The sequence below is a fragment of the Phalangium opilio genome, unplaced genomic scaffold (genome assembly GCF_054372755.1).
Source record: "Phalangium opilio isolate 3A_F unplaced genomic scaffold, DU_Popi_V2 ptg000390l_1, whole genome shotgun sequence".
In the NCBI taxonomy this organism is placed as follows: Eukaryota; Metazoa; Arthropoda; class Arachnida; order Opiliones; family Phalangiidae; genus Phalangium; species Phalangium opilio.
The window spans coordinates 6,945,755-7,017,369 of NW_028324234.1; the positions used below are offsets into that span (position 1 = coordinate 6,945,755).

The window sequence follows — 71,615 nt, forward strand, 5'->3', positions numbered from 1 at the left end:
GTCAGGTATTGTGGAAAAACTCCGACATTTTACGTTACATCTGAGACGTCACAACACTTCTCCCGAATGGGCTCGAACCACCAACCTATTGGTTAATAGCCGAACGCGCTAACCATTGCGCCACTGAAGCCCAAAAATTAAATTTTCTTCAGGTATTGAGGTAAAACTTTGACTTTTTACTTCACATCTGAGGCCTCACAACACCGCTCCCGGATGGGCTCGAACCACCAACCTTTCGGTTAACAGCCGGACGCGCTAACCATTGCGCCACGGACGCCCAGAAATTAAATGGTCGTCAGGTATTGTGGAAAAACTTTGGCTATTTACGTTACATTTGAGATCCAAAAACACCGCTCCCGGGTGGGCTCGAACCACCAACCTATTGGTTAACAGCCGAACGCGCTAACCATTGAGCCACGGAAGATCAGAAATTAAACGGTTGTCAAGTATTGTGGAAAAGTTTTGACTTTTAACGCTACATCTGAGACCCCACAACACCTCTTCCGGGTGGGCTCGAACCACCAACCTTTCGATTAAGAGCTGGACGCGCTAATTACTGCGCCACGGAAGCCCAAAAATTAAATGTTCGTCAGGTATTGTGGAAAAACTCTGACATTTTACGTAACATCTGAGACGTCACAACACCGCTCCCGGATGGGCTCGAACCACCAACCTTTCGGTTAACAGCCGAACGCGCTAGCCATTGCGCCACGGACACCCAAAAATTAAATGGTTGTCAGGTATTGTTGAAAAGTTACGAATTTTCACGCTACATCTGAGACCCCACAAAACCTCTCTCGTTTGGGCTCGAACCACCAACCTTTCGGTTAACAGCTGAACGCGCTGACCATTGCGCCACCGAAGCCCAAAAATTAAATGTTCGTCAGGTATTGTGGAAAAAATACGACATTTTACGCTACATCTGAGACCCCACAACACCTCTCCCGGGTGGGCACGAACCACCAACCTTTCGGTTAACAGCTGAACGCACTAACCATTGCGCCACGGAAGCCCAAAAATTAAATGGTCGTCAGGTATTGTGGAAAAACTTTGGCTTTTTACGTTACATTTGAGATCCCACAACACCGCTCCCGGGTGGGCTCGAACCACCAACCTATTGGTTAACAGCCGAACGCGCTAACCATTGAGCCACGGAAGCTCAGAAATTAAATGGTTGTCACGTATTGTGGAAAAGTTTTGACTTTTTACGCTACATTTGAGATCCCACAACACCGCTCCCGGGTGGGCTCGAACCACCAACCTAATGGTTAACAGCCGAACGCGCTAACAATTGAGCCACGGAAGCTCAGAAATTAAATGGTTGTCACGTATTGTGGAAAAGTTTTGACTTTTTACGCTACATCTGAGACCCCACAACACCCCTCTTGGGTGGGCTCGAACCACCAACCTTTTAGTTAACAGCCGAACGCGCTAACCATTGTGCCATGGAAGCTCAGAAATTAAATGGTTATCAAGTATTGTAGAAAAGTTTTGAATTTTTACGCTACATCTGGGACCCCACAACACCTCTCCCGGGTGGGCACGAACCACCAACCTTTCGGTTAACAGCTGAACGCGCTAACCATTGCGCCAAGGAAGCCCAAAAATTAAATGCTCGTCAGGTATTGTGGAAAAACTCTGACATTGTACGTTACATCTGAGACGTCACAACACCGCTCGCGGGAGGGCTCGAACCACCAACCTTTCGGTTAACAGCTGAACGCGCTGACCATTGCGCCACTGAAGCTCAGAAATTAAATGGTTGTCACGTATTGTGGAAAAGTTTTGACTTTTTACGCTACATCTGAGACCCCACATCACCTCTTCCGGGTGGGCTCGAACCACCAACCTTTCGATTAACAGCTGAACGCGCTAACCATTGCGCCAAGGAAGCCCAAAAATTAAATGTTCGTCAGGTATTGTGGAAAAACTCTGACATTTTACGTTACATTTGAGACTTCACAACACCGCTCCCGTGTGGGCTCGAACCACCAATCTATTGGTTAACAGCCGAACGCGCTAGCCATTGAGCCACGGAAGCTCAGAAATTAAATGGTTGTCACGTATTGTGGAAAAGTTTTGACTTTTTACGCTACATCTGAGACCCCACAACACCCCTCCCGGGTGGGCTCGAACCACCAACCTTTTGGTTAACAGCCGAACGCGCTAACCATTGAGCCATGGAAGCTCAGAAATTAAATGGTCGTCAGGTATTGTGGAAAAACTTTGACTTTTTACGTTACATTAGAGACTTCACAACACCGCTCCCGGGTGGGCTCGAACCACTAACCTATTGGTTAACAGCCGAACGCGCTAACCATTGAGCCACGGAAGCTCAGAAATCAAAGTTTCAAAGTTTATTTGGCATAGTTTAGTTGACACGTATTGTGGAAAATTTTGACTTTTTACGCTACATCTGAGACCCCACAACACCCCTCCCGGGTGGGCTCGAACCACCAACCTTTTGGTTAACAGCCGAACGCGCTAACCATTGAGCCATGGAAGCTCAGAAATTAAATGGTTATCAAGTATTGTAGAAAAGTTTTGAATTTTTACGCTACATCTGAGACCCCACAACACCTCTCCCGGGTGGGCACGAACCACCAACCTTTCGGTTAACAGCTGAACGCGCTAACCATTGCGCCACGGAAGCCCAAAAATTAAATGGTCGTCAGGTATTGTGGAAAAACTTTGGCTTTTTACGTTACATTTGAGACTTCACAACACCGCTCCCGGGTGGGCTCGAACCACCAACCTTTTGGTTAACATCCGAACGCGCTAACCATGGAGCCAATGAAGCTCAGAAATGAAATGGTCGTCCGGTATTGTGGAAAAACTTTGGCTTTTTACGTTACAGTTGAGATCCCACAACACCCCTCCCGGGTGGGCTCGAACCACCAACCTTTTGGTTAACAGCCGAACGCGCTAACCATTGAGCCATGGAAGCTCAGAAATTAAATGGTCGTCAGGTATTGTGGAAAAACTTTGACTTTTTACGTTACATTAGAGACTTCACAACACCGCTCCCGGGTGGGCTCGAACCACTAACCTATTGGTTAACAGCCGAACGCGCTAACCATTGAGCCACGGAAGCTCAGAAATCAAAGTTTCAAAGTTTATTTGGCATTGTTTAGTTGACACGTATTGTGGAAAATTTTGACTTTTTACGCTACATCTGAGACCCCACAACACCCCTCCCGGGTGGGCTCGAACCACCAACCTTTTGGTTAACAGCCGAACGCGCTAACCATTGAGCCATGGCAGCTCAGAAATTAAATGGTTATCAAGTATTGTAGAAAAGTTTTGAATTTTTACGCTACATCTGAGACCCCACAACACCTCTCCCGGGTGGGCACGAACCACCAACCTTTCGGTTATCAGCTGAACGCGCTAACCATTGCGCCACGGAAGCCCAAAAATTAAATGGTCGTCAGGTATTGTGGAAAAACTTTGGCTTTTTACGTTACATTTGAGACTTCACAACACCGCTCCCGGGTGGGCTCGAACCACCAACCTTTTGGTTAACATCCGAAAGCGCTAACCATGGAGCCAAGGAAGCTCAGAAATGAAATGGTCGTCCGGTATTGTGGAAAAACTTTGGCTTTTTACGTTACAGTTGAGATCCCACAACACCGCTCCCGGGTGGGCTCGAACCACCAACCTATTGGTTAACAGCCGAACGCGCTAACCATTGAGCCACGGAAGCTCAGAAATTAAATGGTTGTCACGTATTGTGGAAAAGTTTTGACTTTTTACGCTACATCTGAGACCCCACAACACCCCTCCCGGGTGGGCTCGAACCACCAACCTTTTAGTTAACAGCCGAACGCGCTAACCATTGAGCCATGGAACCTCAGAAATTAAATTGTTATCAAGTATTGTAGAAAAGTTTTGAATTTTTACGCTACATCTGAGACCCCACAACACCTCTCCCGGGTGGGCACGAACCACCAACCTTTCGATTAACAGCTGAACGCGCTAACCATTGCGCCACGGAAGCCCAAAAATTAAATGGTCGTCAGGTATTGTTGAAAAACTTTGGCTTTTTACGTTAAATTTGAGACTTCACAACACCGCTCCCGGGTGGGCTCGAACCACCAACCTATTGGTTAACAGCCGAACGCTTTAACCATTGAGCCACGGAAGCTCAGAAATCAAAGTTTCAAAGTTTCAAAGTTTATTTGGCATAGTTAAGTTGTCACGTATTGTGGAAAATTTTGACTTTTTACGCTTCATCTGAGACCCCACAACACCCCTCCCGGGTGGGCTCGAACCACCAACCTTTTGGTTAACAGCCGAACGCGCTAACCATTGAGCCATGGAAGCTCAGAAATTAAATGGTTATCAAGTATTGTAGAAAAGTTTTGAATTTTTACGCTACATCTGAGACCCCACAACACCTCTCCCGGGTGGGCACGAACCACCAACCTTTTAGTTAACAGCTGAACGCGCTAACCATTGCGCCACGGAAGCCCAAAAATTAAATGGTCGTCAGGTATTGTGGAAAAACTTTGGCTTTTTACGTTACATTTGAGACTTCACAACACCGCTCCCGGGTGGGCTCGAACCACCAACCTTTTGGTTAACATCCGAACGCGCTAACCATGGAGCCAAGGAAGCTCAGAAATGAAATGGTCGTCAGGTATTGTGGAAAAACTTTGGCTTTTTACGCTACATCTGAGACCCCACAACACCTCTCCCGGGTGGGCACGAACCACCAACCTTTCGGTTAACAGCTGAACGCGCTAACCATTGCGCCACGGAAGCCCAAAAATTAAATGGTCGTCAGGTATTGTGGAAAAACTTTGGCTTTTTACGTTACATTTGAGATCCCACAACACCGCTCCCGGGTGGGCTCGAACCACCAACCTATTGGTTAACAGCCGAACGCGCTAACCATTGAGCCACGGAAGCTCAGAAATTAAATGGTTGTCACGTATTGTGGAAAAGTTTTGACTTTTTACGCTACATTTGAGATCCCACAACACCGCTCCCGGGTGGGCTCGAACCACCAACCTAATGGTTAACAGCCGAACGCGCTAACAATTGAGCCACGGAAGCTCAGAAATTAAATGGTTGTCACGTATTGTGGAAATGTTTTGACTTTTTACGCTACATCTGAGACCCCACAACACCCCTCTTGGGTGGGCTCGAACCACCAACCTTTTAGTTAACAGCCGAACGCGCTAACCATTGAGCCATGGAAGCTCAGAAATTAAATGGTTATCAAGTATTGTAGAAAAGTTTTGAATTTTTACGCTACATCTGGGACCCCACAACACCTCTCCCGGGTGGGCACGAACCACCAACCTTTCGGTTAACAGCTGAACGCGCTAACCATTGCGCCAAGGAAGCCCAAAAATTAAATGCTCGTCAGGTATTGTGGAAAAACTCTGACATTTTACGTTACATCTGAGACGTCACAACACCGCTCCCGGGAGGGCTCGAACCACCAACCTTTCGGTTAACAGCTGAACGCGCTGACCATTGCGCCACTGAAGCTCAGAAATTAAATGGTTGTCACGTATTGTGGAAAAGTTTTGACTTTTTACGCTACATCTGAGACCCCACATCACCTCTTCCGGGTGGGCTCGAACCACCAACCTTTCGATTAACAGCTGAACGCGCTAACCATTGCGCCAAGGAAGCCCAAAAATTAAATGTTCGTCAGGTATTGTGGAAAAACTCTGACATTTTACGTTACATCTGAGACATCACAACACCGCTCCCGGATGGGCTAGAACCACCAACCTATTGGTTAACAGCCGAACGCGCTAGACATTGAGCCACGGAAGCTCAGAAATTAAATGGTTGTCAGGTATTGTTGAAAAGTTACGACTTTTCACGCTACATCTGAGACTCCACAAAACCTCTCTCGTTTGGGCTCGAACCACCAACCTTTCGGTTAACAGCTGAACGCGCTGACCATTGCGCCACTGAATCCCAAAAATTAAATGTTCGTCAGGTATTGTGGAAAAACTCTGACATTTTACGTTACATCTGAGACGTCACAACACTTCTCCCGGATGGGCTCGAACCACCAACCTATTGGTTAATAGCCGAACGCGCTAACCATTGCGCCACTGAAGCCCAAAAATTAAATTTTCGTCAGGTATTGAGGTAAAACTTTGACTTTTTACTTCACATCTGAGGCCTCACAACACCGCTCCCGGATGGGCTCGAACCACCAACCTTTCGGTTAACAGCCGAACGCGCTAACCATTGCGCCACGGAAGCCCAAAAATTAAATGGTCGTCAGGTATTGTGGAAAAACTTTGGTTTTCTACGTTACATTTGAGATCACACAACACCGCTCCCGGGTGGGCTCGAACCACCAACCTATTGGTTAACAGCTGAACGCGCTAACCATTGAGCCACGGAAGCCCAAAAATTAGATGCTCGTCAGATATTGTGTAAAAACCTTGACTTTTTACGTCACATCTAAGACCTCACAACACCGCTCCCGGATGGGCTCGAACCACCAACCTATTGGTTAACAGCCGAACGCGCTAACCATTGCGCCACGGACGCCCAATAATTAAATGGTTGTCAGGTATTGTTGAAAAGTTACGACTTTTCACGCTACTTCTGAGACCCCACAAATCCTCTCTCGTTTGGGCTCGAACCACCAACCTATTGCTTAACAGCTGAACGCGCTAACCATTGAGCCACGGAAGCTCAGAAATTAAACGGTTGTCAGGTATTGTGGAAAGACTTTGGCTTTCTACGTTACATTTGAGACCCCACAACACCTCTCCCGGGTGGGCTCGAACCACCAACCTTTCGGTTAACAGCTGAACGCGCTAACCATTGCGCCACTGAGGCCCAAAAATTAAATGGTCGTCAGGTATTGTGGAAAAACTTTGGCTATTTACGTTACATTTGAGATCCCAAAACACCGCTCCCGGGTGGGCTCGAACCACCAACCTATTGGTTAACAGCCGAACGCGCTAACCATTGAGCCACGGAAGCTCAGAAAATAAATGGTTATCACGTATTATGGAAAAAGTTTGACTTTTCACGCTACATCTGAGACCGCACAACACCGCTCCTGGATGGGCTCGAACCACCAACCTTTCGATGAACAGCCGAACGCGCTAACCATTGAGCCACGGAAGCTGAGAAATTAAATGGTTGTCACGTATTGTGGAAAAGTTTTGACTTTTTACGCTACATCTGAGACCACACAATACCTCTTCCGGGCGGGCTCGAACCACCAACCTTTCGATTAACAGCTGAACGCGCTAACCATTGCGCCACGGAAGCCCAAAAGTTAAATGTTCGTCAGGTGTTTTGGAAAAATTCTGACATTTTACGTTACATCTGAGACGTCACAACACCGCTCCCGGGAGGGCTCGAACCACCAACCTTTCGGTTAACAGCTGAACGCGCTGACCATTGCGCCACTGTAGCCCAAATATTAAATTTTCGTCAGGTATTAAGGTAAAACCTTGACTTTTTACTTCACATCTGAGACCTCACAACACCGCTCCCGGATGGGCTCGAACCAGCAACCTTTCGGTTAACAGCCGAACGCGCTAACCATTCGCCACTGAGGCCCAAAAATTAAATGGTCGTCAGGTATTGTGGAAAAACTTTGGCTATTTACGTTACATTTGAGATCCAAAAACACCGCTCCCGGGTGGGCTCGAACCACCAACCTATTGGTTAACAGCCGAACGCGCTAACCATTGAGCCACGGAAGATCAGAAATTAAATGGTTGTCACGTATTGTGGAAAAGTTTTGACTTTTAACGCTACATCTGAGACCCCACAACACCTCTTCCGGGTGGGCTCGAACCACCAACCTTTCGATTAAGAGCTGGACGCGCTAATTACTGCGCCACGGAAGCTCCGAAATTAAATGGTTATCAGGTATTGTGGAAAAACTCTGACATTTTACGTAACATCTGAGACGTCACAACACCGCTCCCGGATGGGCTCGAACCACCAACCTTTCGGTTAACAGCCGAACGCGCTAGCCATTGCGCCACGGACGCCCAAAAATTAAATGGTTGTCAGGTATTGTTGAAAAGTTACGACTTTTCACTCTACATCTGAGACCCCACAAAACCTCTCTCGTTTGGGCTCGAACCACCAACCTTTCGGTTAACAGCTGAACGCGCTGACCATTGCGCCACTGAAGCAGAAAAATTAAATTTTCGTCAGGTATTGAGGTAAAACTTTGACTTTTTACTTCACATCTGAGGCCTCACAACACCGCTCCCGGATGAGCTCGAACCACCAACCTTTCGGTTAACAGCCGAACGCGCTAACCATTGAGCCACGGACGCCCAAAAAAAAATGGTCGTCAGGTATTGCTAAAAAACTTTGGCTATTTACGTTACATTTGAGATCCAAAAACACCGCTCCCGGGTGGGCTCGAACCACCAAGCTATTGGTTAACAGCCGAACGCGCTAACCATTGAGCCACGAAAGATCAGAAAATAAATGGTTATCACGTATTATGGAAAAAGTTTGACTTTTCACGCTACATCTGAGACCTCACAACACCTCTCCCGGGTGGGCTCGAACCACCAACCTTTCGATTAACAGCTGAACGCGCTAACCATTGCGCCACGGAAGCCCAAAAATTAAATGTTCGTCAGGTATTGTGGAAAAACTCTGACATTTTACGTTACATCTGAGACATCACAACACCGCTCCCGGATGGGCTAGAACCACCAACCTACTGGTTAACAGCCGAACGCGCTAACCATTGAGCCACGGAAGCTCAGAAATTAAATGGTTGTCAGGTATTGAGGTAACACTTTGACTTTTTACTTCACATCTGAGGCCTCACAACACCGCTCCCGGATGGGCTCGAACCACCAACCTTTCGGTTAACAGCCGAACGCGCTAACCATTGCGCCACGGAAGCCCAAAAATTAAATGGTCGTCAGGTATTGTGGAAAAACTTTGGCTTTCTACGTTACATTTGAGATCACACAACACCGCTCCCGGGTGGGCTCGAACCACCAACCTATTGGTTAACAGCTGAACGCGCTAACCACTGAGCCACGGAAGCTCAGAAATTAAACGGTTGTCAGGTATTGTGGAAAAACTTTGGCTTTCTACGTTACATTTGAGACCCCACAACACCTCTCCCGGGTGGGCTCGAACCACCAACCTTTCGATTAACAGCTGAACGCGCTAACCATTGCGCCATGGAAGCCCAAAAATTAGATGCTCGTCAGATATTGTGTAAAAACCTTGACTTTTTACGTCACATCTAAGACCTCACAACACCGCTCCCGGATGGGCTCGAACCACCAACCAATTGGTTAACAGCCGAACGCGCTAAGCATTGCGCCACGGACGCCCAATAATTAAATGGTTGTCAGGTATTGTTGAAAAGTTACTTTTCACGCTACTTCTGAGACCCCCACAAATCCTCTCTCGTTTGGGCTCGAACCACCAACCTTTCGGTTAACAGCTGAACGCGCTAACCATTGCGCCACTGAGGCCCAAAAATTAAATGGTCGTCAGGTATTGTGGAAAAACCTTGGCTATTTACGTTACATTTGAGATCCCAAAACACCGCTCCCGGGTGGGCTCGAACCACCAACCTATTGGTTAACAGCCGAACGTGCTAACCATTGAGCCACGGAAGCTCAGAAAATAAATGGTTATCACGTATTATGGAAAAAGTTTGACTTTTCATGCTACATCTGAGACCTCACAATACCGCTCCCGGATGGGCTCGAACCACCAACCTTTCGATTAACAGCCGAACGCGCTAACCATTGAGCCACGGAAGCTCAGAAATTAAATGGTTGTCACGTATTGTGGAAAAGTTTTGACTTTTTACGCTACATCTGAGACCACACAATACCTCTTCCGGGCGGGCTCGAACCACCAACCTTTCGATTAACAGCTGAACGCGCTAACCATTGCGCCACGGAAGCCCAAAAGTTAAATGTTCGTCAGGTGTTTTGGAAAAACTCTGACTTTTTACTTACCATCTGAGACCTCACAACACCGCTCCCGGATGGGCTCGAACCACAAACCTTTCGGTTAACAGCCGAACGCGCTAACCATTCGCCACTGAGGCCCAAAAATTAAATGGTCGTCAGGTATTGTGGAAAAACTTTGGCTATTTACGTTACATTTGAGATCCAAAAACACCGCTCCCGGGTGGGCTCGAACCACCAACCTATTGGTTAACAGCCGAACGCGCTAACCATTGAGCCACGGAAGATCAGAAATTAAATGGTTGTCACGTATTGTGGAAAAGTCTTGACTTTTAACGCTACATCTGAGACCCCACAACACCTCTTCCGGGTGGGCTCGAACCACCAACCTTTCGATTAAGAGCTGGACGCGCTAATTACTGCGCCACGGAAGCCCAAAAATTAAATGTTCGTCAGGTATTGTGGAAAAACTCTGACATTTTACGTAACATCTGAGACGTCACAACACCGCTCCCGGATGGGCTCGAACCACCAACCTTTCGGTTAACAGCCGAACGCGCTAGCCATTGCGCCACGGACACCCAAAAATTAAATGGTTGTCAGGTATTGTTGAAAAGTTACGAATTTTCACGCTACATCTGAGACCCCACAAAACCTCTCTCGTTTGGGCTCGAACCACCAACCTTTCGGTTAACAGCTGAACGCGCTGACCATTGCGCCACTGAAGCCCAAAAATTAAATGTTCGTCAGGTATTGTGGAAAAACTCCGACATTTTACGTTACATCTGAGACGTCACAACACTTCTCCCGAATGGGCTCGAACCACCAACCTCTTGGTTAATAGCCGAACGCGCTAACCATTGCGCCACTGAAGCCCAAAAATTAAATTTTCGTCAGGTATTGAGGTAAAACTTTGACTTTTTACTTCACATCTGAGGCCTCAAAACACCGCTCCCGGATGGGCTCGAACCACCAACCTTTCGGTTAACAGCCGAACGCGCTAACCATTGCGCCACGGACGCCCAAAAAAAAATGGTCGTCAGGTATTGCGGAAAAACTTTGGCTATTTACGTTACATTTGAGATCCAAAAACACCGCTCCCGGGTGGGCTCGAACCACCAAGCTATGGGTTAACAGCCGAACGCGCTAACCATTGAGCCACGACAGATCAGAAAATAAATGGTTATCACGTATTATGGAAAAAGTTTGAATTTTCACGCTACATCTGAGACCCCACAAAACCTCTCTCGTTTGGGCTCGAACCACCAACCTTTCGGTTAACAGCTGAACGCGCTGACCATTGCGCCACTGAAGCCCAAAAATTAAATGTTCGTCAGGTATTGTGGAAAAACTCCGACATTTTACGTTACATCTGAGACGTCACAACACTTCTCCCGAATGGGCTCGAACCACCAACCTATTGGTTAATAGCCGAACGCGCTAACCATTGCGCCACTGAAGCCCAAAAATTAAATTTTCTTCAGGTATTGAGGTAAAACTTTGACTTTTTACTTCACATCTGAGGCCTCACAACACCGCTCCCGGATGGGCTCGAACCACCAACCTTTCGGTTAACAGCCGAACGCGCTAACCATTGCGCCACGGACGCCCAGAAATTAAATGGTCGTCAGGTATTGTGGAAAAACTTTGGCTATTTACGTTACATTTGAGATCCAAAAACACCGCTCCCGGGTGGGCTCGAACCACCAACCTATTGGTTAACAGCCGAACGCGCTAACCATTGAGCCACGGAAGATCAGAAATTAAATGGTTGTCACGTATTGTGGAAAAGTTTTGACTTTTAACGCTACATCTGAGACCCCACAACACCTCTTCCGGGTGGGCTCGAACCACCAACCTTTCGATTAAGAGCTGGACGCGCTAATTACTGCGCCACGGAAGCCCAAAAATTAAATGTTCGTCAGGTATTGTGGAAAAACTCTGACATTTTACGTAACATCTGAGACGTCACAACACCGCTCCCGGATGGGCTCGAACCACCAACCTTTCGGTTAACAGCCGAACGCGCTAGCCATTGCGCCACGGACACCCAAAAATTAAATGGTTGTCAGGTATTGTTGAAAAGTTACGAATTTTCACGCTACATCTGAGACCCCACAAAACCTCTCTCGTTTGGGCTCGAACCACCAACCTTTCGGTTAACAGCTGAACGCGCTGACCATTGCGCCACCGAAGCCCAAAAATTAAATGTTCGTCAGGTATTGTGGAAAAAATCCGACATTTTACGTTACATCTGAGACGTCACAACACTTCTCCCGAATGGGCTCGAACCACCAACCTTTCGGTTAACAGCTGAACGCGCTGACCATTGCGCCACTGAAGCCCAAAAATTAAATGTTCGTCAGGTATTGTGGAAAAACTCCGACATTTTACGTTACATCTGAGACGTCACAACACTTCTCCCGAATGGGCTCGAACCACCAACCTATTGGTTAATAGCCGAACGCGCTAACCATTGCGCCACTGAAGCCCAAAAATTTAATTTTCGTCAGGTATTGAGGTAAAACTTTGACTTTTTACTTCACATCTGAGGCCTCACAACACCGCTTCCGGATGGGCTCGAACCACCAACCTATTGGTTAACAGCCGAACGTGCTAACCATTGCGCCACGGAAGCCCAAAAATTAAATGGTCGTCAGGTATTGTGGAAAAACTTTGGCTTTCTACGTTACATTTGAGACCCCACAACACCTTTCCCGGGTGGGCTCGAACCACCAACCTTTCGATTAACAGCTGAACGCGCTAACCATTGCGCCACGGGAGCCCAAAAATTAAATGCTCGTCAGGTATTGTGTAAAAACCTTGACTTTTTACGTCACATCTGAGACCTCACAACACCGCTCCCGGATGGGCTCGAACCACCAACCTATTGGTTAACAGCCGAACGCGCTAAACATAGCGCCACGGAAGCCCAGAAGTTAAATGCTCGTCAGGTATTGTGTAAAAACCTTGACTTTTTACGTCACATCTGAGACCTCACAACACCGCTCCCGGATGGGCTCGAACCACCAACCTATTGGTTAACAGCCGAACGCGCTAACCATTGCGCCACGGAAGCCCAAAAGTTAAATGCTCGTCAGGTATTGTGTAAAAACCTTGACTTTTTACGTCAAATCTGAGACCTCAAAACACCGCTCCCGGATGGGGTCGAACCACCAACCTATTGGTTAACAGCCGAACGCGCTAACCATTGCGCCACGGAAGCCCAAAAATTAAATGGTCGTCATTTATTGTGCAAAAACTTTGGCTTTCTACGTTACATTTGAGATCCCACAACACCGCTCCCGGGTGGGCTCGAACCACCAACCTATTGGTTAACAGCCGAACGCGCTAACCATTGAGCCACGGAAGCTCAGAAATTAAATGGTCGTCAGGTATTGTGGAAAAACTTTGGCTTTCTACGTTACATTTGAGACCCCACAACACCTTTCCCGGGTGGGCTCGAACCACCAACCTTTCGATTAACAGCTGAACGCGCTAACCATTGCGCCACGGGAGCCCAAAAATTAAATGCTCGTCAGGTATTGTGTAAAAACCTTGACTTTTTACGTCACATCTGAGACCTCACAACACCGCTCCCGGATGGGCTCGAACCACCAACCTATTGGTTAACAGCCGAACGCGCTAAACATAGCGCCACGGAAGCCCAGAAGTTAAATGCTCGTCAGGTATTGTGTAAAAACCTTGACTTTTTACGTCACATCTGAGACCTCACAACACCGCTCCCGGATGGGCTCGAACCACCAACCTATTGGTTAACAGCCGAACGCGCTAACCATTGCGCCACGGAAGCCCAAAAGTTAAATGCTCGTCAGGTATTGTGTAAAAACCTTGACTTTTTACGTCAAATCTGAGACCTCAAAACACCGCTCCCGGATGGGGTCGAACCACCAACCTATTGGTTAACAGCCGAACGCGCTAACCATTGCGCCACGGAAGCCCAAAAATTAAATGGTCGTCATTTATTGTGCAAAAACTTTGGCTTTCTACGTTACATTTGAGATCCCACAACACCGCTCCCGGGTGGGCTCGAACCACCAACCTATTGGTTAACAGCCGAACGCGCTAACCATTGAGCCACGGAAGCTCAGAAATTAAATGGTTGTCAGGTATTGTGGAAAAACTTTGGCTTTCTACGTTACATTTGAGATCACACAACACCGCTCCCGGGTGGATCCAACCACCAACCTATTGGTTAACAGCCGAACGCGCTAACCATTGCGCCACGGAAGCCCAAAAGCTTAATGCTCGTCAGGTATTGTGCAGAAAACTGGACTTTTTACGTCACATCTGAGACCTCACAACACCGCTCCCGGATGGGCTCGAACCACCAACCTATTGGTTAACAGCCGAACGCGCTAACCATTGCGCCACGGAAGCCCAAAAGTTAAATGCTCGTCAGGTATTGTGTAAAAACCTTGACTTTTTACGTCACATCTGAGACCTCACAACACCGCTCCCGGATGGGCTCGAACCACCAACCTATTGGTTAACAGCCGAACGCGCTAACCATTGAGCCACGGAAGCTCAGAAATTAAATTGTTGTCAGGTATTGTGGAAAAACTTTGGCTTTCTACGTTACATTTGAGACCCCACAACACCTCTCCCGGGTGGGCTCGAACCACCAACCTTTCGATTAACAGCTGAACGCGGTAACCATTGTGCCACGGTAGCCCAAAAATTAAATGCTCGTCAGGTATTGTGTAAAAACCTTGACTTTTTACGTCACATCTGAGACCTCACAACACCGCTCCCGGATGGGCTCGAACCACCAACCTATTGGTTAACAGCCGAACGCGCTAACCATTGCGCCACGGAAGCCCAAAAATTAAATGGTCGTCAGGTATTGTGGAAAAACTTTGGCTTTCTACGTTACACTTGAGATCACACAACACCGCTCCCGGGTGGGCTCGAACCACCAACCTATTGGTTAACAGCTGAACGCGCTAACCATTGAGCCACGGAAGCTCAGAAATTAAACGGTTGTCAGGTATTGTGGAAAAACTTTGGCTTTTTACTTCACATCTGAGACCTCACAACACCGCTCCCGCATGGGCTCGAACCACCAACCTTTCGGTTAACAGCCGAACGCGCTAACCATTGCGCCACGGACGCCCAAAAAAAAATGGTCGTCAGTTATTGCGGAAAAACTTTGGCTATTTACGTTACATTTGAGATCCAACAAGTCGGGAAAACCAAAATATTACCTCTCCGTGTCGAGAAGATTATATAACCTTAAGTATCCAATGAAAACGTCGACCTTTTGCCCTCATCCTTTCCCGCGCTTTGCGCTTCCGCATTTCATCCTTACTCTCAACATTATCTTCCTCCATTTTACATATAAAAATCAAATACTCACAAAAAGAAGTGGCAAAAACCTGCTGGCTCTTTACAACCACTTAATTTGACTTAATATCCAATTTCCAACAACAATAATATACCGGTAGTTTAATTGACAACCTACTAGCATCGAAATTCTCATAAGGAATGGCTCCCGCGGATAAAAAACGGCAATTTTCAACTAGGTGGGCGTTATCTCATAAGATTTGAAAAATATCATTTGTCTTTTTTACCAATGCCTAACCGTTTGGATTTTTTAAAGCAGTCTTAGCACCAAAAAATATTTTTGAATGAGGATAAAAAAGGTCTGTCCTCTCGTAATTTTTTAAGCTTTTATCATGATTACTCTATACAACAGTAACAAGGAGTATAAACGCATTAGTGGAAGCAGTATTTTTTTCCCAAAACAATCTCGCTTATGTTTATGCAATGAATGAAATATATCACAATGCACGGGCCTTGATAGATATAGGAGGCAATGAAGGAAATATATCGCATGCACGGGCCTTGGTAGATATAGGAGGCAATGATAATCTCTCTCTTTGCACGAGAGGTTTATCTTTAATATTTAAATAAATATAATTATTTTTAATTATTTTAATCTTCAATAATTAACATTAATAATAGTTAAATCGTTTAAAATAAAGTTATACTTATTATCTTCTCAAACTTTGCTAATATTGACGTTTAAAGTGAAGGGTACCCCTCTTCCCGCTTTCTTCAAATTTTGGGGTATATATACGATTCGTTTCCATTATAATAGTAAGGAAAAACCGCAAATGCGAAAACCTTTGGTAGCGATCCTACCTTAGGGAGGCTAGACGTTTCTCGTAACCCTAGCTGATCGCCGCGTATATCCTAAAACCAAACGATGATAATGGAGTAGAAGCCAATGATACAGATTGGTGTCTATGTGGAATAGACGGAAGACCAGTGGATGGTTGTGTTAGAAGGCAGTGTAAGTGCAGACGGGTGTCAATGTGGGATTGACAAAGAACAGAAGATGGTGGTGATTAGAAGCCAGTATGTACAGACTGGTGTCCACGTGGAATGGACGAAGACCAGAAGATGGTGGTGATTAGCAGCCAGTAAGAACAGACTAGTGTCCGTGTGGTATGGACAAAGACCAGAAGATTGGTGGTGTGAGAACTCAAGTAGAGGAGCCATTTCCGTGACTGTGAAAGCAGTTCGGAAATGGCGAACACGTTTGCTCCGATACGCAAACTGCGAACGCGGTCACGTGGGTGTAACAACGGACAGACAGACACACCACCAGATATGAAAAAAAAAGCAAACATATCTTCTTTTTGTTGTTATTGTTTTATAAAGATGAAGGTTAATTAAATTCAAATTATTAACTAGCTCTCTCGGCAACGGCCATATCACGCTGAATACACCGGTTCTCGTCCGATAACCGAAGTTAAGCAGCGTCGAGCGCAGTCAGTACTTGGGAGGGCGACCACTTAGGAACACTGCGTGCCGTTAACTTTTTCACTTTTTTTTCCTCTTTTAAATTCCAATAGATATGAAAAAAGCAAACATATTTTCTTTTTTGTTATTGTTTTAAAAAGATGAAGGTTAATTTGTCTCACTTAATTTAAATTCGAATTATTATCTTGCACTCTCGGCAACGGCCATATCACGCTGAATACACCGGTTCTCGTCCGATAACCGAAGTTAAGCAGCGTCGAGCGCAGTCATTACTTGGGAGGGAGACCACTTAGGAACACTGCGTGCCGTTGGCTTTTTCACTTTTTTTCCTCTTTTAAATTTTAATAGATATGAAAAAAGCAAATATATTTTCTTTTTTGTTATTGTTTGAATAAGATGAAGGTTAATTTGTCCCACTTAATTTAAATTCGAATTATTATCTAGCACTCTCGGCAACGGCCATATCACGCTGAATACACCGGTTCTCGTCCGATAACCGAAGTTAAGCTGCGTCGAGCGCGGTCATTACTTGGGAATACTGCGTGCCGTTTGCTTTTTCACTTTTGTTTCCTCTTTCAAATTCCACCAGATATGAAAAAAGCAAACATATCTTCTTTTTGTTATTGTTTTATAAAGATGAAAGTTAATTAAATTCAAATTATTAACTAGCACTCTCGGCAACGGCCATATCACGCTGAATACACCGATTCTCGTCCGATAACCGAAGTTAAGCAGCGTCGAGCGCGGTCATTACTTGGGAGGGAGACCACTTAGGAACACTGCGTGCCAATGGCTTTTTCACTTTTTTTTCCTCTTTTAAATTTTAATAGATATGTAAAAAGCAAACAGGTTTTCTTTTTGTTATTGTTTTAAAATGATGAAGGTTAATTTGTCTCACTTAATTTAAGTTCGAATTATTAACTAGCACTCTCGGCAACGGCCATATCACGCTGAAAACACCTGTTCACGTCCGATCACCGAAGTTAAGCAGCGTCGAGCGCAGTCAGTACTTGGGAATACTTTGTGCCGTTTGCTTTTTTCACTTTTGTTTCCTCTTTCAAATTCCACCAGATATGAAAAAAGCAAACAAATCTTCTTTTAGTTATTGTTTTATAAAGATGAAAGTTAATTAAATTCAATTATTAACTAGCACTCTCGGCAACGGCCATATCACGCTGAATACACCGATTCTCGTCCGATAACCGAAGTTAAGCAGCGTCGAGCGCAGTCACTACTTGGGAGGGAGACCACTTAGGAACACTGCGTGCCGTTGGCTTTTTCACTTTTATTTCCTCTTTTAAATTTTAATAGATATGAAAAAAGCAAACATGTTTTCTTTTTGTTATTGTTTTAAAATGATGAAGGTTAGTTTGTCTCACTTAATTTAAATTCGAATTATTATCTTGCACTCTCGGCAACGGCCATATCACGCTGAATACACCGGTTCTCGTCCGATAACCGAAGTTAAGCAGCGTCGAGCGCAGTCATTACTTGGGAGGGAGACCACTTAGGAACACTCCGTGCCGTTGGCTTTTTCACTTTTTTTTCCTCTTTTAAATTTTAATAGATATGAAAAAAGCAAATATATTTTCTTTTTTGTTATTGTTTGAAAAAGAAGAAAGGTTAATTTGTCTCACTTAATTTAAATTCGAATTATTATCTAGCACTCTCGGCAACGGCCATATCACGCTGAATACACCGGTTCTCGTCCGATAACCGAAGTTAAGCAGCGTCGAGCGCAGTCATTACTTGGGAGGGAGACCACTTAGGAACACTGCGTGCCGTTGGCTTTTTCACTTTTTTTTCCTCTTTTAAATTTTAATAGATATGTAAAAAGCAAACAGGTTTTCTTTTTGTTATTGTTTTAAAATGATGAAGGTTAATTTGTCTCACTTAATTTAAATCCGAATTATTAAATAGCACTCTCGGCAACGGCCATATCACGCTGAGAACACCGGTTCTCGTCCGATCGCCGACGTTAGCAGCGTCGAGCGCAGTCAGTACTTGGGAATACTGCGTGCCGTTTGCTTTTTCACTTTTGTTTCCTCTTTCAAATTCCACCAGATATGAAAAAAGCAAACATATCTTCTTTTTGTTATTGTTTTATAAAGATGAAAGTTAATTAAATTCAAATTATTAACTAGCACTCTCGGCAACGGCCATATCACGCTGAATACACCGATTCTCGTCCGATAACCGAAGTTAAGCAGCGTCGAGCGCGGTCATTACTTGGGAGGGAGACCACTTAGGAACACTGCGTGCCGATGGCTTTTTCACTTTTTTTTCCTCTTTTAAATTTTAATAGATATGTAAAAAGCAAACAGGTTTTCTTTTTGTTATTGTTTTAAAATGATGAAGGTTAATTTGTCTCACTTAATTTAAGTTCGAATTATTAACTAGCACTCTCGGCAACGGCCATATCACGCTGAAAACACCTGTTCACGTCCGATCACCGAAGTTAAGCAGCGTCGAGCGCATACAGTACTTGGGAATACTGCGTGCCGTTGGCTTTTCACTTTTGTTTCCTCTTTCAAATTCCACCAGATATGAAAAAAGCAAACATATCTTCTTTTTTGTTATTGTTTTATAGTGATGAAAGTTAATTAAATTCAAATTATTAACTAGCACTCTCGGCAACGGCCATATCACGCTGAATACACCGTTTCTCGTTCGATAACCGAAGTTAAGCAGCGTCGAGCGCAGTCACTACTTGGGAGGGAGACCACTTAGGAACACTGCGTGCTGTTGGCTTTTTCACTTATTTTTCCTCTTTTAAATTTTAATAGATATGAAAAAAGCAAACATGTTTTCTTTTTGTTATTGTTTTAAAATGATGAAGGTTAATTTGTCTCACTTAATTTAAATTCGAATTATTAACTAGCACTCTCGGTAACGGCCATATCACGCTGAATACACCGGTTCTCGTCCGATAACCGAAGTTAAGCAGCGTCGAGCGCAGTCAGTACTTGGGAGGGCGACCACTTAGGAACACTGCTTGCCGTTAGCTTTTTCACTTTTTTTTCCCCTTTTTAATTCCAATATATATGAAAAAAGCAAACATATTTCTTTTTGTTATTGTTTGAAAAAGATGAAGGTTAATTTGTCTCACTTAATTTAAATTCGAATTATTATCTAGCACTCTCGGCAACGGCCATATCACGCTGAGAACACCGGATCTCGTCCGATCGCCGACGTTAGCAGCGTCGAGCGCAGTCAGTACTTGGGAATACTGCGTGCCGTTTGCTTTTTTCACTTTTGTTTCCTCTTTCAAATTCCACCAGATATGAAAAAAGCAAACAAATCTTCTTTTAGTTATTGTTTTATAAAGATGAAAGTTAATTAAATTCAAATTATTATTCAGCACTCTCGGCAACGGCCATATCACGCTGAATACACCGGTTCTCGTCAGATAACCGAAGTTAAGCAGCGTCGAGCGCAGTCACTACTTGGGAGGGAGACCACTTAGGAACACTGCGTGCCGTTGGCTTTTTCACTTTTATTTCCTCTTTTAAATTTTAATAGATATGAAAAAAGCAAACATGTTTCTTTTTGTTATTGTTTTAAAATGATGAAGGTTAGTTTGTCTCACTTAATTTAAATTCGAATTATTATCTTGCACTCTCGGCAACGGCCATATCACGCTGAATACACCGGTTCTCGTCCGATAACCGAAGTCAAGCAGCGTCGAGCGCAGTCATTACTTGGGAGGGAGACCACTTAGGAACACTGCGTGCCGTTGGCTTTTTCACTTTTTTTTCCTCTTTTAAATTTTAATAGATATGAAAAAAGCAAATATATTTTATTTTTTGTTATTGTTTGAAAAAGATGAAGGTTAATTTGTCTCACTTAATTTAAATTCGAATTATTATCTAGCACTCTCGGCAACGGCCATATCACGCTGAATACACCGGTTCTCGTCCGATAACCGAAGTTAAGCAGCGTCGAGCGCAGTCATTACTTGGGAGGGAGACCACTTAGGAACACTGCGTGCCGTTGGCTTTTTCACTTTTTTTTCCTCTATTAAATTTTAATAGATATGTAAAAAGCAAACAGGTTTTCTTTTTGTTATTGTTTTAAAATGATGAAGGTTAATTTGTCTCACTTAATTTAAATCCGAATTATTAAATAGCACTCTCGGCAACGGCCATATCACGCTGAGAACACCGGTTCTCGTCCGATCGCCGACGTTAGCAGCGTCGAGCGCAGTCAGTACTTGGGAATACTGCGTGCCGTTTGCTTTTTCACTTTTGTTTCCTCTTTCAAATTCCACCAGATATGAAAAAAGCAAACATATCTTCTTTTTGTTATTGTTTTATAAAGATGAAAGTTAATTAAATTCAAATTATTAACTAGCTCTCTCGGCAACGGCCATATCACGCTGAATACACCGATTCTCGTCCGATAACCGAAGTTAAGCAGCGTCGAGCGCGGTCATTACTTGGGAGGGAGACCACTTAGGAACACTGCGTGCCGATGGCTTTTTCACTTTTTTTTCCTCTTTTAAATTTTAATAGATATGTAAAAAGCAAACAGGTTTTCTTTTTGTTATTGTTTTAAAATGATGAAGGTTAATTTGTCTCACTTAATTTAAGTTCGAATTATTAACTAGCACTCTCGGCAACGGCCATATCACGCTGAAAACACCTGTTCACGTCCGATCACCGAAGTTAAGCAGCGTCGAGCGCATACAGTACTTGGGAATACTGCGTGCCGTTGGCTTTTCACTTTTGTTTCCTCTTTCAAATTCCACCAGATATGAAAAAAGCAAACATATCTTCTTTTTTGTTATTGTTTTATAGTGATGAAAGTTAATTAAATTCAAATTATTAACTAGCACTCTCGGCAACGGCCATATCACGCTGAATACACCGTTTCTCGTTCGATAACCGAAGTTAAGCAGCGTCGAGCGCAGTCACTACTTGGGAGGGAGACCACTTAGGAACACTGCGTGCTGTTGGCTTTTTCACTTATTTTTCCTCTTTTAAATTTTAATAGATATGAAAAAAGCAAACATGTTTTCTTTTTGTTATTGTTTTAAAATGATGAAGGTTAATTTGTCTCACTTAATTTAAATTCGAATTATTAACTAGCACTCTCGGTAACGGCCATATCACGCTGAATACACCGGTTCTCGTCCGATAACCGAAGTTAAGCAGCGTCGAGCGCAGTCAGTACTTGGGAGGGCGACCACTTAGGAACACTGCTTGCCGTTAGCTTTTTCACTTTTTTTTCCCCTTTTTAATTCCAATATATATGAAAAAAGCAAACATATTTCTTTTTGTTATTGTTTGAAAAAGATGAAGGTTAATTTGTCTCACTTAATTTAAATTCGAATTATTATCTAGCACTCTCGGCAACGGCCATATCACGCTGAGAACACCGGATCTCGTCCGATCGCCGACGTTAGCAGCGTCGAGCGCAGTCAGTACTTGGGAATACTGCGTGCCGTTTGCTTTTTTCACTTTTGTTTCCTCTTTCAAATTCCACCAGATATGAAAAAAGCAAACAAATCTTCTTTTAGTTATTGTTTTATAAAGATGAAAGTTAATTAAATTCAAATTATTATTCAGCACTCTCGGCAACGGCCATATCACGCTGAATACACCGGTTCTCGTCAGATAACCGAAGTTAAGCAGCGTCGAGCGCAGTCACTACTTGGGAGGGAGACCACTTAGGAACACTGCGTGCCGTTGGCTTTTTCACTTTTATTTCCTCTTTTAAATTTTAATAGATATGAAAAAAGCAAACATGTTTCTTTTTGTTATTGTTTTAAAATGATGAAGGTTAGTTTGTCTCACTTAATTTAAATTCGAATTATTATCTTGCACTCTCGGCAACGGCCATATCACGCTGAATACACCGGTTCTCGTCCGATAACCGAAGTCAAGCAGCGTCGAGCGCAGTCATTACTTGGGAGGGAGACCACTTAGGAACACTGCGTGCCGTTGGCTTTTTCACTTTTTTTTCCTCTTTTAAATTTTAATAGATATGAAAAAAGCAAATATATTTTATTTTTTGTTATTGTTTGAAAAAGATGAAGGTTAATTTGTCTCACTTAATTTAAATTCGAATTATTATCTAGCACTCTCGGCAACGGCCATATCACGCTGAATACACCGGTTCTCGTCCGATAACCGAAGTTAAGCAGCGTCGAGCGCAGTCATTACTTGGGAGGGAGACCACTTAGGAACACTGCGTGCCGTTGGCTTTTTCACTTTTTTTTCCTCTATTAAATTTTAATAGATATGTAAAAAGCAAACAGGTTTTCTTTTTGTTATTGTTTTAAAATGATGAAGGTTAATTTGTCTCACTTAATTTAAATCCGAATTATTAAATAGCACTCTCGGCAACGGCCATATCACGCTGAGAACACCGGTTCTCGTCCGATCGCCGACGTTAGCAGCGTCGAGCGCAGTCAGTACTTGGGAATACTGCGTGCCGTTTGCTTTTTCACTTTTGTTTCCTCTTTCAAATTCCACCAGATATGAAAAAAGCAAACATATCTTCTTTTTGTTATTGTTTTATAAAGATGAAAGTTAATTAAATTCAAATTATTAACTAGCTCTCTCGGCAACGGCCATATCACGCTGAATACACCGATTCTCGTCCGATAACCGAAGTTAAGCAGCGTCGAGCGCGGTCATTACTTGGGAGGGAGACCACTTAGGAACACTGCGTGCCGATGGCTTTTTCACTTTTTTTTCCTCTTTTAAATTTTAATAGATATGTAAAAAGCAAACAGGTTTTCTTTTTGTTATTGTTTTAAAATGATGAAGGTTAATTTGTCTCACTTAATTTAAGTTCGAATTATTAACTAGCACTCTCGGCAACGGCCATATCACGCTGAAAACACCTGTTCACGTCCGATCACCGAAGTTAAGCAGCGTCGAGCGCATACAGTACTTGGGAATACTGCGTGCCGTTGGCTTTTCACTTTTGTTTCCTCTTTCAAATTCCACCAGATATGAAAAAAGCAAACATATCTTCTTTTTTGTTATTGTTTTATAGTGATGAAAGTTAATTAAATTCAAATTATTAACTAGCACTCTCGGCAACGGCCATATCACGCTGAATACACCGGTTCTCGTCAGATAACCGAAGTTAAGCAGCGTCGAGCGCAGTCACTACTTGGGAGGGAGACCACTTAGGAACACTGCGTGCCGTTGGCTTTTTCACTTTTATTTCCTCTTTTAAATTTTAATAGATATGAAAAAAGCAAACATGTTTTCTTTTTGTTATTGTTTTAAAATGATGAAGGTTAATTTGTCTCACTTAATTTAAATTCGAATTATTAACTAGCACTCTCGGCAACGGCCATATCACGCTGAATACACCGGTTCTCGTCCGATAACCGAAGTTAAGCAGCGTCGAGCGCAGTCAGTACTTGGGAGGGCGACCACTTAGGAACACTGCGTGCCGTTAGCTTTTTCACTTTTTTTTTCTCTTTTAAATTCCAATAGATATGAAAAAAGCAAACATATTTTCTTTTTGTTATTGTTTGAAAAAGATGAAGGTTAATTTGTCTCACTTAATTTAAATTCGAATTATTATCTAGCACTCTCGGCAACGGCCATATCACGCTGAGAACACCGGTTCTCGTCCGATCGCCGACGTTAGCAGCGTCGAGCGCAGTCAGTACTTGGGAATACTGCCTGCCGTTTGCTTTTTCACTTTTGTTTCCTCTTTCAAATTCCACCAGATATGAAAAAAGCAAACATATCTTCTTTTTGTTATTGTTTTATAAAGATGAAAGTTAATTAAATTCAATTATTAACTAGCACTCTCGGCAACGGCCATATCACGCTGAATACACCGATTCTCGTCCGATAACCGAAGTTAAGCAGCGTCGAGCGCAGTCATTACTTGGGAGGGAGACCACTTAGGAACACTGCGTGCCGTTGGCTTTTTCACTTTTTTTCCTCTTTTAAATTTAAATAGATATGAAAAAAGCAAACACGTTTTCTTTTTGTTATTGTTTTAAAATGATGAAGGTTAATTTGTCTCACTTAATTTAAATTCGAATTATTAACTAGCACTCTCGGCAACGGCCATATCACGCTGAAAACACCGGTTCACGTCCGATCACCGAAGTAAAGCAGCGTCGAGCGCATACAGTATTTGGGAATACTGCGTGCCGTTTGCTTTTTCACTTTTGTTTCCTCTTTTAAATTCCACCAGATATGAAAAAAGCAAACATATCTTCTTTTTGTTATTGTTTTATAAAGATGAAGGTTAATTAAATTCAAATTATTAACTAGCTCTCTCGGCAACGGCCATATCACGCTGCATACACCGGTTCTCGTCCGATAACCGAAGTTAAGCAGCGTCGAGCGCAGTCAGTACTTGGGAGGGCGACCACTTAGGAACACTGCGTGCCGTTAACTTTTTCACTTTTTTTTCCTCTTTTAAATTCCAATAGATATGAAAAAAGCAAACATATTTTCCTTTTTGTTATTGTTTGAAAAAGATCAAGGTAAATTTGTCTCACTTAATTTAAATTCGAATTATTATCTAGCACTCTCGGCAACGGCCATATCACGCTGAATACACCGGTTCTCGTCCGATAACCGAAGTTAAGCAGCGTCGAGCGCAGTCATTACTTGGGAGGGAGACCACTTAGGAACACTGCGTGCCGTTGGCTTTTTCACTTTTTTTTCCTCTTTTAAATTTTAATAGATATGAAAAAAGCAAATATATTTTCTTTTTTGTTATTGTTTGAAAAAGATGAAGGTTAATTTGTCTCACTTAATTTAAATTCGAATTATTATCTAGCACTCTCGGCAACGGCCATATCACGCTGAATACACCGATTCTCGTCCGATAACCGAAGTTAAGCAGCGTCGAGCATGGTCATTACTTGGGAGGGAGACCACTTAGGAACACTGCGTGCCGATGGCTTTTTCACTTTTTTTCCTCTTTTAAATTTTAATAGATATGTAAAAAGCAAACAGGTTTTCTTTTTGTTATTGTTTTAAAATGATGAATGTTAATTTGTCTCACTTAATTTAAATCCGAATTATTAACTAGCACTCTCGGCAACGGCCATATCACGCTGAAAACACCTGTTCACGTCCGATCACCGAAGTTAAGCAGCGTCGAGCGCATACAGTACTTGGGAATACTGCGTGCCGTTGGCTTTTCACTTTTGTTTCCTCTTTCAAATTCCACCAGATATGAAAAAAGCAAACATATCTTCTTTTTTGTTATTGTTTTATAGTGATGAAAGTTAATTAAATTCAAATTATTAACTAGCACTCTCGGCAACGGCCATATCACGCTGTATACACCGTTTCTCGTTCGATAACCGAAGTTAAGCAGCGTCGAGCGCAGTCACTACTTGGGAGGGAGACCACTTAGGAACACTGTGTGCCGTTGGCTTTTTCACTTATTTTTCCTCTTTTAAATTTTAATAGATATGAAAAAAGCGAACATGTTTTCTTTTTGTTATTGTTTTAAAATGATGAAGGTTAATTTGTCTCACTTAATTTAAATTCGAATTATTAACTAGCACTCTCGGCAACGGCCATATCACGCTGAATACACCGGTTCTCGTCCGATAACCGAAGTTAAGCAGCGGCGAGCGCAGTCAGTACTTGGGAGGGCGACCACTTAGGAACACTGCGTGCCGTTAACTTTTTCACTTTTTTTTCCTCTTTTAAATTCCAATAGATATGAAAAAAGCAAACATATTTTCCTTTTTGTTATTGTTTGAAAAAGATCAAGGTAAATTTGTCTCACTTAATTTAAATTCGAATTATTATCTAGCACTCTCGGCAACGGCCATATCACGCTGAATACACCGGTTCTCGTCCGATAACCGAAGTTAAGCAGCGTCGAGCGCAGTCATTACTTGGGAGGGAGACCACTTAGGAACACTGCGTGCCGTTGGCTTTTTCACTTTTTTTTCCTCTTTTAAATTTTAATAGATATGAAAAAAGCAAATATATTTTCTTTTTTGTTATTGTTTGAAAAAGATGAAGGTTAATTTGTCTCACTTAATTTAAATTCGAATTATTATCTAGCACTCTCGGCAACGGCCATATCACGCTGAATACACCGATTCTCGTCCGATAACCGAAGTTAAGCAGCGTCGAGCATGGTCATTACTTGGGAGGGAGACCACTTAGGAACACTGCGTGCCGATGGCTTTTTCACTTTTTTTCCTCTTTTAAATTTTAATAGATATGTAAAAAGCAAACAGGTTTTCTTTTTGTTATTGTTTTAAAATGATGAAGGTTAATTTGTCTCACTTAATTTAAATCCGAATTATTAACTAGCACTCTCGGCAACGGCCATATCACGCTGAAAACACCTGTTCACGTCCGATCACCGAAGTTAAGCAGCGTCGAGCGCATACAGTACTTGGGAATACTGCGTGCCGTTGGCTTTTCACTTTTGTTTCCTCTTTCAAATTCCACCAGATATGAAAAAAGCAAACATATCTTCTTTTTTGTTATTGTTTTATAGTGATGAAAGTTAATTAAATTCAAATTATTAACTAGCACTCTCGGCAACGGCCATATCACGCTGTATACACCGTTTCTCGTTCGATAACCGAAGTTAAGCAGCGTCGAGCGCAGTCACTACTTGGGAGGGAGACCACTTAGGAACACTGTGTGCCGTTGGCTTTTTCACTTATTTTTCCTCTTTTAAATTTTAATAGATATGAAAAAAGCGAACATGTTTTCTTTTTGTTATTGTTTTAAAATGATGAAGGTTAATTTGTCTCACTTAATTTAAATTCGAATTATTAACTAGCACTCTCGGCAACGGCCATATCACGCTGAATACACCGGTTCTCGTCCGATAACCGAAGTTAAGCAGCGGCGAGCGCAGTCAGTACTTGGGAGGGCGACCACTTAGGAACACTGCGTGCCGTTGGCTTTTTCACTTTTTTTTCCTCTTTTAAATTCCAATAGATATGAAAAAAGCAAACATATTTTCTTTTTGTTGTTGTTTGAAAAATATGAAGGTTAATTTGTCTCACTTAATTTAAATTCGAATTATTATCTAGCACTCTCGGCAACGGCCATATCACGCTGAGAACACCGGTTCTCGTCCGATCGCCGACGTTAGCAGCGTCGAGCGCAGTCAGTACTTGGGAATACTGCGTGCCGTTTGCTTTTTCACTTTTGTTTCCTCTTTCAAATTCCACCAGATATGAAAAAAGCAAACATATCTTCTTTTTGTTATTGTTTTATAAAGATGAAACTTAATTAAATTCAAATTATTAACTAGCACTCTCGGCAACGGCCATATCACGCTGAATACACCGATTCCCGTCCGATAACCGAAGTTAAGCAGCGTCGAGCGCAGTCACTACTTGGGAGAGAGACCACTTAGGAACACTGCGTGCCGTTGGCTTTTTCACTTTTTTTTCCTCTTTTAAATTTTAATAGATATGAAAAAAGCAAACATGTTTTCTTTTTGTTATAGTTTTAAAATGATGAAGGTTAATTTGTCTCACTTAATTTAAATTCGAATTATTAACTAGCACTCTCGGCAACGGCCATATCACCATTTAATTTTTGGGCGTCCGTGGCGCAATGGTTAGCGCGTCCGGCTGTTAACCGAAAGGTTGGTGGTTCGAGCCCATCTGGGAGCGGTGCTGTGAGGTCTCAGATGTGAAGTAAAAATTCAAAGTTTTACCTCAATACCTGACGACCATTTAATATTTGGGCTTCCGTTGCGCTATGGTTAGCGCGTTCGGCTGTTAACCGAAAGGTTGGTGGTTCGAGCGTACCCGGGAGCGGTGTTGTGATGTCTCAGATGTGACGTAAAAAGTCGAGGTTTTTCCACAATACCTGACGACCATTTAATATTTGGGCTTCCGTTGCGCAATGGTTAGCGCGTTCAGCAGTTAACCGAAAGGTTGGTGTTTCGAGCCCACCCAGGAGAGGTGTTGTGGGGTCTCAGATGTAGCGTAAAAAGTCAAAACTTTTTCACAATACGGGACAAACATTAATTTCTGAACTTCCGTGGCTCAATGGTTAGCGCGTTCGGCTGTTAACCAATAGGTTGGTGGTTCGAGCCCATTTGGGAGCGGTGTTGTGAGGTCTCAGATGTAATGTAAAAAGTCAATCGTTTTCCACAATAACTAACGAACCGAAAGTTTGGTGGTTCGAGCCCATCCGGGAGCGTTTTTTGGTGTCTCAGATGTAACGTGAAAAGTCAGAGTTTTTCCACAATACCTGACGAACATTTAATTTTTGGGCTTCCGTGGCGCAATGGTTAGTGCGCTCAGCTGTTATTCAAAAGGTTGGTGGTTCGAGCCCCTCCGGGATTGTTTTGTGGGGTCTCAGATATAACGTAAAAGGTCAGAGTTTCTCCACAATACCTGACAACCAATTAATTACTGAGCTTCCGTGGCTCAATGGTTAGCGCGTTCGGCTGATAACCAATAGGTTGGTGGTTCGAGCCCATCCGGGAGCGGTGTTGTGAGGTCTCAGATGTAACGTAAAATGTCATAGTTTTTCCACAGCACCTGACGACCATTTAAATTTTGGGCTTCCGTGGCGCAATGGTTAGCGCGTTCAGCTGTTATTCAAAAGACTGGTGGTTTGAGCCCTCCCGGGAGCGGTGTTGTGAGGTCGCAAATGTGACGTAAAAAGTCAAGGATTTTCCACAATAACTGACGACCTTTTAATATTTGGGCTTCCGTTGCGCAATGGTTAGCGCGTTCGGCTGTTAACCGAAAGGTTGGTGGTTCGAGCCCACCCGGGAGCGTTGTTGTTGGATCTCTAATGTAACGTAAAAAGCCAAAGTTCTTCCACAATACCTGACGACCATTTAATTTTTGGGCGTCCGTGGCGCAATGGTTAGCGCGTTCGGCTGTTAACCGAAAGGTTGGTGGTTCGAGCCCATCCGGGAGCCGTGTTGTGACGTCTCAAATGTTACGTAAAATGTCAGAGTTTTTCCACAATACCTGACGAACATTTAATTCTATGGCTTCCGTGGCGCAATAATTAGCGCGTCCAGCTATTAATCGAAAGGTTGGTGGTTCGAGCCCACCCGGGAGCGGTGTTGTGGGATCTCAAATGTAACGTAGAAAGCCAAAGTTTTTCCACAATACCTAACAACCATTTAATTTCTGAGCTTCTGTGGCTCACTGGTTAGCGCGTTCGGCTGTTAACCAATAGGTTGGTGGTTCGAGCCCATCCGGGAGAAGTGTTGTGACGTCTCAGATGTAACGTAAAATGTCAGAGTTTTTCCACAATACCTGACGAGCATTTAATTTTTGGGCTTCCGTGGCTCAACGGTTAGAGCGATCGGCTGTTAACCAATAGGTTGGTGGTTCGAGCCCTCCCGGGAGCGGTGTTGTGACGTCTCAGATGTAACGTAAAATGTCAGAGTTTTTCCACAATACCTGACGAGCATTTAATTTTTTGGCTTCCGTGGCGCAATGGTTAGCGCGTTCAGCTGTTAATCGAAAGGTTGGTGGTTCGAGCCCACCCGGGAGCGGTGCTGTGAGGTCTCAGATGTGAAGTAAAAAGTCAAAGTTTTACCTCAATACCTGACGACCATTTAATATTTGGGCTTCCGTTGCGCTATGGTTAGCGCGTTCGGCTGTTAACCGAAAGGTTGGTGGTTCGAGCCCACCCGGGAGCGGTGTTGTGGGATCTCTAATGTAACGTAAAAACCCAAATTTTCCCACAATACCTGACGACCATTTAATTTTTGGGCGTCCGTGGCGCAATGGTTAGCGCGTTCGGCTGTTAACCGAAAGGTTGGTGGTTCGAGCCCATCCGGGAGCGGTGTTGTGTGGTCTCAGATGTGAAGTAAAAAGTCAAAGTTTTACCTCAATACCTGACGAAAATTTAATTTTTGGGCTTCAGTGGCGCAATGGTCAGCGCGTTCAGCTGTTAACCGAAAGGTTGGTGGTTCGAGCGCACCCGGGAGCGGTGTTTTTGGATCTCAAATGTAACGTAAATAGCCAAAGTTTTTCCACAATACCTGACGACCATTTAATTTTTGGGCGTCCGTGGCGAATGGTTAGCGCGTTCGGCTGTTAACCGAAAGGTTGGTGGTTCGAGCCCACCCGGGAGCGGTGTTGTGGGATCTCTAATGTAACGTAAAAACCCAAATTTTCCCACAATACCTGACGACCATTTAATTTTTGGGCGTCCGTGGCGCAATGGTTAGCGCGTTCGGCTGTTAACCGAAAGGTTGGTGGTTCGAGCCCATCCGGGAGCGGTGTTGTGTGGTCTCAGATGTGAAGTAAAAAGTCAAAGTTTTACCTCAATACCTGACGAAAATTTAATTTTTGGGCTTCAGTGGCGCAATGGTCAGCGCGTTCAGCTGTTAACCGAAAGGTTGGTGGTTCGAGCCCACCCGGGTGCGGTGTTTTTGGATCTCAAATGTAACGTAAATAGCCAAAGTTTTTCCACAATACCTGACGACCATTTAATTTTTGGGCGTCCGTGGCGAATGGTTAGCGCGTTCGGCTGTTAACCGAAAGGTTGGTGGTTCGAGCCCATCCGGGAGCGGTGTTGTGAGGTCTCAGATGTGAAGTAAAAAGTCAAAGTTTTACCTCAATACCTGACGAACATTTAATTTTTGGGCTTCCGTGGCTCAATTGTTAGCGCGTTCGGCTGTTAACCAATAGGTTGGTGGTTCGAGCCCACCCGGGAGCGGTGTTTTGGGTTCTCAAATGTAACGTAAATAGCCAAAGTTTTTCCACAATACCTGACGACCATTTAATTTTTGGGCGTCCGTGGCGCAATGGTTAGCTCGTTCGGCTGTTAACCGAAAGGTTGGTGGTTCGAGCCCATCCGGGAGCGGTGCTGTGAGGTCTCAGATGTGAAGTAAAAAGTCAAAGTTTTACCTCAATACCGGACGACCATTTAATATTTGGGCTTCCGTTGCGCTATGGTTAGCGCGTTCGGCTGTTGACCGAAAGGTTGGTGGTTCGAGCCCACCTGGGAGAGGTGTTGTAGGGTCTCAGATGTAACGTAAAAAGTCATAACTTATCCACAATACCTAACAACCATTTAATTTCTGAGCTTCTGTGGCTCACTGGTTAGCGCGTTCGGCTGTTAACCAATAGGTTGGTGGTTCGAGCCCATCCGGGAGAAGTGTTGTGACGTCTCAGATGTAACGTAAAATGTCAGAGTTTTTCCACAATACCTGACGAACATTTAATTTTTGGGCTTCCGTGGCTCAATGGTTAGAGCGTTCGGCTGTTAACCAATAGGTTGGTGGTTCGGGCCCTCCCGGGAGCGGTGTTGTGACGTCTCAGATGTAACGTAAAATGTCAGAGTTTTTCTACAATACCTGACGAACATTTAATTTTTGGGCTTCCGTGGCTCAATGGTTAGAGCGTTCGGCTGTTAACCAATAGGTTGGTGGTTCGGGCCCTCCCGGGAGCGGCGTTGTGACGTCTCAGATGTAACGTAAAATGTCAGAGTTTTTCCACAATACCTGAAGAACGTTTAATTTTTGGGCTTCCGTGGCTCAATGGTTAGCGCGTTCGGCTGTTAATCGAAAGGTTGGTGGTTCGAGGCCATCCGGGAGCGGTGTTGTGAGGTCTCAGATGTAGCGTGAAAAGTCAAACTCTTTCCATAATACGTGATAACCATTTATTTTCTGAGCTTCCGTGGCTCAATTGTTAGCGCGTTCGGCTGTTAACCGAAAGGTTGGTGGTTCGAGCCCATCCGGGAGCGGTGTTGTGTGGTCTCAGATGTGAAGTAAAAAGTCAAAGTTTTACCTCAGTACCTGACGAAAATTTAATTTTTGGGCTTCAGTGGCGCAATGGTCAGCGCGTTCAGCTGTTAACCGAAAGGTTGGTGGTTCGAGCCCACCCGGGAGCGGTGTTTTTGGATCTCAAATGTAACGTAAATAGCCAAAGTTTTTCCACAATACCTGACGACCATTTAATTTTTGGGCGTCCGTGGCGAATGGTTAGCGCGTTCGGCTGTTAACCGAAAGGTTGGTGGTTCGAGCCCATCCGGGAGCGTTGTTGTGAGGTCTCAGATGTGAAGTAAAAAGTCAAAGTTTTTCCTCAATACCTGACGAAAATTTAATTTTTGGGCTTCAGTGGCGCAATGGTTAGCGCGTTCGGCTGTTAACCAATAGGTTGGTGGTTCGAGCCCATCCGGGAGAGGTGTTGTGACGTCTCAGATGTAACGTAAAATGTCAGAGTTTTTCCACAATACCTGACGAACATTTAATTTTTGGGCTTCCGTGGCTAAATGGTTAGCGCGTTCGGCTGTTAATCGAAAGGTTGGTGGTTCGAGCCCATCCGGGAGCGGTGTTGTGAGGTCTCAGATGTAGCGTGAAAAGTCAAACTTTTTCCATAATACGTGATAACCATTTATTTTCTGAGCTTCCGTGGCTCAATTGTTAGCGCGTTCGGCTTTTAACCAATAGGTTGGTGGTTCGAGCCCATCCTGGAGCGGTGTTGTGAGGTCTCAGGTGTGAAGTAAAAAGTCAAAGTTTTACCTCAATACCGGACGACCATTTAATATTTGGGCTTCCGTTGCGCTATGGTTAGCGCGTTCGGCTGTTGACCGAAAGGTTGGTGGTTCGAGCCCACCTGGGAGAGGTGTTGTAGGGTCTCAGATGTAACTTAAAAAGTCATAACTTATCCACAATACCTAACAACCATTTAATTTCTGAGCTTCTGTGGCTCACTGGTTAGCGCGTTCGGCTGTTAACCAATAGGTTGGTGGTTCGAGCCCATCCGGGAGAAGTGTTGTGACGTCTCAGATGTAACGTAAAATGTCAGAGTTTTTCCACAATACCTGACGAACATTTAATTTTTGGGCTTCCGTGGCTAAATGGTTAGCGCGTTCGGCTGTTAATCGAAAGGTTGGTGGTTCGAGCCCATCCGGGAGCGGTGTTGTGAGGTCTCAGATGTAGCGTGAAAAGTCAAACTTTTTCCATAATACGTGATAACCATTTATTTTCTGAGCTTCCGTGGCTCAATTGTTAGCGCGTTCGGCTGTTAACCAATAGGTTGGTGGTTCGAGCCCATCCGGGAGCGGTGCTGTGAGGTCTCAGATGTGAAGTAAAAAGTCAAAGTTTTACCTCAATACCTGACGACCATTTAATATTTGGGCTTCCGTTGCGCTATGGTTAGCGCGTTCGGCTGTTAACCGAAAGGTTGGTGGTTCGAGCCCACCCGGGAGCGGTGTTGTGGGATCTCTAATGTAACGTAAAAACCCAAATTTTCCCACAATACCTGACGACCATTTAATTTTTGGGCGTCCGTGGCGCAATGGTTAGCGCGTTCGGCTGTTAACCGAAAGGTTGGTGGTTCGAGCCCATCCGGGAGCGGTGTTGTGACGTCTCAGATGTTACGTAAAATGTCAGAGTTTTTCCACAATACCTGACGACCATTTAATATTTGGGCTTCCGTTGCGCAATGGTTAGCGCGTTCGGCTGTTAACCGAAGAGTTGGTGGTTCGAGCCCACCCGGGAGCGGTGTTGTGGGATCTCTAATGTAACGTAAAAACCCAAAGTTTATCCACACTGAAACCATTATTTTTATACTTTTTGCTTTAATTCAAGCAAATGTAACGATATTCAATCAAAAAACTGTTAAAATTAAATTTTTCAATCAGAAATCGTTGTCACGGATTTTGTATCTTGAAGAAGAAAAACATGCGATTTTTTCGGTACACTTTTAAATGCATTTTTTTCTGGAGAAATTTTTGAGCGAATTCAGCTTAATTCCCTATAAAACACTCATTAAAAGTGATATCATCTCGATTGAACAATAATTAAAAATTTACCTCGATTTTTAATAACATTTTCAAAATCGACGTTTCACGGCCAAAGAAGCCTACTTTGAGTATTTCTTCACTATTTTCAAATATGTTCACTGAAACCATTATTTTTATACTTTTTGCTTTAATTCAAGCAAATGTAACGATATTCATTCAAAAAACTGTTAAAATTCAATTTTTCAATAAGAAATCGTTGTCACTGATTTTGTATCTTGAAGAAGAAAAACATGCGATTTTTTCGGTACTTTTTTGAATGCATTTTTTTCTGGAGAAATTTTTGACCGAATTCAGCTTAATTCCCTATAAAACTTTCATTGAAAGTGATTTCATCTCGATTGAACAATAATTAAAAATTTACCTCGATTTTTAATAACATTTTCAAAATCGACGTTTCACGGCCAAAGAAGCATACTTTGAGTATTTCTTCACTATTTTCAAATATATTCATTGAAACCATTATTTTTATACTTTTTGCTTTAATTCAAGCAATGTAACGATATTCATTCAAAAAACTGTTAAAATTCAATTTTCAATAAGAAATCGTTGTCACGGATTTTGTATCTTGAAGAAGAAAAACATGCGATTTTTTCGGTACTTTTTTGAATTCATTTTTTTCTGGAGAACTTTTTGACCGAATTCAGCTTAATTCCCTATAAAACACTCATTGAAAGTGATTTCATCTCGATTGAACAATAATTAAAAATTTACCTCGATTTTTAATAACATTTTCAAAATCGACGTTTCACGGCCAAAGAAGCATATTTTGAGTATTTCTTCACTATTTTCAAATATAACCACTGAAACCATTATTTTTATACTTTTTGCTTTAATTCAAGCAAATGTAACGATAATCATTCAAAAAACTGTTAAAATTCAATTTTTCAATATGAAATCGTTGTCACGGATTTTGTATCTTGAAGAAGAAAAACATGCGATTTTTTCGGTACTTTTTTGAATGCATTTTTTTCTGGAGATAGTTTTGACCGAATTCAGCTTAATTCCCTATAAAACACTCATTAAAAGTGATTTCATCTCGATTGAACAATAAATAAAAATGAACCTCGATTTTTAATAACATTTTCAAAATCGACGTAACTCGGCCTAAGAAAAACATTTTGAGTATTTGTTCACTATTTTCAAATATAACCACTGAAACCATTATTTTTGTAATTTTTGCGTTAATTCAAGCAAATGTAACGATATTCATTCAACAAACTGTTAAAATTCAATTTTAAATAAGAAATCGTTGTCACGGATTTTGTATCTTGAAGAAAAAAAACATGCGATTTTTTCGGTACACTTTTAAATGCATTTTTTTCTGGAGAAATGTTTGAACGAATTCAGCTTAATTCCCTACAAAACACTCATTAAAAGTGATTTCATCTCGATTGAATAATAATTAAAAATGTACCTCGATTTTTAATAACATTTTAAAAATCGACGTTTCACCGCCAACGAAGCATATTTTGAGTATTTCTTCACTATTTTCAAATATAACCACTGAAACCATTATTTTTATACTTTTTGCTTTAATTCAAGCAATGTAACGATATTCATTCAAAAAACTGTTAAAATTCAATTTTCAATAAGAAATCGTATTCACGGATTTTGTGTCTTGAAGAAGAAAAACATGCGATTTTTTCGGTACACTTTTGAATGCATTTTTTTCTGGAGAAATGTTTGACCGAATTCAGCTTAATTCCCTATAAAACACTCATTGAAAGTGATTTCATCTCGATTGAACAATAATTAAAAATTTACCTTGATTTTTAATAACATTTTCAAAATCGACGTTTCACGGCCAAAGAAGCTTACTTTGAGTATTTCTTCACTATTTTCAAATATGTTCACTGAAACCATTATTTTTATACTTTTTGCTTTAATTCAAGCAATGTAACGATATTCATTCAAAAAACTGTTAAAATTCAATTTTCAATAAGAAATCGTTGTCACGGATATTGTATCTTGAAGAAAAAAAACATGCGATTTTTTCGGTACACTTTTGAATGCATTTTATTTTGGAGAAATGTTTGACCGAATTCAGCTTAATTCCCTATAAAACACTCTTTGAAAGTGATTTCATCTTGATTGAACAATAATTAAAAATTTACCTCGATTTTTAATAACATTTTCAAAATCGACGTTTCACGGCCAAAGAAGAATACTTTGAGTATTTCTACACTATTTTCAAATATGTTCACTGAAACCATTATTTTTATACTTTTTGCTTTAATTCAAGCAATGTAACGATATTCATTCAAAAAACTGTTAAAATTCAATTTTCAGTAAGAAATCGTATTCACGGATTTTGTGTCTTGAAGAAGAAAAACCTGCGATTTTTTCGGTACTTTTTTGAATTCATATTTTTCTGGAGAAATTTTTGACCGAATTCAGCTTAATTCCCTATAAAACACTCATTAAAAGTGATTTCATCTCGATTGAACAATAAATAAAAATGTACCTCGATTTTTAATAACATTTTCAAAATCGACGTAACTCGGCCTAAGAAAAACATTTTGAGTATTTGTTCACTGTTTTCAAATATAACCACTGAAACCATTATTTTTGTAATTTTTGCGTTTATTCAAGCAAATGTAACGATATTCATTCAACAAACTGTTAAAATTCAATTTTAAATAAGAAATCGTTGTCACGGATTTTGTATCTTGAAGAAAAAAAACATGCGATTTTTTCGGTACACTTTTGAATGCATTTTTTTCTGGAGAAATGTTTGACCGAATTCAGCTTAATTCCCTATAAAAAACTCATTAAAAGTGATTTCATCTCGATTGAACAATAAATAAAAATGTACCTCGATTTTTAATAACATTTTCAAAATCGACGTTTCACGGCCAAAGAAGCATATTTTGAGTATTTCTTCACTATTTTCAAATATAACCACTGAAACCATTATTTTTATACTTTTTGCTTTAATTCAAGCAATGTAACGATATTCATTCAAAAAACTGTTAAAATTCAATTTTCAATAAGAAATCGTTGTCACGGATATTGTATCTTGAAGAAAAAAAACATGCGATTTTTTCGGTACACTTTTAATGCATTTTTTTTTGGAGAAATGTTTGACCGAATTCAGCTTAATTCCCTATAAAACACTCTTTGAAAGTGATTTCATCTTGATTGAACAATAATTAAAAATTTACCTCGATTTTTAATATCATTTTCAAAATCGACGTTTCACGGCCAAAGAAGCATACTTTGAGTATTTCTTCACTATTTTCAAATATGTTCACTGAAACCATTATTTTTATACTTTTTGCTTTAATTCAAGCAATGTAACGATATTCATTCAAAAAACTGTTAAAATTCAATTTTCAGTAAGAAATCGTATTCACGGATTTTGTGTCTTGAAGAAGAAAAACCTGCGATTTTTTCGGTACTTTTTTGAATTCATATTTTTCTGGAGAAATTTTTGACCGAATTCAGCTTAATTCCCTATAAAACACTCATTAAAAGTGATTTCATCTCGATTGAACAATAAATAAAAATGTACCTCGATTTTTAATAACATTTTCAAAATCGACGTAACTCGGCCTAAGAAAAACATTTTGAGTATTTGTTCACTGTTTTCAAATATATTCACTGAAACCATTATTTTTATACTTTTTGCTTTAATTCAAGCAAATGTAACGATATTCATTCAAAAAACTGTTAAAATTCAATTTTCAATAAGAAATCGTTGTCACGGATTTTGTATCTTGAAGAAAAAAACATGCGATTTTTTCGGTACACTTTTGAATGCATTTTTTTCTGGAGAAATGTTTGACCGAATTCAGCTTAATTCCCTATAAAACACTCATTGAAAGTGATTTCATCTCGATTGAACAATAATTAAAAATTTACCTCGATTTTTAATAACATTTTCAAAATCGACGTTTCACGGCCAAAGAAGCTTACTTTGAGTATTTTTCACTATTTTCAAATATGTTCACTGAAACCATTATTTTTATACTTTTTGCTTTAATTCAAGCAAATGTAACGATATTCATTCAAAAAACTGTTAAAATTCAATTTTTCAATAAGAAATCGTTGTCACGGATTTTGTATCTAGAAGAAGAAAAACATGCGATTTTTTCGGTACTTTTTTGAATGCATTTTTTTCAGGAGAAATTTTTGACCGAATTCAGCTTAATTCCCTGAAAACACTCATTAAAAGTGATTTCATCTCGATTGAACAATAAATAAAAATGTACCTCGATTTTTAATAACATTTTCAAAATCGACGTTTCACGGCCAAAGAAGCATATTTTGAGTATTTCTTCACTATTTTCAAATATTACCACTGAAACCATTATTTTTATACTTTTTGCTTTAATTCTAGCAATGTAACGATATTCATTCAAAAAACTGTTAAAATTCAATTTTCAATAAGAAATCGTTGTCACGGATATTGTATCTTGAAGAAGAAAAACATGCGATTTTTTCGGTACTTTTTTGAATGCATTTTTTTTCTGGAGAAAATTTTGACCGAATTCAGCTTAATTCCCTATAAAACACTCATTGAAAGTGATTTCATCTCTATTGAACAATAATTAAAAATTTACCTCGACTTTTAATAACATTTTCAAAATCGACGTTTCACCGCCAACGAAGCATATTTTGAGTATTTCTTCACTATTTACAAATATATTCACTGAAACCATTATTTTTATACTTTTTGCTTTAATTCAAGCAAATGTAACGATATTCATTCAAAAAACTGTTAAAATTCAATTTTTCAATAAGAAATCGTTGTCACGGATTTTGTATCTTGAAGAAGAAAAACATGCGATTTTTTCGGTACACTTTTAAATGCATTTTTTTCTGGAGAAATGTTTGACCGAATTCAGCTTAATTCCCTATAAAACACTCATTAAAAGTGATTTCATCTCGATTGAACAATAATTAAAAATGTACCTCGATTTTTAATAACATTTTAAAAATCGACGTTTCACCGCCAACGAAGCATATTTTGAGTATTTCTTCACTATTTACAAATATATTCACTGAAACCATTATTTTTATACTTTTTGCTTTAATTCAAGCAAATGTAACGATATTCAATCAAAAAACTGTTAAAATTAAATTTTTCAATAAGAAATCGTTGTCACGGATTTTGTATCTTGAAGAAAAAAACATGCGATTTTTTCGGTACACTTTTGAATGCATTTTTTTCTGGAGAAATGTTTGACCGAATTCAGCTTAATTCCCTATAAAACACTCATTGAAAGTGATTTCATCTCGATTGAACAATAATTAAAAATGTACCTCGATTTTTAATAACATTTTAAAAATCGACGTTTCACCGCCAACGAAGCATATTTTGAGTATTTCTTCACTATTTACAAATATATTCACTGAAACCATTATTTTTATACTTTTTGCTTTAATTCAAGCAAATGTAACGATATTCAATCAAAAAACTGTTAAAATTAAATTTTTCAATAAGAAATCGTTGTCACGGATTTTGTATCTTGAAGAAGAAAAACATGCGATTTTTTCGGTACTTTTTTGAATGCATTTTTTTCTGGAGAAATTTTTGACCGAATTCAGCTTAATTCCCTATAAAACACTCAATAAAAGTGATTTCATCTCGATTGAACAATAAATAAAAATGTACCTCGATTTTTAATAACATTTTCAAAATCGACGTTTCACGGCCAAAGAAGCATATTTTGCGTATTTCTTCACTATTTTCAAATATAACCACTGAAACCATTATTTTTATACTTTTTGCTTTAATTCAAGCAATGTAACGATATTCATTCAAAAAACTGTTAAAATTCAATTTTCAATAAGAAATCGTTGTCACGGATATTGTATCTTGAAGAAAAAAAACATGCGATTTTATCGGTACACTTTTGAATGCATTTTTTTTTGGAGAAATGTTTGACCGAATTCAGCTTAATTCCCTATAAAACACTCTTTGAAAGTGATTTCATCTTGATTGAACAATAATTAAAAATTTACCTCGATTTTTAATAACATTTTCAAAATCGACGTTTCACGGCCAAAGAAGCATATTTTGAGTATTTCTTCACTATTTTCAAAAATAACCACTGAAACCATTATTTTTATACTTTTTGCTTTAATTCAAGCAAATGTAACGATATTCATTCAACAAACTGTTAAAATTCAATTTTAAATAAGAAATTGTTGTCACGGATTTTGTATCTTGAAGAAAAAAACATGCGATTTTTTCGGTACACTTTTGAATGCATTTTTTTCTGGAGAAATTTTTAACCGAATTCAGCTTAATTCCCTATAAAACACTCAATAAAAGTGATTTCATCTCGATTGAACAATAAATAAAAATGTACCTCGATTTTTAATAACATTTTCAAAATCGACGTAACTCGGCCTAAGAAAAACATTTTGAGTATTTGTTCACTGTTTTCAAATATAACCACTGAAACCATTATTTTTGTAATTTTTGCGTTAATTCAAGCAAATGTAACGATATTCATTCAACAAACTGTTAAAATTCAATTTTAAATAAGAAATCGTTGTCACGGATTTTGTATCTTGAAGAAAAAAAACATGCGATTTTTTCGGTACATTTTTGAATGCATTTTTTTCTGGAGAAATGTTTGACCGAATTCAGCTTAATTCCCTATAAAAAACTCATTAAAAGTGATTTCATCTCGATTGAACAATAAATAAAAGTGTACCTCGATTTTTAATAACATTTTCAAAATCGACGTTTCACGGCCAAAGAAGCATATTTTGAGTATTTCTTCACTATTTTCAAAAATAACCACTGAAACCATTATTTTTATACTTTTTGCTTTAATTCAAGCAAATGTAACGATATTCATTCAAAAAACTGTTAAAATTCAATTTTTCAATAAGAAATCGTTGTCACGGATTTTGTATCTTGAAGAAAAAAACATGCGATTTTTTCGGTACACTTTTGAATGCATTTTTTTCTGGAGAAATGTTTGACCGAATTCAGCTTAATTCCCTATAAAACACTCATTGAAAGTGATTTCATCTCGATTGAACAATAATTAAAAATGTACCTCGATTTTTAATAACATTTTAAAAATCGACGTTTCACCGCCAACGAAGCATATTTTGAGTATTTCTTCACTATTTACAAATATATTCACTGAAACCATTATTTTTATACTTTTTGCTTTAATTCAAGCAAATGTAACGATATTCAATCAAAAAACTGTTAAAATTAAATTTTTCAATAAGAAATCGTTGTCACGGATTTTGTATCTTGAAGAAGAAAAACATGCGATTTTTTCGGTACTTTTTTGAATGCATTTTTTTCTGGAGAAATTTTTGACCGAATTCAGCTTAATTCCCTATAAAACACTCAATAAAAGTGATTTCATCTCGATTGAACAATAAATAAAAATGTACCTCGATTTTTAATAACATTTTCAAAATCGACGTTTCACGGCCAAAGAAGCATATTTTGCGTATTTCTTCACTATTTTCAAATATAACCACTGAAACCATTATTTTTATACTTTTTGCTTTAATTCAAGCAATGTAACGATATTCATTCAAAAAACTGTTAAAATTCAATTTTCAATAAGAAATCGTTGTCACGGATATTGTATCTTGAAGAAAAAAAACATGCGATTTTATCGGTACACTTTTGAATGCATTTTTTTTTGGAGAAATGTTTGACCGAATTCAGCTTAATTCCCTATAAAACACTCTTTGAAAGTGATTTCATCTTGATTGAACAATAATTAAAAATTTACCTCGATTTTTAATAACATTTTCAAAATCGACGTTTCACGGCCAAAGAAGCATATTTTGAGTATTTCTTCACTATTTTCAAAAATAACCACTGAAACCATTATTTTTATACTTTTTGCTTTAATTCAAGCAAATGTAACGATATTCATTCAACAAACTGTTAAAATTCAATTTTAAATAAGAAATTGTTGTCACGGATTTTGTATCTTGAAGAAAAAAACATGCGATTTTTTCGGTACACTTTTGAATGCATTTTTTTCTGGAGAAATTTTTAACCGAATTCAGCTTAATTCCCTATAAAACACTCAATAAAAGTGATTTCATCTCGATTGAACAATAAATAAAAATGTACCTCGATTTTTAATAACATTTTCAAAATCGACGTAACTCGGCCTAAGAAAAACATTTTGAGTATTTGTTCACTGTTTTCAAATATAACCACTGAAACCATTATTTTTGTAATTTTTGCGTTAATTCAAGCAAATGTAACGATATTCATTCAACAAACTGTTAAAATTCAATTTTAAATAAGAAATCGTTGTCACGGATTTTGTATCTTGAAGAAAAAAAACATGCGATTTTTTCGGTACATTTTTGAATGCATTTTTTTCTGGAGAAATGTTTGACCGAATTCAGCTTAATTCCCTATAAAAAACTCATTAAAAGTGATTTCATCTCGATTGAACAATAAATAAAAGTGTACCTCGATTTTTAATAACATTTTCAAAATCGACGTTTCACGGCCAAAGAAGCATATTTTGAGTATTTCTTCACTATTTTCAAAAATAACCACTGAAACCATTATTTTTATACTTTTTGCTTTAATTCAAGCAAATGTAACGATATTCATTCAAAAAACTGTTAAAATTCAATTTTTCAATAAGAAATCGTTGTCACGGATTTTGTATCTTGAAGAAAAAAAACATGCGATTTTTTCGGTACACTTTTGAATGCATTTTTTTCTGGAGAAATGTTTGACCGAATTCAGCTTAATTCCCTATAAAACACTCATTGAAAGTGATTTCATCTCGATTGAACAATAATTAAAAATTTACCTCGATTTTTAATAACATTTTCAAAATCGACGTTTCACGGCCAAAGAAGCATACTTTGAGTATTTCTTCACTATTTTCAAAAATAACCACTGAAACCATTATTTTTATACTTTTTGCTTTAATTCAAGCAAATGTAACGATATTCATTCAAAAAACTGTTAAAATTCAATTTTTCAATAAGAAATCGTTGTCACGGATTTTGTATCTTGAAGAAAAAAAACATGCGATTTTTTCGGTACACTTTTGAATGCATTTTTTTCTGGAGAAATGTTTGACCGAATTCAGCTTAATTCCCTATAAAACACTCAATAAAAGTGATTTCATCTCGATTGAACAATAAATAAAAATGTACCTCGATTTTTAATAACATTTTCAAAATCGACGTTTCACGGCCAAAGAAGCATATTTTGCGTATTTCTTCACTATTTTCAAATATAACCACTGAAACCATTATTTTTATACTTTTTGCTTTAATTCAAGCAATGTAACGATATTCATTCAAAAAACTGTTAAAATTCAATTTTCAATAAGAAATCGTTGTCACGGATATTGTATCTTGAAGAAAAAAAACATGCGATTTTATCGGTACACTTTTGAATGCATTTTTTTTTGGAGAAATGTTTGACCGAATTCAGCTTAATTCCCTATAAAACACTCTTTGAAAGTGATTTCATCTTGATTGAACATATAATTAAAAATTTACCTCGATTTTTAATAACATTTTCAAAATCGACGTTTCACGGCCAAAGAAGCATACTTTGAGTATTTCTTCACTATTTTCAAATATGTTCACTGAAACCATTATTTTATACTTTTTGCTTTAATTCAAGCAATGTAACGATATTCATTCAAAAAACTGTTAAAATTAAATTTTCAATAAGAAATCGTTGTCACGGATTTTGTATCTTGAAGAAGAAAAACATGCGATTTTTTCGGTACTTTTTTGAATTCATATTTTTCTGGAGAAATTTTTGACCGAATTCAGCTTAATTCCCTATAAAACACTCATTAAAAGTGATTTCATCTCGATTGAACAATAAATAAAAATGTACCTCGATTTTTAATAACATTTTCAAAATCGACGTAACTCGGCCAAAGAAGCTTACTTCACTATTTTCAAATATGTTCACTGAAACCATTATTTTTATACTTTTTGCTTTAATTCAAGCAAATGTAACGATATTCAATCAAAAAACTGTTAAAATTAAATTTTTCAATAAGAAATCGTTGTCACGGATTTTGTATCTTGAAGAAGAAAAACATGCGATTTTTTCGGTACTTTGTTGAATGCATTTTTTTCAGGAGAAATTTTTGACCGAATTCAGCTTAATTACCTATAAAACACTCATTAAAAGTGATTTCATCTCGATTGAACAATAATTAAAAATTTACCTCGATTTTTAATAACATTTTCAAAATCGACGTTTCACGGCCAAAGAAGCATATTTTGAGTATTTCTTCACTATTTTCAAAAATAACCACTGAAACCATTATTTTTATACTTTTTGCTTTAATTCAAGCAAATGTAACGATATTCATTCAACAAACTGTTAAAATTCAATTTTAAATAAGAAATTGTTGTCACGGATTTTGTATCTTGAAGAAAAAAACATGCGATTTTTTCGGTACACTTTTGAATGCATTTTTTTCTGGAGAAATGTTTGACCGAATTCAGCTTAATTCCCTATAAAACACTCATTGAAAGTGATTTCATCTCGATTGAACAATAATTAAAAATTTACCTCGATTTTTAATAACATTTTCAAAATCGACGTTTCACGGCCAAAGAAGCATACTTTGAGTATTTCTTCACTATTTTCAAAAATAACCACTGAAACCATTATTTTTATACTTTTTGCTTTAATTCAAGCAAATGTAACGATATTCATTCAAAAAACTGTTAAAATTCAATTTTTCAATAAGAAATCGTTGTCACGGATTTTGTATCTTGAAGAAAAAAAACATGCGATTTTTTCGGTACACTTTTGAATGCATTTTTTTCTGGAGAAATGTTTGACCGAATTCAGCTTAATTCCCTATAAAACACTCATTGAAAGTGATTTCATCTCGATTGAACAATAATTAAAAATTTACCTCGATTTTTAATAACATTTTCAAAATCGACGTTTCACGGCCAATGAAGCTTACTTTGAGTATTTCTTCACTATTTTCAAATATGTTCACTGAAACCATTATTTTTATACTTTTTGCTTTAATTCAAGCAAATGTAACGATATTCAATCAAAAAACTGTTAAAATTAAATTTTTCAATAAGAAATCGTTGTCACGGATTTTGTATCTTGAAGAAGAAAAACATGCGATTTTTTCGGTTTTTTTTTCAATGCATTTTTTTCAGGAGAAATTTTTGACCGAATTCAGCTTAATTCCCTATAAAACACTCATTAAAAGTGATTTCATCTCGATTGAACAATAAATAAAAATGTACCTCGATTTTTAATAACATTTTCAAAATCGACGTTTCACGGCCAAAGAAGCATATTTTGAGTATTTCTTCACTATTTTCAAAAATAACCACTGAAACCATTATTTTTATACTTTTTGCTTTAATTCAAGCAAATGTAACGATATTCATTCAAAAAACTGTTAAAATTCAATTTTTCAATAAGAAATCGTTGTCACGGATTTTGTATCTTGAAGAAGAAAAACATGCGATTTTTTTCGGTACTTTTTTGAATGCATTTTTTTCTGGAGAAATTTTTGACCGAATTCAGCTTAATTCCCTATAAAACACTCATTGAAAGTGATTTCATCTCGATTGAACAATAATTAAAAATTTACCTCGATTTTTAATAACATTTTCAAAATCGACGTTTCACGGCCAAAGAAGCATACTTTGAGTATTTCTTCACTATTTTCAAATATATTCATTGAAACCATTATTTTTATACCTTTTGCTTTAATTCAAGCAATGTAACGATATTCATTCAAAAAACTGTTAAAATTCAATTTTCAATAAGAAATCGTATTCACGGATTTTGTGTCTTGAAGAAGAAAAACCTGCGATTTTTTCGGTACTTTTTTGAATGAATTTTTTTCTGGAGAAATTTTTGACCGAATTCAGCTTAATTCCCTATAAAACACTCATTGAAAGTGATTTCATCTCGATTGAACAATAATTAAAAATTTACCTCGATTTTTAATAACATTTTCAAAATCGACGTTTCACGGCCAAAGAAGCATACTTTGAGTATTTCTTCACTATTTTCAAAAATAACCACTGAAACCATTATTTTTATACTTTTTGCTTTAATTCAAGCAAATGTAACGATATTCATTCAAAAAACTGTTAAAATTCAATTTTTCAATAAGAAATCGTTGTCACGGATTTTGTATCTTGAAGAAAAAAAACATGCGATTTTTTCGGTACACTTTTGAATGCATTTTTTTCTGGAGAAATGTTTGACCGAATTCAGCTTAATTCCCTATAAAACACTCATTGAAAGTGATTTCATCTCGATTGAACAATAATTAAAAATTTACCTCGATTTTTAATAACATTTTCAAAATCGACGTTTCACGGCCAATGAAGCTTACTTTGAGTATTTCTTCACTATTTTCAAATATGTTCACTGAAACCATTATTTTTATACTTTTTGCTTTAATTCAAGCAAATGTAACGATATTCAATCAAAAAACTGTTAAAATTAAATTTTTCAATAAGAAATCGTTGTCACGGATTTTGTATCTTGAAGAAGAAAAACATGCGATTTTTTCGGTTTTTTTTTCAATGCATTTTTTTCAGGAGAAATTTTTGACCGAATTCAGCTTAATTCCCTATAAAACACTCATTAAAAGTGATTTCATCTCGATTGAACAATAAATAAAAATGTACCTCGATTTTTAATAACATTTTCAAAATCGACGTTTCACGGCCAAAGAAGCATATTTTGAGTATTTCTTCACTATTTTCAAAAATAACCACTGAAACCATTATTTTTATACTTTTTGCTTTAATTCAAGCAAATGTAACGATATTCATTCAAAAAACTGTTAAAATTCAATTTTTCAATAAGAAATCGTTGTCACGGATTTTGTATCTTGAAGAAGAAAAACATGCGATTTTTTTCGGTACTTTTTTGAATGCATTTTTTTCTGGAGAAATTTTTGACCGAATTCAGCTTAATTCCCTATAAAACACTCATTGAAAGTGATTTCATCTCGATTGAACAATAATTAAAAATTTACCTCGATTTTTAATAACATTTTCAAAATCGACGTTTCACGGCCAAAGAAGCATACTTTGAGTATTTCTTCACTATTTTCAAGTATATTCATTGAAACCATTATTTTTATACCTTTTGCTTTAATTCAAGCAATGTAACGATATTCATTCAAAAAACTGTTAAAATTCAATTTTCAATAAGAAATCGTATTCACGGATTTTGTGTCTTGAAGAAGAAAAACCTGCGATTTTTTCGGTACTTTTTTGAATGAATTTTTTTCTGGAGAAATTTTTGACCGAATTCAGCTTAATTCCCTATAAAACACTCATTGAAAGTGATTTCATCTCGATTGAACAATAATTAAAAATTTACCTCGATTTTTAATAACATTTTCAAAATCGACGTTTCACGGCCAAAGAAGCATACTTTGAGTATTTCTTCACTATTTTCAAATATGTTCACTGAAAGCATTATTTTTATACTTTTTACTTTAATTCAAGCAAATGTAACGATATTCATTCAAAAAACTGTTAAAATTCAATTTTTCAATAAGAAATCGTTGTCACGGATTTTGTATCTTGAAGAAGAAAAACATGCGATTTTTTCGGTACTTTTTTGAATGCATTTTTTTCTGGAGAAATTTTTGACCGAATTCAGCTTAATTCCCTATAAAACACTCATTGAAAGTGATTTCATCTCGATTGAACAATAATTAAAAATTTACCTCGATTTTTAATAACATTTTCAAAATCGACGTTTCACGGCCAAAGAAGCATACTTTGAGTATTTCTTCACTATTTTCAAAAATAACCACTGAAACCATTATTTTTATACTTTTTGCTTTAATTCAAGCAAATGTAACGATATTCATTCAAAAAACTGTTAAAATTCAATTTTTCAATAAGAAATCGTTGTCACGGATTTTGTATCTTGAAGAAAAAAAACATGCGATTTTTTCGGTACACTTTTGAATGCATTTTTTTCTGGAGAAATGTTTGACCGAATTCAGCTTAATTCCCTATAAAACACTCATTGAAAGTGATTTCATCTCGATTGAACAATAATTAAAAATTTACCTCGATTTTTAATAACATTTTCAAAATCGACGTTTCACGGCCAATGAAGCTTACTTTGAGTATTTCTTCACTATTTTCAAATATGTTCACTGAAACCATTATTTTTATACTTTTTGCTTTAATTCAAGCAAATGTAACGATATTCAATCAAAAAACTGTTAAAATTAAATTTTTCAATAAGAAATCGTTGTCACGGATTTTGTATCTTGAAGAAGAAAAACATGCGATTTTTTCGGTTTTTTTTTCAATGCATTTTTTTCAGGAGAAATTTTTGACCGAATTCAGCTTAATTCCCTATAAAACACTCATTAAAAGTGATTTCATCTCGATTGAACAATAAATAAAAATGTACCTCGATTTTTAATAACATTTTCAAAATCGACGTTTCACGGCCAAAGAAGCATATTTTGAGTATTTCTTCACTATTTTCAAAAATAACCACTGAAACCATTATTTTTATACTTTTTGCTTTAATTCAAGCAAATGTAACGATATTCATTCAAAAAACTGTTAAAATTCAATTTTTCAATAAGAAATCGTTGTCACGGATTTTGTATCTTGAAGAAGAAAAACATGCGATTTTTTTCGGTACTTTTTTGAATGCATTTTTTTCTGGAGAAATTTTTGACCGAATTCAGCTTAATTCCCTATAAAACACTCATTGAAAGTGATTTCATCTCGATTGAACAATAATTAAAAATTTACCTCGATTTTTAATAACATTTTCAAAATCGACGTTTCACGGCCAAAGAAGCATACTTTGAGTATTTCTTCACTATTTTCAAGTATATTCATTGAAACCATTATTTTTATACCTTTTGCTTTAATTCAAGCAATGTAACGATATTCATTCAAAAAACTGTTAAAATTCAATTTTCAATAAGAAATCGTATTCACGGATTTTGTGTCTTGAAGAAGAAAAACCTGCGATTTTTTCGGTACTTTTTTGAATGAATTTTTTTCTGGAGAAATTTTTGACCGAATTCAGCTTAATTCCCTATAAAACACTCATTGAAAGTGATTTCATCTCGATTGAACAATAATTAAAAATTTACCTCGATTTTTAATAACATTTTCAAAATCGACGTTTCACGGCCAAAGAAGCATACTTTGAGTATTTCTTCACTATTTTCAAATATGTTCACTGAAAGCATTATTTTTATACTTTTTACTTTAATTCAAGCAAATGTAACGATATTCATTCAAAAAACTGTTAAAATTCAATTTTTCAATAAGAAATCGTTGTCACGGATTTTGTATCTTGAAGAAGAAAAACATGCGATTTTTTCGGTACTTTTTTGAATGCATTTTTTTCTGGAGAAATTTTTGACCGAATTCAGCTTAATTCCCTATAAAACACTCATTGAAAGTGATTTCATCTCGATTGAACAATAATTAAAAATTTACCTCGATTTTTAATAACATTTTCAAAATCGACGTTTCACGGCCAAAGAAGCATACTTTGAGTATTTCTTCACTATTTTCAAAAATAACCACTGAAACCATTATTTTTATACTTTTTGCTTTAATTCAAGCAAATGTAACGATATTCATTCAAAAAACTGTTAAAATTCAATTTTTCAATAAGAAATCGTTGTCACGGATTTTGTATCTTGAAGAAAAAAAACATGCGATTTTTTCGGTACACTTTTGAATGCATTTTTTTCTGGAGAAATGTTTGACCGAATTCAGCTTAATTCCCTATAAAACACTCATTGAAAGTGATTTCATCTCGATTGAACAATAATTAAAAATTTACCTCGATTTTTAATAACATTTTCAAAATCGACGTTTCACGGCCAATGAAGCTTACTTTGAGTATTTCTTCACTATTTTCAAATATGTTCACTGAAACCATTATTTTTATACTTTTTGCTTTAATTCAAGCAAATGTAACGATATTCAATCAAAAAACTGTTAAAATTAAATTTTTCAATAAGAAATCGTTGTCACGGATTTTGTATCTTGAAGAAGAAAAACATGCGATTTTTTCGGTTTTTTTTTCAATGCATTTTTTTCAGGAGAAATTTTTGACCGAATTCAGCTTAATTCCCTATAAAACACTCATTAAAAGTGATTTCATCTCGATTGAACAATAAATAAAAATGTACCTCGATTTTTAATAACATTTTCAAAATCGACGTTTCACGGCCAAAGAAGCATATTTTGAGTATTTCTTCACTATTTTCAAAAATAACCACTGAAACCATTATTTTTATACTTTTTGCTTTAATTCAAGCAAATGTAACGATATTCATTCAAAAAACTGTTAAAATTCAATTTTTCAATAAGAAATCGTTGTCACGGATTTTGTATCTTGAAGAAGAAAAACATGCGATTTTTTTCGGTACTTTTTTGAATGCATTTTTTTCTGGAGAAATTTTTGACCGAATTCAGCTTAATTCCCTATAAAACACTCATTGAAAGTGATTTCATCTCGATTGAACAATAATTAAAAATTTACCTCGATTTTTAATAACATTTTCAAAATCGACGTTTCACGGCCAAAGAAGCATACTTTGAGTATTTCTTCACTATTTTCAAATATATTCATTGAAACCATTATTTTTATACCTTTTGCTTTAATTCAAGCAATGTAACGATATTCATTCAAAAAACTGTTAAAATTCAATTTTCAATAAGAAATCGTATTCACGGATTTTGTGTCTTGAAGAAGAAAAACCTGCGATTTTTTCGGTACTTTTTTGAATGAATTTTTTTCTGGAGAAATTTTTGACCGAATTCAGCTTAATTCCCTATAAAACACTCATTGAAAGTGATTTCATCTCGATTGAACAATAATTAAAAATTTACCTCGATTTTTAATAACATTTTCAAAATCGACGTTTCACGGCCAAAGAAGCATACTTTGAGTATTTCTTCACTATTTTCAAATATGTTCACTGAAAGCATTATTTTTATACTTTTTACTTTAATTCAAGCAAATGTAACGATATTCATTCAAAAAACTGTTAAAATTCAATTTTTCAATAAGAAATCGTTGTCACGGATTTTGTATCTTGAAGAAGAAAAACATGCGATTTTTTCGGTACTTTTTTGAATGCATTTTTTTCTGGAGAAATTTTTGACCGAATTCAGCTTAATTCCCTATAAAACACTCATTGAAAGTGATTTCATCTCGATTGAACAATAATTAAAAATTTACCTCGATTTTTAATAACATTTTCAAAATCGACGTTTCACGGCCAAAGAAGCATACTTTGAGTATTTCTTCACTATTTTCAAAAATAACCACTGAAACCATTATTTTTATACTTTTTGCTTTAATTCAAGCAAATGTAACGATATTCATTCAAAAAACTGTTAAAATTCAATTTTTCAATAAGAAATCGTTGTCACGGATTTTGTATCTTGAAGAAAAAAAACATGCGATTTTTTCGGTACACATTTGAATGCATTTTTTTCTGGAGAAATGTTTGACCGAATTCAGCTTAATTCCCTATAAAACACTCATTGAAAGTGATTTCATCTCGATTGAACAATAATTAAAAATTTACCTCGATTTTTAATAACATTTTCAAAATCGACGTTTCACGGCCAATGAAGCTTACTTTGAGTATTTCTTCACTATTTTCAAATATGTTCACTGAAACCATTATTTTTATACTTTTTGCTTTAATTCAAGCAAATGTAACGATATTCAATCAAAAAACTGTTAAAATTAAATTTTTCAATAAGAAATCGTTGTCACGGATTTTGTATCTTGAAGAAGAAAAACATGCGATTTTTTCGGTTTTTTTTTCAATGCATTTTTTTCAGGAGAAATTTTTGACCGAATTCAGCTTAATTCCCTATAAAACACTCATTAAAAGTGATTTCATCTCGATTGAACAATAAATAAAAATGTACCTCGATTTTTAATAACATTTTCAAAATCGACGTTTCACGGCCAAAGAAGCATATTTTGAGTATTTCTTCACTATTTTCAAAAATAACCACTGAAACCATTATTTTTATACTTTTTGCTTTAATTCAAGCAAATGTAACGATATTCATTCAAAAAACTGTTAAAATTCAATTTTTCAATAAGAAATCGTTGTCACGGATTTTGTATCTTGAAGAAGAAAAACATGCGATTTTTTTCGGTACTTTTTTGAATGCATTTTTTTCTGGAGAAATTTTTGACCGAATTCAGCTTAATTCCCTATAAAACACTCATTGAAAGTGATTTCATCTCGATTGAACAATAATTAAAAATTTACCTCGATTTTTAATAACATTTTCAAAATCGACGTTTCACGGCCAAAGAAGCATACTTTGAGTATTTCTTCACTATTTTCAAATATATTCATTGAAACCATTATTTTTATACCTTTTGCTTTAATTCAAGCAATGTAACGATATTCATTCAAAAAACTGTTAAAATTCAATTTTCAATAAGAAATCGTATTCACGGATTTTGTGTCTTGAAGAAGAAAAACCTGCGATTTTTTCGGTACTTTTTTGAATGAATTTTTTTCTGGAGAAATTTTTGACCGAATTCAGCTTAATTCCCTATAAAACACTCATTGAAAGTGATTTCATCTCGATTGAACAATAATTAAAAATTTACCTCGATTTTTAATAACATTTTCAAAATCGACGTTTCACGGCCAAAGAAGCATTCTTTGAGTATTTCTTCACTATTTTCAAATATGTTCACTGAAAGCATTATTTTTATACTTTTTACTTTAATTCAAGCAAATGTAACGATATTCAATCAAAAAACTGTTAAAATTAAATTTTTCAATAAGAAATCGTTGTCACGGATTTTGTATCTTGAAGAAGAAAAACATGCGATTTTTTCGGTACTTTTTTGAATGCATTTTTTTCAGGAGAAATTTTTGACCGAATTCAGCTTAATTCCCTATAAAACACTCATTAAAAGTGATTTCATCTCGATTGAACAATAAATAAAAATGTACCTCGATTTTTAATAACATTTTCAAAATCGACGTTTCACGGCCAAAGAAGCATATTTTGAGTATTTCTTCACTATTTTCAAATATAACCACTGAAACCATTATTTTTATACTTTTTGCTTTAATTCAAGCAATGTAACGATATTCATTCAAAAAACTGTTAAAATTCAATTTTCAATAAGAAATCGTTGTCACGGATATTGTATCTTGAAGAAAAAAAACATGCGATTTTTTCGGTACACTTTTGAATGCATTTTTTTTTGGAGAAATGTTTGACCGAATTCAGCTTAATTCCCTATAAAACACTCTTTGAAAGTGATTTCATCTTGATTGAACAATAATTAAAAATTTACCTCGATTTTTAATAACATTTTCAAAATCGACGTTTCACGGCCAAAGAAGCATACTTTGAGTATTTCTTCATTATTTTCAAATATGTTCACTGAAACCATTATTTTTATACTTTTTGCTTTAATTCAAGCAAATGTAACGATATTCAATCAAAAAACTGTTAAAATTAAATTTTTCAATAAGAAATCGTTGTCACGGATTTTGTATCTTGAAGAAGAAAAACATGCGATTTTTTCGGTTTTTTTTTCAATGCATTTTTTTCAGGAGAAATTTTTGACCGAATTCAGCTTAATTCCCTATAAAACACTCATTAAAAGTGATTTCATCTCGATTGAACAATAAATAAAAATGTACCTCGATTTTTAATAACATTTTCAAAATCGACGTTTCACGGCCAAAGAAGCATATTTTGAGTATTTCTTCACTATTTTCAAAAATAACCACTGAAACCATTATTTTTATACTTTTTGCTTTAATTCAAGCAAATGTAACGATATTCATTCAAAAAACTGTTAAAATTCAATTTTTCAATAAGAAATCGTTGTCACGGATTTTGTATCTTGAAGAAGAAAAACATGCGATTTTTTTCGGTACTTTTTTGAATGCATTTTTTTCTGGAGAAATTTTTGACCGAATTCAGCTTAATTCCCTATAAAACACTCATTGAAAGTGATTTCATCTCGATTGAACAATAATTAAAAATTTGCCTCGATTTTTAATAACATTTTCAAAATCGACGTTTCACGGCCAAAGAAGCATACTTTGAGTATTTCTTCACTATTTTCAAATATATTCATTGAAACCATTATTTTTATACTTTTTGCTTTAATTCAAGCAATGTAACGATATTCATTCAAAAAACTGTTAAAATTCAATTTTCAATAAGAAATCGTATTCACGGATTTTGTGTCTTGTAGAAGAAAAACCTGCGATTTTTTCGGTACTTTTTTGAATGAATTTTTTTCTGGAGAAATTTTTGACCGAATTCAGCTTAATTCCCTATAAAACACTCATTGAAAGTGATTTTATCTCGATTGAACAATAATTAAAAATTTACCTCGATTTTTAATAACATTTTCAAAATCGACGTTTCACGGCCAAAGAAGCATACTTTGAGTATTTCTTCACTATATTCAAATATGTTCACTGAAAGCATTATTTTTATACTTTTTACTTTAATTCAAGCAAATGTAACGATATTCAATCAAAAAACTGTTAAAATTAAATTTTTCAATAAGAAATCGTTGTCACGGATTTTGTATCTTGAAGAAGAAAAACATGCGATTTTTTCGGTACTTTTTTGAATGCATTTTTTTCAGGAGAAATTTTTGACCGAATTCAGCTTAATTCCCTATAAAACACTCATTAAAAGTGATTTCATCTCGATTGAACAATAAATAAAAATGTACCTCGATTTTTAATAACATTTTCAAAATCGACGTTTCACGGCCAAAGAAGCATACTTTGAGTATTTCTTCACTATTTTCAAATATATTCATTGAAACCATTATTTTTATACTTTTTGCTTTAATTCAAGCAATGTAACGATATTCATTCAAAAAACTGTTAAAATTCAATTTTCAATAAGAAATCGTATTCACGGATTTTGTGTCTTGTAGAAGAAAAACCTGCGATTTTTTCGGTACTTTTTTGAATGAATTTTTTTCTGGAGAAATTTTTGACCGAATTCAGCTTAATTCCCTATAAAACACTCATTGAAAGTGATTTTATCTCGATTGAACAATAATTAAAAATTTACCTCGATTTTTAATAACATTTTCAAAATCGACGTTTCACGGCCAAAGAAGCATACTTTGAGTATTTCTTCATTATTTTCAAATATGTTCACTGAAACCATTATTTTTATACTTTTTGCTTTAATTCAAGCAAATGTAACGATATTCAATCAAAAAACTGTTAAAATTAAATTTTTCAATAAGAAATCGTTGTCACGGATTTTGTATCTTGAAGAAGAAAAACATGCGATTTTTTCGGTTTTTTTTTCAATGCATTTTTTTCAGGAGAAATTTTTGACCGAATTCAGCTTAATTCCCTATAAAACACTCATTAAAAGTGATTTCATCTCGATTGAACAATAAATAAAAATGTACCTCGATTTTTAATAACATTTTCAAAATCGACGTTTCACGGCCAAAGAAGCATATTTTGAGTATTTCTTCACTATTTTCAAAAATAACCACTGAAACCATTATTTTTATACTTTTTGCTTTAATTCAAGCAAATGTAACGATATTCATTCAAAAAACTGTTAAAATTCAATTTTTCAATAAGAAATCGTTGTCACGGATTTTGTATCTTGAAGAAGAAAAACATGCGATTTTTTTCGGTACTTTTTTGAATGCATTTTTTTCTGGAGAAATTTTTGACCGAATTCAGCTTAATTCCCTATAAAACACTCATTGAAAGTGATTTCATCTCGATTGAACAATAATTAAAAATTTACCTCGATTTTTAATAACATTTTCAAAATCGACGTTTCACGGCCAAAGAAGCATACTTTGAGTATTTCTTCACTATTTTCAAATATATTCATTGAAACCATTATTTTTATACTTTTTGCTTTAATTCAAGCAATGTAACGATATTCATTCAAAAAACTGTTAAAATTCAATTTTCAATAAGAAATCGTATTCACGGATTTTGTGTCTTGTAGAAGAAAAACCTGCGATTTTTTCGGTACTTTTTTGAATGAATTTTTTTCTGGAGAAATTTTTGACCGAATTCAGCTTAATTCCCTATAAAACACTCATTGAAAGTGATTTTATCTCGATTGAACAATAATTAAAAATTTACCTCGATTTTTAATAACATTTTCAAAATCGACGTTTCACGGCCAAAGAAGCATACTTTGAGTATTTCTTCACTATATTCAAATATGTTCACTGAAAGCATTATTTTTATACTTTTTACTTTAATTCAAGCAAATGTAACGATATTCAATCAAAAAACTGTTAAAATTAAATTTTTCAATAAGAAATCGTTGTCACGGATTTTGTATCTTGAAGAAGAAAAACATGCGATTTTTTCGGTACTTTTTTGAATGCATTTTTTTCAGGAGAAATTTTTGACCGAATTCAGCTTAATTCCCTATAAAACACTCATTAAAAGTGATTTCATCTCGATTGAACAATAAATAAAAATGTACCTCGATTTTTAATAACATTTTCAAAATCGACGTTTCACGGCCAAAGAAGCATACTTTGAGTATTTCTTCACTATTTTCAAATATATTCATTGAAACCATTATTTTTATACTTTTTGCTTTAATTCAAGCAATGTAACGATATTCATTCAAAAAACTGTTAAAATTCAATTTTCAATAAGAAATCGTATTCACGGATTTTGTGTCTTGTAGAAGAAAAACCTGCGATTTTTTCGGTACTTTTTTGAATGAATTTTTTTCTGGAGAAATTTTTGACCGAATTCAGCTTAATTCCCTATAAAACACTCATTGAAAGTGATTTTATCTCGATTGAACAATAATTAAAAATTTACCTCGATTTTTAATAACATTTTCAAAATCGACGTTTCACGGCCAAAGAAGCATACTTTGAGTATTTCTTCATTATTTTCAAATATGTTCACTGAAACCATTATTTTTATACTTTTTGCTTTAATTCAAGCAAATGTAACGATATTCAATCAAAAAACTGTTAAAATTAAATTTTTCAATAAGAAATCGTTGTCACGGATTTTGTATCTTGAAGAAGAAAAACATGCGATTTTTTCGGTTTTTTTTTCAATGCATTTTTTTCAGGAGAAATTTTTGACCGAATTCAGCTTAATTCCCTATAAAACACTCATTAAAAGTGATTTCATCTCGATTGAACAATAAATAAAAATGTACCTCGATTTTTAATAACATTTTCAAAATCGACGTTTCACGGCCAAAGAAGCATATTTTGAGTATTTCTTCACTATTTTCAAAAATAACCACTGAAACCATTATTTTTATACTTTTTGCTTTAATTCAAGCAAATGTAACGATATTCATTCAAAAAACTGTTAAAATTCAATTTTTCAATAAGAAATCGTTGTCACGGATTTTGTATCTTGAAGAAGAAAAACATGCGATTTTTTTCGGTACTTTTTTGAATGCATTTTTTTCTGGAGAAATTTTTGACCGAATTCAGCTTAATTCCCTATAAAACACTCATTGAAAGTGATTTCATCTCGATTGAACAATAATTAAAAATTTACCTCGATTTTTAATAACATTTTCAAAATCGACGTTTCACGGCCAAAGAAGCATACTTTGAGTATTTCTTCACTATTTTCAAATATATTCATTGAAACCATTATTTTTATACTTTTTGCTTTAATTCAAGCAATGTAACGATATTCATTCAAAAAACTGTTAAAATTCAATTTTCAATAAGAAATCGTATTCACGGATTTTGTGTCTTGTAGAAGAAAAACCTGCGATTTTTTCGGTACTTTTTTGAATGAATTTTTTTCTGGAGAAATTTTTGACCGAATTCAGCTTAATTCCCTATAAAACACTCATTGAAAGTGATTTTATCTCGATTGAACAATAATTAAAAATTTACCTCGATTTTTAATAACATTTTCAAAATCGACGTTTCACGGCCAAAGAAGCATACTTTGAGTATTTCTTCACTATTTTCAAATATGTTCACTGAAAGCATTATTTTTATACTTTTTACTTTAATTCAAGCAAATGTAACGATATTCAATCAAAAAACTGTTAAAATTAAATTTTTCAATAAGAAATCGTTGTCACGGATTTTGTATCTTGAAGAAGAAAAACATGCGATTTTTTCGGTACTTTTTTGAATGCATTTTTTTCAGGAGAAATTTTTGACCGAATTCAGCTTAATTCCCTATAAAACACTCATTAAAAGTGATTTCATCTCGATTGAACAATAAATAAAAATGTACCTCGATTTTTAATAACATTTTCAAAATCGACGTTTCACGGCCAAAGAAGCATATTTTGAGTATTTCTTCACTATTTTCAAATATAACCACTGAAACCATTATTTTTATACTTTTTGCTTTAATTCAAGCAATGTAACGATATTCATTCAAAAAACTGTTAAAATTCAATTTTCAATAAGAAATCGTTGTCACGGATATTGTATCTTGAAGAAAAAAAACATGCGATTTTTTCGGTACACTTTTGAATGCATTTTTTTTTGGAGAAATGTTTGACCGAATTCAGCTTAATTCCCTATAAAACACTCTTTGAAAGTGATTTCATCTTGATTGAACAATAATTAAAAATTTACCTCGATTTTTAATAACATTTTCAAAATCGACGTTTCACGGCCAAAGAAGCATACTTTGAGTATTTCTTCATTATTTTCAAATATGTTCACTGAAACCATTATTTTTATACTTTTTGCTTTAATTCAAGCAAATGTAACGATATTCAATCAAAAAACTGTTAAAATTAAATTTTTCAATAAGAAATCGTTGTCACGGATTCTGTATCTTGAAGAAGAAAAACATGCGATTTTTTCGGTTTTTTTTTCAATGCATTTTTTTCAGGAGAAATTTTTGACCGAATTCAGCTTAATTCCCTATAAAACACTCATTAAAAGTGATTTCATCTCGATTGAACAATAAATAAAAATGTACCTCGATTTTTAATAACATTTTCAAAATCGACGTTTCACGGCCAAAGAAGCATATTTTGAGTATTTCTTCACTATTTTCAAAAATAACCACTGAAACCATTATTTTTATACTTTTTGCTTTAATTCAAGCAAATGTAACGATATTCATTCAAAAAACTGTTAAAATTCAATTTTTCAATAAGAAATCGTTGTCACGGATTTTGTATCTTGAAGAAGAAAAACATGCGATTTTTTCGGTACTTTTTTGAATGCATTTTTTTCTGGAGAAATTTTTGACCGAATTCAGCTTAATTCCCTATAAAACACTCATTGAAAGTGATTTCATCTCGATTGAACAATAATTAAAAATTTACCTCGATTTTTAATAACATTTTCAAAATCGACGTTTCACGGCCAAAGAAGCATACTTTGAGTATTTCTTCATTATTTTCAAATATGTTCACTGAAACCATTATTTTTATACTTTTTGCTTTAATTCAAGCAAATGTAACGATATTCAATCAAAAAACTGTTAAAATTAAATTTTTCAATAAGAAATCGTTGTCACGGATTTTGTATCTTGAAGAAGAAAAACATGCGATTTTTTCGGTTTTTTTTTCAATGCATTTTTTTCAGGAGAAATTTTTGACCGAATTCAGCTTAATTCCCTATAAAACACTCATTAAAAGTGATTGACCGAATTCAGCTTAATTCCCTATAAAACACTCATTAAAAGTGATTTCATCTCGATTGAACAATAAATAAAAATGTACCTCGATTTTTAATAACATTTTCAAAATCGACGTTTCACGGCCAAAGAAGCATATTTTGAGTATTTCTTCACTATTTTCAAAAATAACCACTGAAACCATTATTTTTATACTTTTTGCTTTAATTCAAGCAAATGTAACGATATTCATTCAAAAAACTGTTAAAATTCAATTTTTCAATAAGAAATCGTTGTCACGGATTTTGTATCTTGAAGAAGAAAAACATGCGATTTTTTCGGTTTTTTTTTCAATGCATTTTTTTCAGGAGAAATTTTTGACCGAATTCAGCTTAATTCCCTATAAAACACTCATTAAAAGTGATTTCATCTCGATTGAACAATAAATAAAAATGTACCTCGATTTTTAATAACATTTTCAAAATCGACGTTTCACGGCCAAAGAAGCATATTTTGAGTATTTCTTCACTATTTTCAAAAATAACCACTGAAACCATTATTTTTATACTTTTTGCTTTAATTCAAGCAAATGTAACGATATTCATTCAAAAAACTGTTAAAATTCAATTTTTCAATAAGAAATCGTTGTCACGGATTTTGTATCTTGAAGAAGAAAAACATGCGATTTTTTTCGGTACTTTTTTGAATGCATTTTTTTCTGGAGAAATTTTTGACCGAATTCAGCTTAATTCCCTATAAAACACTCATTGAAAGTGATTTCATCTCGATTGAACAATAATTAAAAATTTACCTCGATTTTTAATAACATTTTCAAAATCGACGTTTCACGGCCAAAGAAGCATACTTTGAGTATTTCTTCACTATTTTCAAATATATTCATTGAAACCATTATTTTTATAATTTTTGCTTTAATTCAAGCAATGTAACGATATTCATTCAAAAAACTGTTAAAATTCAATTTTCAATAAGAAATCGTATTCACGGATTTTGTGTCTTGTAGAAGAAAAACCTGCGATTTTTTCGGTACTTTTTTGAAAGAATTTTTTTCTGGAGAAATTTTTGACCGAATTCAGCTTAATTCCCTATAAAACACTCATTGAAAGTGATTTTATCTCGATTGAACAATAATTAAAAATTTACCTCGATTTTTAATAACATTTTCAAAATCGACGTTTCACGGCCAAAGAAGCATACTTTGAGTATTTCTTCACTATTTTCAAATATGTTCACTGAAACCATTATTTTTATACTTTTTACTTTAATTCAAGCAAATGTAACGATATTCAATCAAAAAACTGTTAAAATTCAATTTTTCAATAAGAAATCGTTGTCACGGATTTTGTATCTTGAAGAAGAAAAACATGCGATTTTTTCGGTACACTTTTGAATGCATTTTTTTCTGGAGAAATGTTTGACCGAATTCAGCTTAATTCCCTATAAAACACTCATTAAAAGTGATTTCATCTCGATTGAACAATAATTAAAAATTTACCTCGATTTTTAATAACATTTTCAAAATCGACGTTTCACGGCCAATGAAGCTTACTTTGAGTATTTCTTCACTATTTTCAAATATGTTCACTGAAACCATTATTTTTATACTTTTTGCTTTAATTCAAGCAAATGTAACGATATTCAATCAAAAAACTGTTAAAATTAAATTTTTCAATAAGAAATCGTTGTCACGGATTTTGTATCTTGAAGAAGAAAAACATGCGATTTTTTCGGTTTTTTTTTCAATGCATTTTTTTCAGGAGAAATTTTTGACCGAATTCAGCTTAATTCCCTATAAAACACTCATTAAAAGTGATTTCATCTCGATTGAACAATAAATAAAAATGTACCTCGATTTTTAATAACATTTTCAAAATCGACGTTTCACGGCCAAAGAAGCATATTTTGAGTATTTCTTCACTATTTTCAAAAATAACCACTGAAACCATTATTTTTATACTTTTTGCTTTAATTCAAGCAAATGTAACGATATTCATTCAAAAAACTGTTAAAATTCAATTTTTCAATAAGAAATCGTTGTCACGGATTTTGTATCTTGAAGAAGAAAAACATGCGATTTTTTTCGGTACTTTTTTGAATGCATTTTTTTCTGGAGAAATTTTTGACCGAATTCAGCTTAATTCCCTATAAAACACTCATTGAAAGTGATTTCATCTCGATTGAACAATAATTAAAAATTTACCTCGATTTTTAATAACATTTTCAAAATCGACGTTTCACGGCCAAAGAAGCATACTTTGAGTATTTCTTCACTATTTTCAAATATATTCATTGAAACCATTATTTTTATACCTTTTGCTTTAATTCAAGCAATGTAACGATATTCATTCAAAAAACTGTTAAAATTCAATTTTCAATAAGAAATCGTATTCACGGATTTTGTGTCTTGAAGAAGAAAAACCTGCGATTTTTTCGGTACTTTTTTGAATGAATTTTTTTCTGGAGAAATTTTTGACCGAATTCAGCTTAATTCCCTATAAAACACTCATTGAAAGTGATTTCATCTCGATTGAACAATAATTAAAAATTTACCTCGATTTTTAATAACATTTTCAAAATCGACGTTTCACGGCCAAAGAAGCATACTTTGAGTATTTCTTCACTATATTCAAATATGTTCACTGAAAGCATTATTTTTATACTTTTTACTTTAATTCAAGCAAATGTAACGATATTCAATCAAAAAACTGTTAAAATTAAATTTTTCAATAAGAAATCGTTGTCACGGATTTTGTATCTTGAAGAAGAAAAACATGCGATTTTTTCGGTACACTTTTGAATGCATTTTTTTCTGGAGAAATGTTTGACCGGATTCAGCTTAATTCCCTATAAAACACTCATTGAAAGTGATTTCATCTCGATTGAACAATAATTAAAAATTTACCTCGATTTTTAATAACATTTTCAAAATCGACGTTTCACGGCCAATGAAGCTTACTTTGAGTATTTCTTCACTATTTTCAAATATGTTCACTGAAACCATTATTTTTATACTTTTTGCTTTAATTCAAGCAAATGTAACGATATTCAATCAAAAAACTGTTAAAATTAAATTTTTCAATAAGAAATCGTTGTCACGGATTTTGTATCTTGAAGAAGAAAAACATGCGATTTTTTCGGTTTTTTTTTCAATGCATTTTTTTCAGGAGAAATTTTTGACCGAATTCAGCTTAATTCCCTATAAAACACTCATTAAAAGTGATTTCATCTCGATTGAACAATAAATAAAAATGTACCTCGATTTTTAATAACATTTTCAAAATCGACGTTTCACGGCCAAAGAAGCATATTTTGAGTATTTCTTCACTATTTTCAAAAATAACCACTGAAACCATTATTTTTATACTTTTTGCTTTAATTCAAGCAAATGTAACGATATTCATTCAAAAAACTGTTAAAATTCAATTTTTCAATAAGAAATCGTTGTCACGGATTTTGTATCTTGAAGAAGAAAAACATGCGATTTTTTTCGGTACTTTTTTGAATGCATTTTTTTCTGGAGAAATTTTTGACCGAATTCAGCTTAATTCCCTATAAAACACTCATTGAAAGTGATTTCATCTCGATTGAACAATAATTAAAAATTTACCTCGATTTTTAATAACATTTTCAAAATCGACGTTTCACGGCCAAAGAAGCATACTTTGAGTATTTCTTCACTATTTTCAAATATATTCATTGAAACCATTATTTTTATACCTTTTGCTTTAATTCAAGCAATGTAACGATATTCATTCAAAAAACTGTTAAAATTCAATTTTCAATAAGAAATCGTATTCACGGATTTTGTGTCTTGAAGAAGAAAAACCTGCGATTTTTTCGGTACTTTTTTGAATGAATTTTTTTCTGGAGAAATTTTTGACCGAATTCAGCTTAATTCCCTATAAAACACTCATTGAAAGTGATTTCATCTCGATTGAACAATAATTAAAAATTTACCTCGATTTTTAATAACATTTTCAAAATCGACGTTTCACGGCCAAAGAAGCATACTTTGAGTATTTCTTCACTATTTTCAAATATGTTCACTGAAAGCATTATTTTTATACTTTTTACTTTAATTCAAGCAAATGTAACGATATTCAATCAAAAAACTGTTAAAATTAAATTTTTCAATAAGAAATCGTTGTCACGGATTTTGTATCTTGAAGAAGAAAAACATGCGATTTTTTCGGTACACTTTTGAATGCATTTTTTTCTGGAGAAATGTTTGACCGAATTCAGCTTAATTTCCTATAAAACACTCATTGAAAGTGATTTCATCTCGATTGAACAATAATTAAAAATTTACCTCGATTTTTAATAACATTTTCAAAATCGACCTTTCACGGCCAATGAAGCTTACTTTGAGTATTTCTTCACTATTTTCAAATATGTTCACTGAAACCATTATTTTTATACTTTTTGCTTTAATTCAAGCAAATGTAACGATATTCAATCAAAAAACTGTTAAAATTAAATTTTTCAATAAGAAATCGTTGTCACGGATTTTGTATCTTGAAGAAGAAAAACATGCGATTTTTTCGGTTTTTTTTTCAATGCATTTTTTTCAGGAGAAATTTTTGACCGAATTCAGCTTAATTCCCTATAAAACACTCATTAAAAGTGATTTCATCTCGATTGAACAATAAATAAAAATGTACCTCGATTTTTAATAACATTTTCAAAATCGACGTTTCACGGCCAAAGAAGCATATTTTGAGTATTTCTTCACTATTTTCAAAAATAACCACTGAAACCATTATTTTTATACTTTTTGCTTTAATTCAAGCAAATGTAACGATATTCATTCAAAAAACTGTTAAAATTCAATTTTTCAATAAGAAATCGTTGTCACGGATTTTGTATCTTGAAGAAGAAAAACATGCGATTTTTTTCGGTACTTTTTTGAAAGCATTTTTTTCTGGAGAAATTTTTGACCGAATTCAGCTTAATTCCCTATAAAACACTCATTGAAAGTGATTTCATCTCGATTGAACAATAATTAAAAATTTACCTCGATTTTTAATAACATTTTCAAAATCGACGTTTCACGGCCAAAGAAGCATAATTTGAGTATTTCTTCACTATTTTCAAATATATTCATTGAAACCATTATTTTTATACCTTTTGCTTTAATTCAAGCAATGTAACGATATTCATTCAAAAAACTGTTAAAATTCAATTTTCAATAAGAAATCGTATTCACGGATTTTGTGTCTTGAAGAAGAAAAACCTGCGATTTTTTCGGTACTTTTTTGAATGAATTTTTTTCTGGAGAAATTTTTGACCGAATTCAGCTTAATTCCCTATAAAACACTCATTGAAAGTGATTTCATCTCGATTGAACAATAATTAAAAATTTACCTCGATTTTTAATAACATTTTCAAAATCGACGTTTCACGGCCAAAGAAGCATACTTTGAGTATTTCTTCACTATTTTCAAATATGTTCACTGAAAGCATTATTTTTATACTTTTTACTTTAATTCAAGCAAATGTAACGATATTCAATCAAAAAACTGTTAAAATTAAATTTTTCAATAAGAAATCGTTGTCACGGATTTTGTATCTTGAAGAAGAAAAACATGCGATTTTTTCGGTTTTTTTTTCAATGCATTTTTTTCAGGAGAAATTTTTGACCGAATTCAGCTTAATTCCCTATAAAACACTCATTAAAAGTGATTTCATCTCGATTGAACAATAAATAAAAATGTACCTCGATTTTTAATAACATTTTCAAAATCGACGTTTCACGGCCAAAGAAGCATATTTTGAGTATTTCTTCACTATTTTCAAAAATAACCACTGAAACCATTATTTTTATACTTTTTGCTTTAATTCAAGCAAATGTAACGATATTCATTCAAAAAACTGTTAAAATTCAATTTTTCAATAAGAAATCGTTGTCACGGATTTTGTATCTTGAAGAAGAAAAACATGCGATTTTTTTCGGTACTTTTTTGAATGCATTTTTTTCTGGAGAAATTTTTGACCGAATTCAGCTTAATTCCCTATAAAACACTCATTGAAAGTGATTTCATCTCGATTGAACAATAATTAAAAATTTACCTCGATTTTTAATAACATTTTCAAAATCGACGTTTCACGGCCAAAGAAGCATACTTTGAGTATTTCTTCACTATTTTCAAATATATTCATTGAAACCATTATTTTTATACCTTTTGCTTTAATTCAAGCAATGTAACGATATTCATTCAAAAAACTGTTAAAATTCAATTTTCAATAAGAAATCGTATTCACGGATTTTGTGTCTTGAAGAAGAAAAACCTGCGATTTTTTCGGTACTTTTTTGAATGAATTTTTTCTGGAGAAATTTTTGACCGAATTCAGCTTAATTCCCTATAAAACACTCATTGAAAGTGATTTCATCTCGATTGAACAATAATTAAAAATTTACCTCGATTTTTAATAACATTTTCAAAATCGACGTTTCACGGCCAAAGAAGCATACTTTGAGTATTTCTTCACTATTTTCAAATATGTTCACTGAAAGCATTATTTTTATACTTTTTACTTTAATTCAAGCAAATGTAACGATATTCAATCAAAAAACTGTTAAAATTAAATTTTTCAATAAGAAATCGTTGTCACGGATTTTGTATCTTGAAGAAGAAAAACATGCGATTTTTTCGGTACTTTTTTGAATGCATTTTTTTCAGGAGAAATTTTTGACCGAATTCAGCTTAATTCCCTATAAAACACTCATTAAAAGTGATTTCATCTCGATTGAACAATAAATAAAAATGTACCTAGATTTTTAATAACATTTTCAAAATCGACGTTTCACGGCCAAAGAAGCATATTTTGAGTATTTCTTCACTATTTTCAAATATAACCACTGAAACCATTATTTTTATACTTTTTGCTTTAATTCAAGCAATGTAACGATATTCATTCAAAAAACTGTTAAAATTCAATTTTCAATAAGAAATCGTTGTCACGGATATTGTATCTTGAAGAAAAAAAACATGCGATTTTTTCGGTACACTTTTGAATGCATTTTTTTTTGGAGAAATGTTTGACCGAATTCAGCTTAATTCCCTATAAAACACTCTTTGAAAGTGATTTCATCTTGATTGAACAATAATTAAAAATTTACCTCGATTTTTAATAACATTTTCAAAATCGACGTTTCACGGCCAAAGAAGCATACTTTGAGTATTTCTTCATTATTTTCAAATATGTTCACTGAAACCATTATTTTTATACTTTTTGCTTTAATTCAAGCAAATGTAACGATATTCAATCAAAAAACTGTTAAAATTAAATTTTTCAATAAGAAATCGTTGTCACGGATGTTGTATCTTGAAGAAGAAAAACATGCGATTTTTTCGGTTTTTTTTTCAATGCATTTTTTTCAGGAGAAATTTTTGACCGAATTCAGCTTAATTCCCTATAAAACACTCATTAAAAGTGATTTCATCTCGATTGAACAATAAATAAAAATGTACCTCGATTTTTAATAACATTTTCAAAATCGACGTTTCACGGCCAAAGAAGCATATTTTGAGTATTTCTTCACTATTTTCAAAAATAACCACTGAAACCATTATTTTTATACTTTTTGCTTTAATTCAAGCAAATGTAACGATATTCATTCAAAAAACTGTTAAAATTCAATTTTTCAATAAGAAATCGTTGTCACGGATTTTGTATCTTGAAGAAGAAAAACATGCGATTTTTTTCGGTACTTTTTTGAATGCATTTTTTTCTGGAGAAATTTTTGACCGAATTCAGCTTAATTCCCTATAAAACACTCATTGAAAGTGATTTCATCTCGATTGAACAATAATTAAAAATTTACCTCGATTTTTAATAACATTTTCAAAATCGACGTTTCACGGCCAAAGAAGCATACTTTGAGTATTTCTTCACTATTTTCAAATATATTCATTGAAACCATTATTTTTATACCTTTTGCTTTAATTCAAGCAATGTAACGATATTCATTCAAAAAACTGTTAAAATTCAATTTTCAATAAGAAATCGTATTCACGGATTTTGTGTCTTGAAGAAGAAAAACCTGCGATTTTTTCGGTACTTTTTTGAATGAATTTTTTTCTGGAGAAATTTTTGACCGAATTCAGCTTAATTCCCTATAAAACACTCATTGAAAGTGATTTCATCTCGATTGAACAATAATTAAAAATTTACCTCGATTTTTAATAACATTTTCAAAATCGACGTTTCACGGCCAAAGAAGCATACTTTGAGTATTTCTTCACTATTTTCAAATATGTTCACTGAAAGCATTATTTTTATACTTTTTACTTTAATTCAAGCAAATGTAACGATATTCAATCAAAAAACTGTTAAAATTAAATTTTTCAATAAGAAATCGTTGTCACGGATTTTGTATCTTGAAGAAGAAAAACATGCGATTTTTTCGGTACTTTTTTGAATGCATTTTTTTCAGGAGAAATTTTTGACCGAATTCAGCTTAATTCCCTATAAAACACTCATTAAAAGTGATTTCATCTCGATTGAACAATAAATAAAAATGTACCTCGATTTTTAATAACATTTTCAAAATCGACGTTTCACGGCCAAAGAAGCATATTTTGAGTATTTCTTCACTATTTTCAAATATAACCACTGAAACCATTATTTTTATACTTTTTGCTTTAATTCAAGCAATGTAACGATATTCATTCAAAAAACTGTTAAAATTCAATTTTCAATAAGAAATCGTTGTCACGGATATTGTATCTTGAAGAAAAAAAACATGCGATTTTTTCGGTACACTTTTGAATGCATTTTTTTTGGAGAAATGTTTGACCGAATTCAGCTTAATTCCCTATAAAACACTCTTTGAAAGTGATTTCATCTTGATTGAACAATAATTAAAAATTTACCTCGATTTTTAATAACATTTTCAAAATCGACGTTTCACGGCCAAAGAAGCATACTTTGAGTATTTCTTCATTATTTTCAAATATGTTCACTGAAACCATTATTTTTATACTTTTTGCTTTAATTCAAGCAAATGTAACGATATTCAATCAAAAAACTGTTAAAATTAAATTTTTCAATAAGAAATCGTTGTCACGGATGTTGTATCTTGAAGAAGAAAAACATGCGATTTTTTCGGTTTTTTTTTCAATGCATTTTTTTCAGGAGAAATTTTTGACCGAATTCAGCTTAATTCCCTATAAAACACTCATTAAAAGTGATTTCATCTCGATTGAACAATAAATAAAAATGTACCTCGATTTTTAATAACATTTTCAAAATCGACGTTTCACGGCCAAAGAAGCATATTTTGAGTATTTCTTCACTATTTTCAAAAATAACCACTGAAACCATTATTTTTATACTTTTTGCTTTAATTCAAGCAAATGTAACGATATTCATTCAAAAAACTGTTAAAATTCAATTTTTCAATAAGAAATCGTTGTCACGGATTTTGTATCTTGAAGAAGAAAAACATGCGATTTTTTTCGGTACTTTTTTGAATGAATTTTTTTCTGGAGAAATTTTTGACCGAATTCAGCTTAATTCCCTATAAAACACTCATTGAAAGTGATTTTATCTCGATTGAACAATAATTAAAAATTTACCTCGATTTTTAATAACATTTTCAAAATCGACGTTTCACGGCCAAAGAAGCATACTTTGAGTATTTCTTCACTATTTTCAAATATGTTCACTGAAAGCATTATTTTTATACTTTTTACTTTAATTCAAGCAAATGTAACGATATTCAATCAAAAAACTGTTAAAATTAAATTTTTCAATGAGAAATCGTTGTCACGGATTTTGTATCTTGAAGAAGAAAAACATGCGATTTTTTCGGTACTTTTTTGAATGCATTTTTTTCAGGAGAAATTTTTGACCGAATTCAGCTTAATTCCCTATAAAACACTCATTAAAAGTGATTTCATCTCGATTGAACAATAAATAAAAATGTACCTCGATTTTTAATAACATTTTCAAAATCGACGTTTCACGGCCAAAGAAGCATATTTTGAGTATTTCTTCACTATTTTCAAATATAACCACTGAAACCATTATTTTTATACTTTTTGCTTTAATTCAAGCAATGTAACGATATTCATTCAAAAAACTGTTAAAATTCAATTTTCAATAAGAAATCGTTGTCACGGATATTGTATCTTGAAGAAAAAAAACATGCGATTTTTTCGGTACACTTTTGAATGCATTTTTTTTTGGAGAAATGTTTGACCGAATTCAGCTTAATTCCCTATAAAACACTCTTTGAAAGTGATTTCATCTTGATTGAACAATAATTAAAAATTTACCTCGATTTTTAATAACATTTTCAAAATCGACGTTTCACGGCCAAAGAAGCATACTTTGAGTATTTCTTCATTATTTTCAAATATGTTCACTGAAACCATTATTTTTATACTTTTTGCTTTAATTCAAGCAAATGTAACGATATTCAATCAAAAAACTGTTAAAATTAAATTTTTCAATAAGAAATCGTTGTCACGGATTTTGTATCTTGAAGAAGAAAAACATGCGATTTTTTCGGTTTTTTTTTCAATGCATTTTTTTCAGGAGAAATTTTTGACCGAATTCAGCTTAATTCCCTATAAAACACTCATTAAAAGTGATTTCATCTCGATTGAACAATAAATAAAAATGTACCTCGATTTTTAATAACATTTTCAAAATCGACGTTTCACGGCCAAAGAAGCATATTTTGAGTATTTCTTCACTATTTTCAAAAATAACCACTGAAACCATTATTTTTATACTTTTTGCTTTAATTCAAGCAAATGTAACGATATTCATTCAAAAAACTGTTAAAATTCAATTTTTCAATAAGAAATCGTTGTCACGGATTTTGTATCTTGAAGAAGAAAAACATGCGATTTTTTCGGTACTTTTTTGAATGCATTTTTTTCTGGAGAAATTTTTGACCGAATTCAGCTTAATTCCCTATAAAACACTCATTGAAAGTGATTTCATCTCGATTGAACAATAATTAAAAATTTAACTCGATTTTTAATAACATTTTCAAAATCGACGTTTCACGGCCAAAGAAGCATACTTTGAGTATTTCTTCACTATTTTCAAATATATTCATTGAAACCATTATTTTTATACTTTTTGCTTTAATTCAAGCAATGTAACGATATTCATTCAAAAAACTGTTAAAATTCAATTTTCAATAAGAAATCGTATTCACGGATATTGTATCTTGAAGAAAAAAAACATGCGATTTTTTCGGTACACTTTTAAATGCATTTTTTTTGGAGAAATTTTTGACCGAATTCAGCTTAATTCCCTATAAAACACTCATTGAAAGTGATTTCATCTCGATTGAACAATAATTAAAAATTTAACTCGATTTTTAATAACATTTTCAAAATCGACGTTTCACGGCCAAAGAAGCATACTTTGAGTATTTCTTCACTATTTTCAAATATATTCATTGAAACCATTATTTTTATACTTTTTGCTTTAATTCAAGCAATGTAACGATATTCATTCAAAAAACTGTTAAAATTCCATTTTCAATAAGAAATCGTTGTCACGGATATTGTATCTTGAAGAAAAAAAACATGCGATTTTTTCGGTACACTTTTGAATGC

General features: G+C 35.2%; 2 non-coding genes and 37 pseudogenes across 2 annotated transcripts; 38 read left to right on the forward strand and 1 right to left on the reverse strand.

Annotated features, from left to right (window-relative positions):
* Positions 1–3,339: 3,339 nt before the first annotated feature.
* TRNAI-GAU (transfer RNA isoleucine (anticodon GAU)) lies at positions 3,340–3,412 on the reverse strand. Its single transcript has one exon. It is a non-coding gene; the product is annotated as a tRNA-Ile (tRNA).
* Positions 3,413–16,644: 13,232 nt separating this feature from the next.
* On the forward strand, positions 16,645–16,763 carry LOC149596710 (5S ribosomal RNA; annotated as a pseudogene).
* Positions 16,764–16,901: 138 nt separating this feature from the next.
* LOC149596711 (5S ribosomal RNA) lies at positions 16,902–17,020 on the forward strand (annotated as a pseudogene).
* A 362-nt stretch (positions 17,021–17,382) lies between these two features.
* On the forward strand, positions 17,383–17,501 carry LOC149596712 (5S ribosomal RNA; annotated as a pseudogene).
* A 362-nt stretch (positions 17,502–17,863) lies between these two features.
* Positions 17,864–17,982, forward strand: LOC149596713 (5S ribosomal RNA; annotated as a pseudogene).
* Positions 17,983–18,119: 137 nt separating this feature from the next.
* Positions 18,120–18,238, forward strand: LOC149596714 (5S ribosomal RNA; annotated as a pseudogene).
* Positions 18,239–18,377: 139 nt separating this feature from the next.
* On the forward strand, positions 18,378–18,496 carry LOC149596715 (5S ribosomal RNA; annotated as a pseudogene).
* Positions 18,497–18,857: 361 nt separating this feature from the next.
* Positions 18,858–18,976, forward strand: LOC149596716 (5S ribosomal RNA; annotated as a pseudogene).
* Positions 18,977–19,113: 137 nt separating this feature from the next.
* Positions 19,114–19,216, forward strand: LOC149596717 (5S ribosomal RNA; annotated as a pseudogene).
* Positions 19,217–19,338: 122 nt separating this feature from the next.
* Positions 19,339–19,457, forward strand: LOC149596718 (5S ribosomal RNA; annotated as a pseudogene).
* A 137-nt stretch (positions 19,458–19,594) lies between these two features.
* LOC149596719 (5S ribosomal RNA) lies at positions 19,595–19,713 on the forward strand (annotated as a pseudogene).
* Positions 19,714–20,074: 361 nt separating this feature from the next.
* On the forward strand, positions 20,075–20,193 carry LOC149596720 (5S ribosomal RNA; annotated as a pseudogene).
* Positions 20,194–20,329: 136 nt separating this feature from the next.
* On the forward strand, positions 20,330–20,448 carry LOC149596721 (5S ribosomal RNA; annotated as a pseudogene).
* A 138-nt stretch (positions 20,449–20,586) lies between these two features.
* On the forward strand, positions 20,587–20,705 carry LOC149596722 (5S ribosomal RNA; annotated as a pseudogene).
* A 361-nt stretch (positions 20,706–21,066) lies between these two features.
* On the forward strand, positions 21,067–21,185 carry LOC149596723 (5S ribosomal RNA; annotated as a pseudogene).
* A 137-nt stretch (positions 21,186–21,322) lies between these two features.
* LOC149596724 (5S ribosomal RNA) lies at positions 21,323–21,425 on the forward strand (annotated as a pseudogene).
* A 122-nt stretch (positions 21,426–21,547) lies between these two features.
* Positions 21,548–21,666, forward strand: LOC149596725 (5S ribosomal RNA; annotated as a pseudogene).
* Positions 21,667–21,803: 137 nt separating this feature from the next.
* Positions 21,804–21,922, forward strand: LOC149596726 (5S ribosomal RNA; annotated as a pseudogene).
* Positions 21,923–22,283: 361 nt separating this feature from the next.
* LOC149596727 (5S ribosomal RNA) lies at positions 22,284–22,402 on the forward strand (annotated as a pseudogene).
* A 136-nt stretch (positions 22,403–22,538) lies between these two features.
* On the forward strand, positions 22,539–22,657 carry LOC149596728 (5S ribosomal RNA; annotated as a pseudogene).
* Positions 22,658–22,795: 138 nt separating this feature from the next.
* On the forward strand, positions 22,796–22,914 carry LOC149596729 (5S ribosomal RNA; annotated as a pseudogene).
* Positions 22,915–23,275: 361 nt separating this feature from the next.
* Positions 23,276–23,394, forward strand: LOC149596730 (5S ribosomal RNA; annotated as a pseudogene).
* A 137-nt stretch (positions 23,395–23,531) lies between these two features.
* LOC149596731 (5S ribosomal RNA) lies at positions 23,532–23,634 on the forward strand (annotated as a pseudogene).
* Positions 23,635–23,756: 122 nt separating this feature from the next.
* Positions 23,757–23,875, forward strand: LOC149596732 (5S ribosomal RNA; annotated as a pseudogene).
* Positions 23,876–24,012: 137 nt separating this feature from the next.
* LOC149596733 (5S ribosomal RNA) lies at positions 24,013–24,131 on the forward strand (annotated as a pseudogene).
* Positions 24,132–24,491: 360 nt separating this feature from the next.
* Positions 24,492–24,610, forward strand: LOC149596734 (5S ribosomal RNA; annotated as a pseudogene).
* A 361-nt stretch (positions 24,611–24,971) lies between these two features.
* Positions 24,972–25,090, forward strand: LOC149596735 (5S ribosomal RNA; annotated as a pseudogene).
* Positions 25,091–25,228: 138 nt separating this feature from the next.
* LOC149596736 (5S ribosomal RNA) lies at positions 25,229–25,347 on the forward strand (annotated as a pseudogene).
* Positions 25,348–25,485: 138 nt separating this feature from the next.
* On the forward strand, positions 25,486–25,604 carry LOC149596737 (5S ribosomal RNA; annotated as a pseudogene).
* Positions 25,605–25,740: 136 nt separating this feature from the next.
* LOC149596738 (5S ribosomal RNA) lies at positions 25,741–25,843 on the forward strand (annotated as a pseudogene).
* A 122-nt stretch (positions 25,844–25,965) lies between these two features.
* Positions 25,966–26,084, forward strand: LOC149596739 (5S ribosomal RNA; annotated as a pseudogene).
* Positions 26,085–26,221: 137 nt separating this feature from the next.
* LOC149596740 (5S ribosomal RNA) lies at positions 26,222–26,340 on the forward strand (annotated as a pseudogene).
* A 138-nt stretch (positions 26,341–26,478) lies between these two features.
* On the forward strand, positions 26,479–26,597 carry LOC149596741 (5S ribosomal RNA; annotated as a pseudogene).
* Positions 26,598–26,735: 138 nt separating this feature from the next.
* On the forward strand, positions 26,736–26,854 carry LOC149596742 (5S ribosomal RNA; annotated as a pseudogene).
* Positions 26,855–26,990: 136 nt separating this feature from the next.
* LOC149596743 (5S ribosomal RNA) lies at positions 26,991–27,093 on the forward strand (annotated as a pseudogene).
* Positions 27,094–27,215: 122 nt separating this feature from the next.
* On the forward strand, positions 27,216–27,334 carry LOC149596744 (5S ribosomal RNA; annotated as a pseudogene).
* Positions 27,335–27,471: 137 nt separating this feature from the next.
* On the forward strand, positions 27,472–27,590 carry LOC149596745 (5S ribosomal RNA; annotated as a pseudogene).
* Positions 27,591–27,951: 361 nt separating this feature from the next.
* On the forward strand, positions 27,952–28,070 carry LOC149596746 (5S ribosomal RNA; annotated as a pseudogene).
* Positions 28,071–29,065: 995 nt separating this feature from the next.
* Positions 29,066–29,138, forward strand: TRNAI-GAU (transfer RNA isoleucine (anticodon GAU)). The gene has a single exon. It is a non-coding gene; the product is annotated as a tRNA-Ile (tRNA).
* The last annotated feature ends 42,477 nt before the right edge of the window (positions 29,139–71,615 follow it).